Source organism: Hemibagrus wyckioides, linkage group LG05, assembly GCF_019097595.1.
Source record: "Hemibagrus wyckioides isolate EC202008001 linkage group LG05, SWU_Hwy_1.0, whole genome shotgun sequence".
Taxonomy (NCBI): domain Eukaryota; kingdom Metazoa; phylum Chordata; class Actinopteri; order Siluriformes; family Bagridae; genus Hemibagrus; species Hemibagrus wyckioides.
Genome location: NC_080714.1, coordinates 19,419,272 through 19,491,360, shown reverse-complemented (window position 1 = coordinate 19,491,360; position 72,089 = coordinate 19,419,272). Strand labels below are relative to the sequence as shown.

Here is a 72,089-nt window from a genome sequence, read left to right as displayed (position 1 = left end):
TGATTGTGTCACCTGTATCCCATTAGCCCTAATGTCTACCCCTATAAATAGGGATCCTTGTGTTTGTGTCCTTGTCCATGATTGTTATCTGTACCATGATTTCTGTTGGGGTTTTGTTTGCTAGGTTCCATGTCCAAGCTAAGGTCTAGGTTTTGTTTAGTTAACCATGCCATGTCTTGTGTTACGTTTGTTTCCCTATGTCGCGTCTTAAATGTAATAAAAGCAGTGCTTTGCTGAATCCTGCGCATGGGTCTCATTACAGTGTGTGCTGGTGTGCGCACACACACCACGGGCGTCTGTGGTCGAGCCCCGCATAGGGCGGGGGTCCCAGACGTTACAGAATCATGGACCATCTCTGAGACCCAGCGGGATTCCCAGCTAGTTCCTGTCTTTGGTGAGGATTTGCAGTCCGCTGGCTAGAGCCCTGGACAACCGGTGGATGGCATCCGGCGGATCCTTTTCCCCGTTTCCCCAGGGAGGTGTCCCCATCTTTATGGTCAAGGACGTCGCTCCCCCAGGGAATTTACAAGGAGGACGTCACTCGACTTCAGGCCATGGGGGACACCCCCTTTTTATCGGTCCCACTGGAGGTGGGCTTCCACCACCTTGTCAGCCGGGGACGCCACTCCGCGATGGAGTTTCCGTGGAGGACGTCGCTCGGCACCACTGGTGGAAGACACTTCCCTCCCGTTTCTTTCCAGGGCCGGATGTCAACTTACCCCTGGGCCCTGGGGCATCGCATTTATGAACTACATCAGGCCTTGCATCTCCCCTCTATGAACTACATCTTCCGCCTACTCCTGAGGCGTCCTCTAGGCGGAGGTTGGGCGCTTCGGGAGCTGCGCCTTAGAGGAGGGGGTTATGTCAGGAACAGCTGGACAGTTCCCTGCCAGGCCCAGAGAGGGCGCTGGCAGGTGAACCTTGGAAGCCTGCTTCTTTGTGCGTCTTTTGTTATGCCCTTCCTATTGTTCCTATCCTGATTGTGTCACCTGTATCCCATTAGCCCTAATGTCTACCCCTATAAATAGGGATCCTTGTGTTTGTGTCCTTGTCCATGATTGTTATCTGTACCGTGGTTTCTGTTGGGGTTTTGTTTGCTAGGTTCCATGTCCAAGCTAAGGTCTAGGTTTTGTTTTCGTTTTGTTTAGTTTAGTTAACCACGCCATGTCTTGTTACGTTTGTTTCCCTATGTCGCGTCTTAAATGTAATAAAAGCAGTGCTGCGCTGAATCCTGCGCATGGGTCTCATTACACTGTGTGCTGGTGTGCGCACACACACACCACGGGCGTCTGGGGTCGACATAGGGCGGGGGTCCCAGATGTTACAGAGAGAGATTAGAGAGACAGATTACAAAACAGAAATTAAGCATTCTCCTTCTGAGCTCTTCATATTTTCACGTTGGAAAAGAAAGTCATGTGATTTTTAAGAGAAATCACCGTGCCTGTATGCGTTTGGACTTTTCCAAAAGTTGATTGTGTGTGCGATTTTTATCTGGAATGTGTACGATTGTGTGTACTGTTGCTGAGAGATTCAGGTGATTGGATATCGATCCAGGCTTCAATGTCAGCCTGCAAAAGGCTGGCAGATGCACATGCACACGCACATGCACACACGCGCACACACACACACACATTCACAAAAAGGATCATACACATTGCAGAGCCTTTCTCACATTCTGTCTCCTACAAGCATGCACACACACACAGATAAGTCTTATCTCTTATCTTCTTAAATCTAACCCTAACCTTGACCTCAGAAACCAAAAGGAAACATAATTTCTTCATCAGTACCAGCCAGAGAAAACCGTCAAATATCTCTATCCTTGTGGCGATGTTTGTTTGTTCTCCACCATATAAAGACATTCTCAGACATATTGTAACTAAACACACATAATGTGACACACACACACACACACACTACGTAGAATCATAAGAACACTATTTCATTTAAATCACTGTTTGTGGTTTTACACTACATTAGTGTTTATTGTGCTAATGCTCTTAATGCTTCTTAGAATACTCTCATCCATTGGACAAACAAAACTCCAGAAAAAGCCAGTAATCATTTTTTGATCCCTGAATATTCTCATTTATTTACAATATATTTGCTTTGTGAGAAGACTTTGAATGGTTTATAAATAAAACGGTTACAGTATTCTCATAAAAAAAACAAATATATACACCAAAAACACCAAAACAAATATATAAAATATTCCAGAAGCGTAATGAATAAATATATTTTAGCACCCCCCCCACCTTATGCTCTATCTCTCTCTTTTCTCTCTCTCTCTCTCTCTCTCTCTTGCTTGCTCGCTCTCCTTCTGCTGCATTGTGGTTATTAATTAAAATTGGTTCCTACTTTATGATATTTGTGGATCCCTGGCCTGTCTGTTCTGCAGATCCTCTTAATGAAGAGGGAGGCGAGAGAAAGGAAGCGTGAGTGAGGGCATGTAGGGGTCGTAGGTTTCCTATTGGCCATAACTTCATTTGAGAAATAAAAATTGCAGGCCATTAGGGCTAGCGAGCTCTTTTTATTGAGCGCCAGGCTTTTATGATAATTTAATAAGCGGTATTGCCCCGGCAGGCTGCGGGGGCCTGCGAGCAGCAGAGGATGGAGATGAAATGTTTCCACTGTGACTCAGTGGCGCTGCTTATCCTGAAGTCCTGTTGAGACTTTAAATCTCACTCAGCGGAGAAACTCTCACACTTTCAATTGATCGCATGCAATTTACACAGTCAGTCTGCTCAACTTTGCACAGTTATACTGTCTTGTTTATTCTAAGGCTGCTCCGGTTGTTCTGTGAATGTAGTGTGTGCCGCTCTGTCTATAGAGCGTATTGTAATGCACCATGTTTTTGTTAATAATTACACCTCTTGTGTATGAAACTCTTGTATCTTCCTCTGTCTTGCTCTGTCCTACAGGCATCACTCACCGGAAATAACAGGTCCACCCTAGCCTTCCTGAAGTTCAGAGCTCTGTCTCAGGTCAATTTCTAAACCTGATTAGAGCACACACTAAGGGAGTCTACCCACGCCTCCAGCTCTTACACAACTACACATAAAACCATTCTCTCATTCCCAACATCCTAGTGTTTCCTTTTTCCCATCTCTCTTTCTCTGTCTCCCATTCTCCCTTTATTGGCTTTTCTCACTCTCGTGCTATTTCTGCTTATTGATCTATTCTTATCAGTTCAAAGCATGAAGAGCTAAAGCACTATAGTATCATCTGTATCAATCAAATCTTATCTGTCAGTCTGTTCGACCATTGCTGAGTATTCAGAGTTGAGTATAATGCATGTAGTAAGGGTTTAATACACAAAAGTTGTACACGAATCTCAGACATAACTGCAGACGAGTGCACATGATGGAATTTACCTAAAGCATAGTTTTGTCTCACTTACACACAAATCTGATCCTGGACATTGTTGTGTTTTTTTTTTTATTTGGAATCAGCTCGATTAAGGAGGATATTAAGTTCATCACTGCCAAAATAATCTGGCAAACTTAGAGGTCTGTAAGACACACCGAGAAAATCACCTGAAAATCTGAAGACACATTATGCATAAATACTTTCAGACTTGCTGACTCTGAATTAGTCACTTAGTGTGTGTGTGTGTGTGTGTGTGTGTGTACATGAATGACAATAAATCAATAAATCTGACCAATCATAATGACAAACTTCCTTAGTAGCACTTCTTGTCACCTGAAGTTTGTTTACAAAAGTTCATTCATTATTAAGGCCCTAACAAAATCTACTTTCTTTTTAATGCTCAACAAATATTATACAGAAAATAGCAATATTATTTAAAAATATGCAACGCAAAGGATTGTTTGCAATGTAGATGACGACATGAAATTAAAACATTTAAACTATTTCTCTCATAATGTGTTTTCTGAAAACACATTGTGAAGAAAAGGGTAACGCTGGAATGTCATTTATTATTTGTGCGTATTAATATTTGTGTAAAATGAACAGATCTGTGTTAAAAAAAAATAAAACATGTCCTGTTTTTAACCCATAGAGTGTTTATTTGTATTCTTTAATAATTTAGCTTGATGTATTCATGTGTAGTTATAAGCTTGGAAAAACCATGTATAAAATTACAATTACTACTTATTCCTGGGGGTTTTGTTGTAGTGTTGTTTTTCTTCCACGCTTCCTTTAATTAATAATTGACGCATTTGGCCTACTTTTATCACTCTAGATATGAACGGACAGATTTATTTGGAAATCATTCACAGGAGAATTTGGACACGAATTTAGTGTTCAGCAAACATCCGACTCTTACTCCTCCTTCTCCTGAGTCTGGCTATAAGAACTATTGTTCAGTAATTCTTGATGGATCAGCTTCACATCATTCAATGTGCACGAATGACTGCACTTTTTTGTGTGTATATGGAATATACTGTTGAGATAAAATTGCTTATTTTTATAACGTTTACAGCTTTTAGAAAACACAGTTATCTAGGATGACGGATACTTAGGAGTCTCTCTCAAAAACACATCCTCATGCCAGTTCAGTAGGTCTGACATTTCTGTAATTTTATATTATTGCCATTAATTAAAGAATGTGGATATAAATAAAGAAAGAAATTGAGCTAACATTAACCTACAAATTAAGAAAAATGAAGACAAAATGAATGCCACTGTATAAACGGAGGAGAGAAAGGTCTGTCTCTGCTTAGCCCGAAGCCATGAACAAATGTCTCAGTTGATTGATGACAATTAGGGAAAGGGTTTTTAAAGAAAGGTATTTTTTTTTTTTCGAAAGAGGAAAGCTGGTTTATAAATTGGTGTAATTTGCCACTGCATCTTCCTTTAATGATGTGCAACATGCTGGCACATCAGCAAGGACTCTTTCTGGAAGATATTTTTTTCCTCCTCTGTTTTCATGTCACACCATTTTAGTTTCACTTCACTTAATTCACACCTAAATCATCTGTTTGTCTCTCTGCTATGCTGTTAAATAATACATGTTTTCTTCCATAGATTTAGGATTCCATAGTTGAAAATAACTCTGAGAAAGTCTGTTTTTTTGCCGTTTAGACCTCATTTCAGTGCAGTGAGCTTTGCCTTTTATGGAGTTTTGTGGGTGGAACCAAATGCAAATCAGTTCGGTTTGGTTTACATAAACATTTATAAATAACTTTCATTAAATCTAGATAAACGAAGCCCATTGTCTGAAGCGGTTCAGAGAGCACAAAGCATTTCGAAAAAATACTTTCAGAAGAGCAGTAGGTGTTAGAAATGTCATTAGTGACACTATAACTCATATTCTTTGTCACAGGAAATATTAAGTCTTCCATAATATTTATCCCTGACAAATATTCACAGCCAAAATACACCATAAATATATTACTGTGTTTTAATTTTAAAATATCAACAACTCTCTTTCGATTGCTCGTATGCAAGTGATATGAAATGCACACACCATCCATCTATTAAAACAAATATAAAGATTATTTCAGCAAAAGACGTTATGTCGTGTTTACTAAGTCATAGTCATTCTTTTATAATGATGCAATCCATTTCTATAAATATTCTTCATGTGGGATGAGGCATGCACGCTGGGTTGGGTGAGCTTGTGTGTGTGAGGAAGAGGTTTGGTCTGATGGTGCACTTATTAGCAGTATATCGATCTGGAGCCCTTACCACTGCTTCCTGCTGACGTTATCATTTCCCAGAATCTCAGACAGAGAGAGAGAGAAAGAGAGAGAAAGAGAGAGAGAGAGAGAGAGAGAGAGAGAGAGAAAGAGAGAGAAAGAGAGAGAGAGAGAGAGAGAGAAATGCAGTGGATACTAGATTATAAAGGATAATTTTAATAATGCTCGTTCATATTCCAGTGTACAGAAAGGAGAAGGCCTCTTATCATGAGACAACCCAGATCCATTCATTATTCATTTGCTTTGTTTCCCATCTAACTAATCAGTTACAAATAACAAAAACTCTTAAGAGATTTTTTTTTTTTAAATTACAAATATGAAACAAACTTCCTGCATATTTTCTTGAAGAATAAAGTGAAGGAAACCCACATGGACAAAAGGCACATGCCAGCAAGACATGAAATAACTGAAAAAAATAAATAAATCAAATGAATGCACATTTTTATCAATTTTTACTCATCAGCTTTAGTGTTTACCTACTTTTATCTCTTGAGAGCCGAGTGTGCAGATAGACACAAGCCAGGAAGAAGAAACAAGAACGTCTGAATAAATTCTAAAGTATCAATACTTTAAAATCTGGTGCTTCATTTGAAAATCAATGTTAATAAATATATATATTAATACTGTGGAAAAACCTCTCTCTGCCTGCTAATCCATTACACACACATACACACACACACACACACACACACACACTGTTGTAACCAGGCTTGTTTCTGTAATTAATCAGAACCCAAAGAGAAAACTATTCTCAAATTATTTTTCACATATATTTCTTAATACCCAAGTTTGCAAATTCCAACTGTAGAAAAGAAGACTTTTCGAAGTATGAGTACCAGTACAGGGTTATTAGTCTTGGTATTTGTACTAGTGGAGCAAAAAGAAAATCAGCATAATCACCCATATCTAGTGAGAATGCATTTCTCTCTGCCACCGTTCCCCTCCCCTACAATTAAAAATGTATGGAGTCTTGGTAATATATCTATTATCCCTCATGAGGAGCTGTGTAATTAGAATACACAGCACTTAAAGTGTACAATTATTCATCTTGTTCCAAGGCGCATTTATGTATTTCAACAAATCTCACTTCAAGTGAAATCATCCCACCTTGTTGTATGGTAATAGCGCTTTATTCAAAAAGTCCCCTGTTAAGTCATGCTCTTTTATTTTCTCAGAATCATTACTCTCTCTCTCTCTCTCTCTCTCACTCTCTCTCTCTCTCTTTAACTCATATCATCCTCCAAAGGTTAAGGACTTTCCAAGGATAGTCTCTATTAACATTGTTCCTAAATTATTAATATTGGCCCTAATAAATTTTTTACAGGTCAGTGACATCACACCTTTATCAAGTAATTGTGTTAATGGTTTAATTGGCGGCGGAGGATGATGAATTGAAGTGTAATTAGAGACCCTCTGCTGCTTATTAATGACCCACTAATCTCACTCACTCCTGGGGTCTCTCTCACCTGTGCAGCAGGAAAGCAGCCCTTTCCATCAAGCAGACAAATGATTTTAATAATGATAGTCATTTGGTCCTATGGCTAAGCCCTTGAATCCTAGGCAGTGTTAGACCTGCTTCTGACTGGAAGGTGAATTTAAATCCCAAATCTGCTAAAAAGCCTCTGTTCAGCCCTTATGCAGGTCCTTTAACCTTCAACTGCTCCAGCCATACTGGCTTTACAGCTTCACTGCCATAAGCCAGCTTTTTTCCTAACTGGGTTGGGTCAGGGAAAATATTTTTTGTACATAACTTTAGGTCAGAGTTTCCACTATGACATTTTAGTGCTGGTCATAGTGTCCAGGAGCATATTTTGTTTACTAGACAGGTAAATACATAATAATGGCATATCTTAATTACTACTGCTGTTGATCTATACAAGAATTAGACCATCATGTAAAATTCATTCATGTTGAACTGATGGGGTTTTTTTTGCATACAGTCAACATTTCAATAAAATGGTCAAACACAATTCTTAATATTCTTCTATTCCACATGTTCCTCACTGTCATGATTAAGCTGATGGGAATCACATGCATTTAGCAAGAAAAATCATTAAAGGTCTACTGTTTCACCTTTGTCTTTATACCTGCATGCTTGTACAGTGACTATTTGCCGGTACAGCTCAGTATCTGCCACTTCGAGTTCCACAAGAAATTTGAACTATAAAAATTGAGTAAAGTAATATCTGACTGTGTAAGAGGAAAGTTCGATTTCAGACTTGAATAGAGTGTATATAACTGTGTGACAGGAAATTTTTATTCTGTAACTGAATAATGTATCTGGGTTTTTATGTGTATGTCAGCGAAAAAAGTTCTGCCTGTAAACCCCTGTGAACAGTGAATATAGTGTATATATCAGATTAGAAACTGGAAAAATGCATGATCCCAACTGGCTGTAATCCTGTTTCTCATCTCAAATGTGATTAAACAAAGAAATGCATAAAACATAAAAAATGTCTATTTCTTGCATTTGGCAAATGTCCTTATCCAGTGCGACTTACAATTTTATATCATTTTTTACAACTGAGCAATTAAGGGTTAAGGGCCTTGCTCAGGGGCCCAGCAGTGGAAGCTTAGTGGACCTGAGATTCAAACTCACAATCAACACCTTAACCACCAAGCTAGCACAGCCCCATACCTGATTATAATTATAATCAGGATAATGAATGTGATAACTTAATAGTGCATGTAATAGATTCTGTTTGTCTTTTTTCCTGTAAAGATCATTTTCTAATCTCAGAGCTTAGATTATTGGTGATACTTTCTAGAATGTGTTTAGAAAAAAAATAATAAACAAATAAATAAATAAGGTATAGACTTTTTGAGGTACTTACAAAATGCTGATGTGGCCCAGCCTGAATCTGGGTTTGAAACCTTGGATCTAGAGTTACCCTGTATAAAATAACATGATTGGTGGTGGGAAGATGCCCAGAGTTAATTTTCGCTCAAGCTGCCAAGTGTTCAGAAATGGTCTTGCTTACGTGGCTAATGTGAATGCATACAAATCCAATAAAAATGCTTGTTTAAGGACATTCAGAGTGATTGATTTAAAGTCTGAACCAGAATACAAAGCCTGGATGGTGACACTATCTTTGCATCTGCGAGAATTGAAATCCACTTAATTGGATATTACGTGAGGTTTGGCTGTTTTTAGAAAGCAGGAAAAGTGTGTGCATGTGTGTAAGAGGCAGCAATGACTATCTCTAACATCCTGGTAAACACAAGAACACACTCTTCTGGACATTAGCTTTCCGCTATTTGCAGCACTGTTATCTCATTAGCAATGCAAAGATAACAGCTAACACACTCAAAGGAAGCTTGAGTCTCAGTAACTATGGTTTTCAGGATGTCACCTCATTGATTGAGTTAGTGTTGATTCAGCAGCCTTCAGATAAGATCTACCACAGCTGCTTGTCCTCTTATTCTGCCTCATCCCTCATCCCTGTAGTCTACTGGCTTTTTTGTTGTTGCTGCTGGTGATGGTTGTTTCTTATTTGAACTCTCAGGCACAGATTTTCTTTTTAAAAAAATGGAAAATCTAAAACAATAATAGTTATAACATATTTGTAAGAAAAATAATGTGTTGTAATTGGGATTTTTAAAGCTCTTTTTACTATTATGCGCTCCCTTTTTTATTTGAAGAATGTGAAATATGATTTATGGGGCATGAGCGTTCAGATAAACTAACAAAAAAGTCTGTCAAAGTGATGTTCCCAAAAATCCAGCTAAGTCATACCCCCTCTGAGGAGAAGCGTTTGTGCATGTTCCCAATGACAGTAAATGTGTACATTACTCTGCTATACATCAGTAGTTATATATACCATCCTTGTGCATTTTTTCTCCACTTTAAATGCCATATAGCACAATGTGTATATGTGTATTAACAAGTTCTGAACAAGTTCAGAAAAAAGTTGCTTACAAAAGCTTTTGGGAGCACCTCAGACTGTGAGATACTTATCCGTATCCGTCTCCATATCGCTGAAATCTGAATGTAATGCATAAACTGAGAGTAACATAAAACAGCAAGCAGACATGTTTGGAGCTGGATGAAAGATGGCTTAAAGTCCGAAAGAAGAGGAGACCAGTTTCCACAGAGATGATTAATAATGCAAACCACTGCAGTCGACTGATAGCATTTAACACTAAAACCTTCTGCCTGCTGGTGACATCTGAGAGCATACACACACACACGCACGCACTCACACACACACACACACACACACAGGGTAGTGGGGAGATTAATGCATTTACTACTTTCTTAAGTAACTTTATAAAAAATACACTAGTGCTGTTATTTTTTTCATTTTGTGCATCATTTCTGAGATAGTAAGGTATACTTTGCCTTTGTACTAAATATATATATTATATCAGACAAAATAAGATATAACATATCATATAGACAAAATAAAACTGTACGTAATATGATAATACACTTTGGAATTAAAAAAACAGGGAAATGGCCACAAATACAAAAAGTACATTTTATTATTATTATTATTATTATTATTATTATTATTATTATTATTATTATCATCATCATTATTATTATCATTATTATTATTATTATTATTATTATTATTATTATTATTATTATTAAATTTGAAGTAAAACAAAAAACATTGCTAAAAATAGAACAGACAACCCATACCACCAATCTGGCAAAAAAAAAATGCAAAAAATCACATAGCCTTTGATCGCATGCTGAAGGCACCGGTGGGATGACTCTTTCGAAACACCTTTTGCCTGACTGGAAAAAAAAATGTAAAATTCGTAAACTCGCTTCAGTTGGCTTCGCCTGGCTTTCCTTTGACGCAAAGGACGCAAACAAGTTTTGTACAGCTCCTGGGAGTACGTGCAACTCAGCCAGCGTTCGATTCGGTTTGTTCGTATGCTGAGGCAAATTTCTTGCAAAATTTCAATTCTTAAGGCAAAAATTCGTAAGGGAGGGCATGAGTACACCAAGGTTCCACTGTATATCAAAAATACAATGACAATGACCCAGACAGCTGGTTTAACCAGAGTATGTATATGTATAATATGTTCAATCATTTAAATACAGTTAGATCTTTATCCTGGTGAGAGTCAGCAGTGGATCCTGGGAACTCTGAAAGCGAGAACACCTTAGATGGGACACCAATCTATCTTAGGAAAACAGTGATATAAACATTCACACCAATGGGCAAATTAAAGTCAAAAAAGTTTTTTGTTTTTTTTTTCAGGAGGAAACCAGAGAACTCTATATCTATATGGACAAATTTAAATCTATATGAACATGGGCAGTAAATGCATAAACTCCACACAGACAGTAACCTGAGCTTACTCAGATCTACACAGGACCTTGGAGCTGTAAGGCTTGGATTAAACAAACTATATATATATATATATATATATATATATATATATACATATATATACACTATATTGCCAAAAGTATTCGCTCACCTGCCTTGACTCGCATATGAACTTAAGTGACATCCCATTCCTAATCCATAGGGTTCAATATGACGTCGGTCCACCCTTTGCAGTTATAACAGCTTCAACTCTTCTGGGAAGGCTGTCCACAAGGTTTAGGAGTGTGTTTATGGGAATTTTTGACCATTCTTCCAGAAGCGCATTTGTGAGGTCACACACTGATGTTGGACGAGAAGGCCTGGCTCTCAGTCTCCGCTCTAATTCATCCCAAAGGTGTTCTATCGGGTTGAGGGCAGGACTCTGTGCAGGCCAGTCAAGTTCATCCACACCAGACTCTGTCATCCATGTCTTTATGGACCTTGCTTTGTGCACTGGTGCACAGTCATGTTGGAAGAGGAAGGGGCCAGCTCCAAACTGTTCCCACAAAGTTGGGAGCATGGAATTGTCCAAAATGTCTTGGTATGCTGAAGCATTCAGAGTTCCTTTCACTGGAACTAAGGGGCCAAGCCCAGCTCCTGAAAAACAACCCCACACCATAATCCCCCCTCCACCAAACTTTACACTTGGCACAATGCAGTCAGACAAGTACCGTTCTCCTGGCAACCGCCAAACCCAGACTCGTCCATCAGATTGCCAGATGGAGAAGCGCGATTCGTCACTCCAGAGAACGCGTCTCCACTGCTCTAGAGTCCAGTGGCGGCGTGCTTTACACCACTGCATCCGACGCTTTGCATTGCACTTGGTGATGTATGGCTTGGATGCAGCTGCTCGGCCATGGAAACCCATTCCATGAAGCTCTCTGCGCACTGTTCTTGAGCTCATCTGAAGGCCACATGAAGTTTGGAGGTCTGTAGCGATTGACTCTGCAGAAAGTTGGCGACCTCTTCGCACTATGCGCCTCAGCATCCGCTGACCCCGCTCCGTCAGTTTACGTGGCCTACCACTTCGTGGCTGAGTTGCTGTCGTTCCCAAACACTTCCACGTTCTTATAATACAGCTGACAGTTGACTGTGGAATATTTAGGAGCGAGGAAATTTCACGACTGGATTTGTTGCACAGGTGGCATCCTATCACAGTTCCACGCTGGAATTCACTGAGCTCCTGAGAGCGACCCATTCTTTCACAAATGTTTGTAAAAACAGTCTGCATGCCTAGGTGCTTGATTTTATACACCTGTGGCCATGGAAGTGATTGGAACACCTGATTCTGATTATTTGGATGGGTGAGCGAATACTTTTGGCAATATAGTGTATATATATATATATATATATATATATGTTTTAAAGGCATTTTCAGAAATGACAATTGCTTAAATTTGTTACTGAGGTCAGTTTTATTCAACGTAAAACCAGTAATTTTGCTAATAAAAATAATAAAATTAATTTACAGAAATTAATACTGAAATGTTGTAATGTGTAGAATTTACTACCCAACATATCTAGAATTCCCATGAGACATTGGTTTGCATCTCTTACTGCAAAACTTCTTTGCATTTTAATCAATGCAATAATATACTCAAAATGTTATAAATTTATTCACTTTTCACACTCAACCACAGAAAACACAATGTATAACATTTTATACCACTGGCTGATGCTTTTACCAGTCCATCAGATTGTGCTATATGCCATAAACAGACTGCATATACTGTATGTGCTTTAAATGATGCAGTCTAATTGTTGCTGGTAATCTGAAGTCATTTAAAAACACAGGTGACACCAGCGCACAAAAGATAACAGTTAAAGTATAATTAGGAGAATTGAATGTTAACAACAAACTGGTAATCATAATATTTTAGCAGTCATTTGTGTAATTTCCATCAGCTTTACACATTTACACCTTTGTCTGAACTTCCAAGGAGTTTAAGCAGTTTTCCTCCAACCTATACAGTGCAAGTTCACCCAAAATCCTGACTGCAAGCCAGCCTTTTATACCCTATCAGCCACAAACACACACACACACTCACACACACAGACACACACACAGACACACACAGACTCTACCTTCCTCTCTGTTCCTCTCTGTGCATCTCTCTCTCTCTCTTTATCTCTCTCTCTCTCTCTCTCTCTCTCTCTCTCAGGAATCAATTTAGCTCCTGTCTCAGACCTGTAATCACACACACATGCACAAACACACAGGTTGATTTGCCTGCCCTCACCTGTCCATCTTTCTCTGACTCTCCAATAATGCCCCTATCCACTTATCTTAATTGTGTGTCAGTGCGTCGTCTGCCTGTGTGTATTGGTCTCCTCTTTGACAGTGGTCCTGACAGACTGTTCAGAATTCACTGTGATGGCAAGATTAAAGGTCTTGAGTTTAATAACATCACCTAAAGGTGCGCATACACACACACGCACACACACACACACACTCCTAGGAGGAGTGTCAGTGTGCTATGCTCACTCTGATTGGCTCTGTCAGTCAGGGATGTGATAGGCAAGAGGCTTTAGACAAGCTCCGAATTCAGCCTGAGCCCGTTCAAAATCCTCCTAAGCTTCCACTCAGTATACTCACAGCGGTCAAACAGCCTACAAACCACAGGCCACACACAACTTTACTATTAATTTTCTGGACATAAAAAATGCTTTTTCAAGCATAAATACTATTAAAAATTTCCATTAAGAATTTTATTACTATTTTATATTATTGTGGTGAATCCTGAGCTCAGATTATTGTCTGTATGGAGTATCACATGTTCTGCTCATATCTGTGTGGGTTTCTTCTAGTTTCTCTGGTTTCCTCCAACCTCCAACAAACATACCAGTAGGTAAACTGGCAACTCTAAATTGACCTTAAGTAAAAAGTGAAAGTTAGGTGCTTTGCAATGGGCTTGGAGTCCAATCCAAGGTCTTCCTACCAAGGTGTATTAAGACTCCAGATTCACTGTTTCCCTGAACAGGATAATGTGGTTATGAATGAAGGACTAATGTGAAACATACCGTTAGTTTCCTGAAGGGTTCTTTTGATACTTAAGCATCAAGATTCTTAAAGAAGATCTACATGGAACACTAGTTACAACTCAAGTCAAGAAGCTTTTCTTGTCATTTTAACCATATATAGCTGATGCATTATATACTGAAATGAAAGAATGTTTCTCCAGGACCCTGCTGCTAAATAAAACAACATAGAGCTACATAAATCAACACAAAGCTAAGAACTTAAAGTAAGTTGTCCTAGCCACATAAAGTGCTTCGTGTGCAAGCTAGTGCAAACAGTGCAAGCCAAAAGACACTGCAAACTGACAATACAAAACACTACAGGACAGATACACAAAATAGCACCAACCAGTATATATTCTGTATATTATACAGTACATTGTGCAAAAATAAGAAGACTGTAAACAAAGAGGGTTCTTGTAAACATATATACACTTATGTAATAGCAGCAGTTGGTGGCAGTATTGAAATGTAGTGTGCAAAAACAGCATGTAAACTGGTTTTATATGGGTGGTGCTGTAAACATGGATGTATATTGAATGAGGGTTTGTGTCTTTGTTTAAGTTTGGTACAGTTCCGATCAGTTCACACTGTGAGTGTGTGTGTGTGTGAGTAGAGTTCATTACGTATGTAATTGTGGTTCTATGACACCCAGATTTGCACCATTGGTGGTGAGAATAACTCAGCTATATACATAATTAGATACATATCTAACTTAGGGAGTTAGACATGTATGTAACATCATATCTAACATGACTTTAAGAGTAATGCTATTCTCATGCATGCCAGGGTTTGTGTATATGAGAGACTGCACAGGCTTATATACAAGTAGGCTTATCTATATATTCCTAGTAATTAGATCATTTTAGTACATAATATAGTATAGTCTAATTGAAAAACTAAAAACAGTAGTCTTTTACCTCCAATATGTCAAAACTTCACATCTAAAATCCAAATCTCCAGCATAATAAGAAACTGGTGGCACATATATCATGGGGAAAACAACTATAAAAACTTTATTTCTGTGCGTTATTGGTGTATGGTTGTAAAACATGCTGTCTTTCAACAACCACACAGATTACCCTCTTTAGCAAGTAATTCAACCTTACTCCAGTTTGTTCTTTTGTGCACTGCTAAAGGATTTATGAAAAGTGGCTTTGGTCAGTAAATAGTGACTCCGGTTTTATATTTTATATTTTAATTTTATCCTGTAGATCAGGGATAGTGTTTAGCAGCAGCTCCATGATACAAAGCTGCCTTTCGAAGCTGTTTCATAGCAGTCGTTCTGACACATGGCTCATGTTTCAGATCTGCCAGTTCAAGGTGTGAATTTAGTTAAGCAGAACTAATCCGCTTATATCTGGGTCGTGTTGCATAGCCATGAATTGGGAAATTTTAATAATAAAATAAGTAACAGCGTCTGTAGTAAAACTAAATTTACCTGGCCATGAGGTCAGCGTCCCACAGGAACACTACTGAAACTCAGCACAGCAAGCTTTCAGCTTCAACAGGCAATACTGCCCACACAAATCATTATTTCAAAGTATAAGAAAGAGTAATGTGATGTGATATGTGTGTCACATACTGTCTTTATACAGTTTGTGGATATCTAATCCAACATACACACAGGCACTTGCTGAACATACTGTTGCAGATTTACTCCCCGTTTGCTGTTATAATAAGCTCCACACTTCTGGGGAGGCTCTGCGCGAGATTTTGGAGCATGGCTATGAGCTGTAAGGATTTGGAAATTCAGCTATATGAGCGTAAGTGAGGTCAGACAGTGACATCAGGGGCAAGAAGGACAGGCACGTGGTTAGAATTCCAGTTCATCCCAGAGGTGTTGAGTGGGGTTGAGGTCAAGGCTCTGTGCAGGACACTTATGTTCTTCCACACCAACCTTGGCAAACCATGTCATTATGGACCTCCCTTTGTGTACAGGGGAATTGTCATGCTGGAACAGGTTTGGGAAAAACATCCTAGTTCCAGTAAAGGGGAATTCTTAATGCTACAGCATACAAAGACCCTAGACAATTGTGTGCTTTAAAATTTCGGAAAAAAGTTAGGTGAAGGACCATATATTGGAATGATGCCCAGATGTCCACATACCTTTGGAAATAAAGTGCATTTCACAAATACTATAAATACTGGACATACTATCATATATACTATAATCTAATATTCTATAAATAGTGATAATTGGGACATTATAGAAAAAAAAGGGCTATAAGCCATTACTGAAAATATGTGAAGGGCTTTAAGCAATTATACTGTCAGTATGTTAGTGAAAAAATATAGAATGCGTAGTTATGTGTTCCTTACAGCTGTCTGCCTTGAAGAAGGTCATTGTCACAGAGTGTGTGAGTGAGAATGAGAGTTTAATTAATGTTAGTGATAATATTTGTGTATTATACTGGCATTGTTATTAGTCGGACTCATTAGATATTATATCATTTGTAAATGAACTGTCGTTTAATGTAGAGTGTATGTACCACTCTGGTATTTAATATAGCTATTTTGTTTAGTTGGTAGAAACATGACTTGTACTCTCTATCTGGTCATTTACTTTTTAATAAAAGCATTTAAGTAAATATCATTATAAAAAAATAATATTATAATACAAAGAAAAATATTAATAAAATAGATTAATGGAAATAATCCAAAAAATACTAATTATCAGTTTATTCTATTCAACATGTCCACATCTTTAAAATGTGTTAATCATGTAATGTACATAATGTTTTCTGTATGTTTTAATAGAAAAGATTATTAGTGTGTGATACTGGCATTTGCTTCGTATCGCAGCATCCAATGAAAAAATAACAACACAAACATGTTGAAATCATCGTTTACAATTGAGGTAAGGTAAATATATCTGATTGTTCACCCAATTCTATTAAATTCCTTACGCTTTAATAGTCCATTGCATCTACTTTCCCCGGTGAAAGATACAAACTAAAGGTGAAAAGATGTCTGCTTAGCAGGAACAAGGAACAGGAACAACCATTTGTATTCTGAAAGGTACAATTTACTATAGTTTTCTAAGAGTGTGTAGTTCAGGGTTTTTTTTCAAATACTGTCCTGGGGACCATCTGCCCTCCACAGCATCAATATTTTGTAGATCCCAACAAACCTGATCCAGCTCACCACCTAATTAGCCCTTCATGGGTTGGACCATGTGTGCTGGGAGCAGAGAAACCTCAGAACTGTTCAAGGTAGTGTTTCCCTGGTCTGGAGTTGAAAATCCTTATTTTCAGACTGATCATTCTTTCTCAGAGCCTTTGGTTTATGTTCTTCACTTGCCACAAGAACAATGAAATGCCTTTGTAATGCCCTACAACTATCAGGGGAAACGCTTTAGGAAAGCATTTAGTATCAGTAAACTTCAGGTAATGCTTCATGCCAATTATAACACCAATTCACAGCCGAATTTGTCTCGGTTGGGTCCAGTCTGTGGACTGTTGTGAGTTGATGTCTGACAACGAAAAATACTTTTCACTTTCAAGCCAGTCAGAGCGGGTTAAAGTAACAATGTTTGATATTTTTAGACCTGAATTGGCTAATGGAGGCTGCCTGAAAGAGTATATTGTTCAGTGACTCAAATCATCCAGGATCCCATCAACAGCCAATTAACAGTGTCTGAAACTGAAGTTAGCTGCCTTGATGCCTTATTTCTGCCTGTGCTGCCTTATAAACCAGAGTCTTAGAAGCCAATAGTTTGTCATCTAAGTGAACAACTGTAAAGAAAGAGTTTTAGATAGGCTTCAAAGGCAGCTTTGGCTAAAACACAGCCAAGATACCAGAAGATGGTAATGGCTGATAAACCCAAATGTTTGTTAGGTTAGATGGAATGATATTTGGGGAGAAAATAGAATAACTATAAGTATAACAGATGGCTAATAATTCTGTTACGTTACACTGGACATTTTTCAGACGTTAGGTCAAAAGCCATACCAAAAAAACAACAAGAGCACTACTATTTCTATTTCTGGCCACTGAAGCTATAGTGAAGGGTATATACTGTATATGCTGGCAAATTACAGCATCTCAAAAGACAGCAGTTTTCATGAAACCTCAGATATTTCTTCTTGCCTTTGAATACAGCTTGAATAGGCAGGCTTTTTTTTTTTTACATTCCAGACTGGGACAATGTAAATACAGCATGTAAATTATGGAGAAGCATTTGCAACTCAGTTTGAGCACCACGATGGAGAACAAAATAATTCTGCTTGAAGCACTATTTCCTGTACAGTGTACATGCAAAGAACTACCTCAGTGTTCCAAAAATAGTCGCTGTAATTATAGTTATAATTATAGCCTCACACAGCATTTCTAATTATAAACACCTAAATTATAGAAACAATATGAAAACATTATGAAAATGTTGCAGTAATATCATAGGAACATTTCTAAACATGTGTTCTCTGAGTTCCCAGAATAAATAACAAATGAGAAAATTCTTGGATGTTGAACATTTCTAGAACTCAGCCATTCACTAAACTTCTGCTACTTAAAATTGTTACCAGGAATAAATGTTGTGTGGCATATTCAGGGCTTAAGTTGAAGATGTTGTATGTTGAGTTTGTAGAGAGTCACATAGCTAGGGAGACTCTAAACCACTGTGTCTGACCTCTAGGTGACTCTGGCCAAACTAATTGTAATGACTAAGTGTGTGTGTGTGTGTGTGTGTGTGTGTGTGTGTGATAGTAGAATGGTGTGAGGGTGTAAGTTGACCTTCTTGAAAGCAGTCATTGTGGCGCCATGGTTTGACTTTGCCGTCATCGTTGTCCCTATACACATGCAGTTTAAAGTGTCATTCAGCTAAAAGCCTCAAACCTGGAATCCCCAATGGAGAGAAAGACAGAATAGTTTTGTAGTAGAAGGGGAAAGAAATGTTAGTGACATAGTGAAAGTATATGGAGACCTGACCACCCATATATGGTCCTTTACCAAACTGTCCAAAAACAACTATAAAAAGACACAATTGTCTAGAATGTATACACTGTAGCATTTACTGGAACTATTGAGCCAAATCCAGTTCCACCATGGCAATGCCCCTGTGCACATAGCAAAGCTATAGTTTTCCAATGTTAAAGTGAAAGAGAAGTGACTTGCAGAGAGCCCTCATCTCAACCGCACTGAACACTTTACGGATGAACTGAAATACTTTAGTATGAATTGGACTGTGCTCCAGGCCTCACCCAATATCATTCTCTGACCTCACCTCCACTCTTGTGGCTGAATGAGCACAAATGCCCACAACCATGTTCCAAAATCTACTGAAAGCCTTCTCAGAAGAGTGGAGGATATTATAATAGCAAAGGGGAGACTATATCTGGAATGGGATAACTGGAATGGAATGGGAGCTTAATCGTATTACAATTTAAAGCTTGAGAAATTGCAATGACTCATGGACTGATGGATAAAAACCAGTGGGCAAGATAGGGATCAAAACCAGTGTACAGACATTGGGTAAGTCTATCAGGAAACAGACAAATATAGACAATATAGACTGAGCAAGTAAACAAGGGGTCAAAACCAAAGGCTCAGTAACACCACAGAAAGATGGAAAATGAGAGAGAAAATGATAGCTATGTGTGACTAGATGTCTGGAGATCAGTAATGTAGAATGTAATTGTAGGTTTCTGGATTGGTCATTTGGTTTGTTTTCTGACAGGATGGTTAGCAGTGAATCTTGGGAATTGTAGTTTGCCTGATTTGCTTCACTGGTGTGGGTGCCTGATTCAAACTGTGCTGAGTTTTGAATGTTCTTCAAAAATGTTCATTTAATTTTCCTCCAAGGTTCGCTATATTTTATCATTTATTATTCAGTGTGACCCAGACCATTATAAAGCAGTGTCTGAAGATTGGTTTGACATCAAACACATCAACAGATTAATAGATAGCTTGTTGTAATATAATATCTTGTCAATTGACCTGTTTACAGTATAAAATGCAGGTAGTACACACCAAGAAGAAGTATAATATCAGCTTGGTTTTAGCTTCTTTTCACTGGCTTCCTGTCCATAACAGGGTCCAGTTTAAGTACTATTGTTCACTTTTACAGCTCTTGAAGGCTAACTCCTCCTGTGTATCTGATTTGTTCTGCCCTGATTCTGGACATGGGTCCCTGAGGTCCTTAGATCAGTTACTTTTCCACAGTCTCCACTAAAGCATAAGGGTAACTGTGTCTGCTCAGTTACTGTACCATTTCTGTGGAGCAGCATGTCACTCTATTACAGCTCCTATTAATACATAAACAGGGGCTTGTGTCACATTTCATGTTTATATATTCATGTTTATCATCTGTTTGTTTTAATTATCTCCAACATTTGGTAGTTAAGTTGTCCTTATATATTTACATTGCATTTTTGCTTGCTTTTTTGTTGCTTTAGTGTTTGCATTAAAGTTTTGAAGCAATTAAAAGTTCAGAAATAAAGTCTTGTTGAAAACAGCTGTCTGTCATAATACTCTATAAGACTGTTTTGCACTGTTAATTAGTGTAAAGAAATGGAAAGAGTCTTACTTTCACAGAAAAATGTACTAAACGACTGTTGTCTGTCACCAGGCTGTCACTGGCATCTTTATGTTATATTATATTGTTTGTAAATTGTCATCAATATACCGTAGGGTTCAAAGGCTGAGACTACACTGTTTAAAATTGGAAATGTTTTTTAATATACAAAACAAAGAAAGTAGATAGTTCATAATCTTGAGTATATTTAATATCTTGAATATATTTAAGATTATTTAAGATGTTTAAGACTCTTCTATTGAAGCATGTGTTTAGATGACACTCTAACGGATCATAAGGGTTTGTATAAACTTGTGGAGTCCATGCCAGCTCGAGTGCACGCTGTCATGAAAGAGAAAAGTAGGCATAGCAAATACTAAGAAATGTTTTCTTAACAAATTCAACCTTTCCCTCAAGTAATATAATTTGTAATGGAAATTGTTGTATTAAATTAGTAAAGAATGCAAAATAGTAACATTTTCACTAATGGGCTCAGATTTGTGGGGAGAAATAAATGCATAATATTCCACTTATGTACCTTAATCAATTTTTGAAGGTACACTATACACCAATCAGGCATAACATTATGACCACCTGCCTAATATTGTGTTGGTCCCCCTTTTGCTGCCAAAACAGCCCTGACCTATCTAGGCATGGACTCCATTAGATCCCTGAAGGTATGCTGCAGTATCTGGCACCAAGATGTTAGCAGCAGATCCTTTAAGTCCTGTAATTTGCGAGCCACATTGCAACTTTCAGAACTTAAAAGATACTTTTGATAGATACTGACCACTTCAGACCAGAAACACCCCACAAGAGCTGCAGTTTTGGAGATCCTTTGATCCAGTCGTCTAGCCTTCACGATTTGGCCCTTGTCAAATCCTTATGCTTGCTCATTTTTCCTGCTTCTAACACATCAACTTTGAGGACAAAATGTTCACTTGCTGCCTAATATATCCCACCCACTAACAGGTGCCATGATGAGGAGATAATCAGTGTTATTCACTTCACCTGTCAGTGCTCATAATGTTATGCCTGATCGGTGTATGTTATATTTATTTTTCCAGATGAAAGATGCATACTAAAATGCACCATTGAAGTTACCACCCTAGTGACAAAGAAAGGTACAATTTTGAACCCTTTTTTTCTTGCAATGTATTTACTTGAGTCTCCCTTTCATGAGCCCTTCAGTCTGTCAATACCCAAAGGCCATTAAAAGGTGTGCGTGCTATGACAGAAGATGGCACCTGTTCATTATTTTTCACAACCGGAGCAGAGAGAGAGAGAGAGAGAGAGAGAGAAGTAGTCTTCATCTCTGTGGGCTTAGAGGGGTGGTGTGTTGAGGGAGTGGGGGGTTTTCATTAGTGAGCTGATTAATTGGAACGCTGCCCCAGGTTCCTATAGATTATTATGAGGGAGACAATTAGAGTGAACCTGAAGAACAAATTCAGTGCACTATGGGAGCAGGGCAAGGAGAGAGAGATTGAGAGCTTCATTGATTTCAGTAAGTCTTATTAAAAGCAGAGCAGATGGATAAAACCTCAACATCTTAAAACATCTTAATCAAATTAAAGTATATGAAAAAGTTTGCAGCGAGAAAATTAGCAAGAAATGAATGTGAATCCAGATGAGGCTGCAGTTTAAGTCCGGCGTTATTAAATATTTATGTTAATGAGTAGGCTAAGGCTTTTTTCAAAGAATCTACAGCTTCTGGTCTCATCCGGCACGTCTCATAGATGAAAATCCTGTTCGATGCAGATGACCTGCTTTTGCACTCCTCAGTTGAACAATACTGCACTAAACCTAAACACAACTCAGAAGTAATCCAGATTCCAGAGAAGTCAAACTGTTCTTCAAGGCAATTAATCACTCCTCCAGCTATAATAATTTAGTCACATTTTTGGATATTTAGGAAATTAACCAGGCAGAGAATGAACTGATACAAAGCATACACAGTCAGGCATGTGTATGTCAGGATGTGCAGTTCCAAATGTAACTGTATAGGACACTAATCTATTGGAGGGCATCACACACACACACACACACATTCTTTGGCTTGCTTATTCACACCTACTGGCACATTTTTACAAAGTGCCAGAGAAAATCAATGCGATCATAGAAAGCTATGTACAGACAGAAACACTGTACAGACACAAACCTGAGCTTAGGATCCAACTATGAGCTATGAAGCACAAACATTGATATTGCTCTACCATGCCACCCAGAGGTTCATCTTGAAATCATATGTCACTATTTACTTGAGCCCTGTGTCACGACATAGACGTAGCCAGGTCATATGTCTGTCACACCTCTGTAAGGAAAAACCCAGATACCTCCTGGTGGTAGAGTATTTAAAAATATTCTCATGGATATTCATTCATAGCAAAGTCTTGTCAATCCCTGCGTCTGCATATGTTCCTTGTTATTGTTGATTGCCTTTATATACCTTGAACAAATGCTTTGTTTATTGGATCTGTCTTTGGATTACCCTTGGGCCTTGTTGAACTTGATTGTTTGGATTTTGTCCTCCGGCTGCCATAGCACTGTAGATATCTGCATTGTGATTTCACTTTGTTTGCTGCAATCTTTATTAAATCCTCTTGCAAATGGATCCTCATTCTACTTCGGAGTCCTCATTGTTGCAGCTTGATTGTATACGTATGCTGTCATAAACACTGAGGTCCAGTAATACAACAGTATTGTTCTACCATTATCTGTAACTGTCCTGAGAGAAGACTATAATTAAATGAAAATAAATGCAATTAACTTAGCTGAAATGAACTAAAATCCCTTGATATCGTAAATTATTAAGCCAGTTAGGTAAGTTTGTGAACATTTGTTCAAGTAACCAAATTGTAATATCAGTTAAAGCACAAATCAACCGAACTTTACAAATGAATAACAATATGATCTTTTCACATCTATAATGTTCACTGCAAAAGTGTGTCTGGGTAAAATCCATTACAGCTTCATGGCTGCACCCGAAGGGCTTTTTTTTTCTATTAGAGAGGGGAGAAAAGTGTACATTCAATAAGCACACAAGTTTACTCACATGTGCATTGACCTTTTTGATCTGTTTCTCTCATGCACAGAGCAACCTACTGACCTGATGTTGTTCCCCATGTATCTATCTATCTATCTATTTTAAATATTTCACTCACAGACTCTCACTATCTCTCTCACACACACACTCACACACAAACACAGAGCTTTGTGGCTTGGGAATGTAACCTCAGTCAAAATAATCTACTGTGTTAATTGCTACTAAGGATCTAGTTACAATTTCTTTTTAAAAGTGGGATCATCATGGTAATCATATTAAAGCTATACAATGGAATATTTATAGCTAAAGCATGGAGGAAAAAGGGGAACAATAAGGTCCCCGGGGTGGTAAAGACGCACCAAGTGGCATGAGTTTCAGCAATAACATTACTTTGGGCTGCATATTAAAAAGCTTCAGTGAGTTGGAATGAGTTTACTTAAAACAGCTCTGTTGTTTACTTTAAATGAACTAATTACATTTGTGAGTAAGGAACACAAAGCCTTCTTTTCACTCTCTTCTTCTATAGTTTTCCGCATAGCACTGTTCACTTCATTAGGAACACATGTTTGTGCACAAGCACATGAAGCCAATCATATGCTAGCAGTGTATTGCATAGAATAGTGCAGGCACAGGTCAAGAGCTCCAGTTATATACTGTCCAACTGTTCAACTGTCCATTTTCAGTGAATGTGTGCCCTCCGTGTAGACTCAGATTCCTGTTCTTGGAGCTTTTCTCCTCATACCATAGCCTTTCTGTCAGATCGAAACAATCTGGCCATTCTTTTCTGACATTTCTCATCAACAAGACATTTACGCTGACAGAGACACTTCTATCTAGATGTTTTTCATACCATTCTGAATAAACTCTATAGATGGTTTGCTTGAAATAGAGATCAACTCTTTCTGAAATGCAGTCTGATACCAGCAGCCATGACATGGTCACTGAGATCCAGAAATAGTCATAAGCTTTCATCCACAATCTCTGCACAGGCCAGATTAACAGTATGGCTAGATGATCAGCATAATATTTCTCTTTCTAGACTTTTTAGACTTTCTAGACTAGACTGAAGTCTCTTCATGAATCAGGATTAACCAAAAGGATTCACCTCACTGTAAATCTTATACCTTCTCCAATATTGTAATGTTTAGTTTAGTTAGAATTAGTTCATTCAGTAGATCCAATTTATTGCCCCCACTTAATTGCTAGTTCAACTAGTCATCCAACTGTCTTATCTATCCATTATGTACACTATGTATACACATTATGTATATATTTCTACTGTCACATATTTTGTATTACGGTAAATTAATGTATACCTTTATTCTCATTATTAAACTCTACTTTTACTTGTGTGTTACTCTCTTGTCATAAGCATGATCTACAAACTATGGAAGGATTTGGGATTTCTATCAGACATTTATTACCATATTTTATCTTGATAAATTATCATGAGGTTCTTAATATCATTCCAAGATTATTTTGTCCATTGGACTGATACCCCTTTAACAGAATTACTGTTTAAAGGAAATAATAATTTCTCATATTTAATAATAACTTACCCACCTAACCTACCCTACACAAGGAATCTACATAGGAAATGATGGATGAATCCCACAAGGCTTTGCAATGTGACATTGATTCTTAAGCCGTTCATCTTCCATTGCGATGCATACAGAAATTAGAGCACATTACATGCCTCCTCATCCATGTTCAGTGACCCTAAATCATGCACACACCGACAAACACACACACTCACTGCTTCCACACGCACGGTCCACAAGCAATGAGCTAAATTCAGCTATGCATGCAAATAAACTGCAATAAATGACAACTCTCAGAAAGATTACAGCTATTTACAGCTCAACAAATAATGCTGAAATAAGAGTCGAAAATGGCGTCAGTATCACCCAGCTGCTGTTGCAGGCAGTCTTTCTGGCTGAATGAGTTTATATACTTGTGACAATACAGAAACACTCCAAACTTTTTCTTTATCAGGAGGTAGAGATCTTGTTTTTCATTAACTTTTTAAATAAAAAACTCCAAAAGTTGCTTCTGTTCCCTCTAGCTTTTTGTTCACTAAAGATATTTGTTCATCGCTTTAGATTTGCAGAGAAGCAGGAGCCAGGCAGAGGAAAATTGCAGTGAAGAACAAACGACAGAGCATCTGCTTTCAACCCCTTGCAAACACACAAGTGTTCCTGTAGAAGAACATCCAGTTATTTCACAGCCGATAGGCCTGCTGATCAGTTCTGAGAGGAGACAATAGATAGGAGCTAACATTTATTCATCCACCTCATTCTTTTATCCAGTGTGAGTTACAAAACACAGAGGTGAGCAGATAAGAGTTAAGAGATTTATTCCTTAAAGACCTAGTGGTGCCTCTCTGTGATCCATGGGATTTGAACTCATGACAATCGCCAGCCCATCCTTAAGTTCATACTGCCTAGAGCCCCTGTTGTGACTGGGGGAGCCTCCATGTGGCATGTTAAAACATATTAAATACCTTAAACACCTTGTGTTTTAATCCTCCCCTATTCTAGGATTGCAGAAAATTATGGCATTTACTTCCTAGGTGTCTTCATTTCAAAAACACACAATGCTAATGTATTGTGTCACTAATAAATCAAATAACTGATTTGTGGTCAAGCTAGCTAGACATCAGAATCATCATCACCTCAGCTATCGTATATACTATATACTGTATATGGGGAGTAGAGAAAATAAAGAGAACGGAAGAAGAAAAACAACAGCAACAAACTCAAAGTTGTTATTTTTGTTAGTGCCGCTATCTCTATGAAAACGAGCTAGCTAGTTAGCTAGGGAAAAGATAAACCAGTTAGTGGTTTATCTTTCCCCTAGCTGGTTGCTAGCACACATTATAAAGGCAACATCTCAGTCACTATCAATTTTGTTAGCCAAAGTAACATTTGACATATTTACTTAATTGGTTTATTGGAGTTTTAATGTTAGCAGCAACTAGTGTTAGCTAGCTACATTGTTCAAAACCATTTCATTAAAGTTACCGTAGCTAGGTTGTATATTAGGTAAGTGGCTAGGTTGTTTGTGTCATAATTTACCGTCAACCAAATAATGTTTTTTTCTCTTTTTTTTTAGCTTTTCCCTGTTGCTCTTTGGATTTGTTTCTAATTGGGCTATGCTGAAACTTCTAACTGTGCCAAAGGCTGCAAAAACAACCTAGTTTCTGAGGATATCATGGTGAGATGAGATGAGATGAGATTGATGGCTTACATACGTAGAGGGCAGTGTATTATCCACAAAGGACTGCTTTTTGTATTTTTATTTAATATTGTTTTGCTGTGGTTCAATTGTTAACATTTAGTTATGCAACATTTTTTGTTTACGTTGTTGATTACTTTTAATTTATACCCTTTTTGCAATATTTCAGGTTGAACAAGTTCTGTTATCTTGCACCACTTCACTGTATGCTCATGCACTGTGGAGCCATGGACATCATCTTGCCTAGGGCCTCAGAAACCCTTGGGTTGCTCCTGCTCACAACCTTCAGTACTAGCACAGAACTATAAAGGCAAGGTTACTTCTCCTGCATTTATTACTGTTCAATTCTTCTGTTGTCAGTGACATTTAAAAAAAAAAAAAAGCCAAAACAGCTCAATATTTTGTATTATTAAGTGACTGTTTTTTGTTTATGCAGGGAAAAAATTGAATCAGTCAAAAATTGAGGTAGGATATCAAAAGTGATGATGTAGATATTGTTCTGGTTATTTCTTTATTACAGTGTGGTTATTTCTCTGGGGTTGTGTTTTTCTTTCACTCAGCTTACCGCAGCTATAACTAACACACCATGTCTGTGCAGATATGAAGCACAGCCGATGAAAAAGCTCTGCATTTATTACTGAATTAGACTGCAGATACTGCCTGCATTTTATCCAGCTATTTATCAATCTATCTAGATGTCTCTCACAGGCATTCACTTTTACACACACACAACACCCTATATCCTGCCCTGCTGGACAAATCAGTTTAAATTACACACCTCCTCATCCATGTTCACTGACCCTAACACGTCAACATCCACACACACACACACGCACTAACGAACACTACACGTACAGCCTGCAGGCCGTGAGCTAAACTCAGCCGTGCATGCAAAGCGACCTGCAATAAACGACAAAGCACAGAAAGATTACTGCTATTTACAGCCAAACAAATAAGGGCTGAAAATAGCACCAGCATCACCCAGCTGCTGTTGCAGGCACTCTTTCTGGATGAATGAGTTTATATTCTGATGATGATGTCTTAGAGATCTTTTACAACAGCCTGAAAAAGAAAAACTGCATGGAGTGTCTTTTCTTTCCCAGCCTTTTGTTAAACAAAATACTGTATATCTTATGCACACTCTTAGAAAACTTCGAAGGGTTCTTCAGTTGTCTGTCGTAGAGAAATCTTACGAGCCTAGTGTTTCCCTATCAGAAATGGGTTCGTGTGGGAAGATAAATTAGCCTTAATAAACTCAAGATTCAAGCAGTGTGGGCTTTCAAGGAGGACTAGGACAGAAACTGACTGGGGCTACACTGCCAAGATCTTAGTACTGGTGAAGCCGCTGCTGAAGCTTGTGCCTAGTATTCCCTGTCCATCAGAAAAGACACAATGCTGTGCTTCATCACAAGAGGGCAGAGTTTAGCACTTGTGATGACAATCTAATCCACACTTAGTCATGGATCCACTGTAAAATCGTTAAATTGTGAAATTCATGCAGGAATAATTGAAAAGTGTGAGATTTGTAATGTCAGGTTGAACACTGAACAGGTCTATCAATAGAAAGACATCATTCTGCTAGTGTGTCTGCTGGGTTTTCATTGATTCTCATTCCAAGGCTGTGAACTCAAGTGTAAGACTTGATAATATTTTTCTAGTGCACGAGTTGTAAATTAAACATTGTTTCTAAATCTAGGCCTAACAGTAATTTACACTCAGTCTAAAGTATAAATATAAACATCTGAATCTGCATATTGTCTAGAATTCCAGACATAAGACCACATTTCCTGCATCTTCATCCCTGGTTTATTTATTTAATGTACTTTAGCAAATCTCTTTATAAACTGAATGTTTCTTCTAGCAAAATGTATTCTTAATACATTCTATTTAAAATCTAATGGATGTTTTAAATAACTTTGTGGCACTTTATAGGCTTTTTTTAGCACAGATATCATTATGGTTATGTAACAATGGTAATTTCAAAAGTCTTCCTGTAGCAAAAGCTAAATCAACAAGCATTAAAATATTTTAATGGCCTTGTAATATTAAGATATTAACCCATCTGTATAGTTCACAGCTCTTGATTCATACAAAACTCTTGCTGAATGATCAGAGTACTGAATGGTATATCAATAAAATAACAAAACATATACTGGGCCTGCTGTGTATAGTACAGCTAACTGATTAGAAACCTGAACAACAAATTTTTTTTCATTTAATTGTCTGTACCACTTATCCGATCTATCCTCGGGTCACGGGGAGCCTGCCATCTCAGGCATCATCGGGCATCAAGGCGAAAAACAAACTTTAAAAAGAAAATGAAATAAAGATTTATATGGTATTTCATGTAGGGGCGGGAACTGTACAGAGAAAGTGCACTTAAGTGAAGTGCTGTACTTATGTGAAAGTAAGAAAATATCTACATTTAAACACATTTGAGTATCAAAAGTATCAGAGGTATCAAACATTAACAATTCAGACATGAAGTTTGATTTGTATTAGCAAAAATTTAATTTTTTGCTAACTTGGACAAACCTAAAAATTAACTAATGTTTTATAACCCTGTTGGAATGATTGAAGTAATATAATCAACAAAAACAACACAAATACATTTACCTAGCTTCAAGCTAACTTACATGAATACAATTCGTTACATTTGAAGGTGAAAGTTAATTTGACTTTTACGTATGAGACATGTCATCCTGTACAAATTGTACAAATTGCATTGGGGAGGGAGGAAGGAAGGAAGACTAATTGAACAGAAATTATATATGATGGCATTTGAGATTTTAAAGTTTTAAGTATTTTAAGTATTTTGTAGGTCAAAATAAAAGTAAGGAATAAACTGATTTCCTTGTATCCAGTTTTAAGACTGATGATCTTTTGGCTGCTCCCCACAGCGAACCAACTGGTTCCCACAACAACTTGGCACAGGTTTTACACCGGATGCCCTTCCTGATGCAACCCTCCCATTTTTATCTGGGCTTGGGACCAGCACTGCAACCAGTGGCTGGGGATAGAACCCAGGCCTGCCCTATGGAAGGCGAGAAACCTACCACTGAGCCACCAGCGCCCTCTCATATACAGTTTTAATAATAAATAATTATAACTTATAAGAATTGTATATAATATTCTTATAAAATTATACTTAAGTACAGTAATGAAGTACAATTACTCAGGTCCAGGCTCAGGACTGGTTATGGGCATCATCACAAAGCACCGCAGTCATTAATGTCATTTAATGTGACCTTAATATTAATGACGTGACAACACTAATGATAGTGTCACTAGTGACAGAACAAAGAAAAAGCACAAAAGCACAGAATAATGCTGTGTTAAATCCTGTCCTGCATTTTTTCCATGATGAGAGTTAGCTTACATGTCATGTAAAAAAGAAAGAAAAGAAAAGCACTGTACACAGGCTTACAAACTGAAATGAATGAAATTGCAATGCTTTGTATTATTTAGGTGTCAGCTTTTCTGTTTATGCATGGCAAGAAATCCATTTAGACAAAAACGGAGCCAGAATGCCAAATGTGAATGTTGGTTTGGTTACAAAAATGCTTTTTCTTTGGCGTATGATATGGATGTACATAGATAAATGGATGCCATTTGCCCACCTGTGATGATACACATAAATAATGCAAACAAATGTGCTTACTATATATATATATATATATATATATATATATATATATATATATGTGTGTGTGTGTGTGTGTTCCTAGCAAAGTGGTTTGTTATTCAGCTATATCCTCATTTCCTCTGTGTTACTATATTTAAATCTAGTATTTACTCTTGCTTTGTCAGGAATTTCATCTTCTTATGAAACCACATCATGATCCTGAGAGACATGTAAAACCAGTTCTGTCTGTCTCCTTCTAAATATATTCAATTCTCTTCCCTGAGACAAGCATCTGTGTTTTAACAATATGCTATTTGTGGGCTTTGGTCAGTATGTGTTTTAATAATATATGGTTTTTGCTGTGCATGAAGCTGACCTAAAGCCATTTGCTTTCCCTGCATCCAGTTCACAGTGAAGCACTCTTATGTAGTGTCATAGTTACCACTTTACACCACTAGATGTAGACATTTTAAAGTAAACCAGAGTGCTCACAGCTCACCGGTTCCTGGTTTCTTCCTAAAGCTGCAATTCATTTAAAGGCACACACATACTCAACTGTTTATCATTGTCAGTAATGATCTCAGGCTAACTGCTGTTCCAAGTACATTCAGTTGTGGCGTGAGAAAGACTTTTCTTTTCTTTAAAGAGTTCCTTTCATTTATATTCACCTTATAAAAATGTCACTTCTGTCCATTTCCTTTCATTCTTATCTTCTTCCATTCCCAGCCGTAAACATTTCACCAATCTATTCATTGGTTTCCTTACAACAATCTTCACTTTTCCTCAGATTCTTAAATATTGTCATATTGAATTGTGTGTTTACTTTAATTGCAGCTTGCTAAGATGTTGACCATAGCCTGTAGCATGGGAAGGATAAATTTTAGTATCTGCCAAAGAAAGCAATTTTGAAAGAGATTTCATTTTAATTTGGTAACATGGTGTCGTTCTTTCAGTACACATGCGTAAAGAACTAGCAAAGCAGTAGCCATTACAGTCATTGAGTTGTGTTGTGCTGTGCTTTAATTAGCCTGTATAATGCTGAAGCTAGAACACAAACACACACACACACACACACAAACACATTCTTTGGCTTGCTTTTTCACACCTACTGGCACATTTGTTAAACGTAACCCTAACCCTAAACATAAGAAAAGAGCAGTTTTCCTTTACCAGGCTTAATACTTACGGTATTAGGTATCTTAGAGTAAGTATGTAATTACAGAACCAACTAGTCCAGTGTTTTTGTAATGTTCTCTTTTATTCATTAGAATACATCTCGTCAATTACTGAATAAATAAATTCATCAATTAATGGATGGATGGATAGATGGACGGACAGGCAGACGGATGGACGGATGGATGGACAGCTATAATTTTCCTCTCACTTTGCTAATATGACACTCTCATGTCGATTCCTACATTTCTATCCATACAGGCCACTCAGGTGCTTGTTCAGTCTATTGTCATTTTGAGACTGGTTTACTGCAATACACTCCTGGCAGGTCTGCCCCTGAACGTAACCCTTCCTTAGAAAAAAAAAAAGAGCAGTTTTCCCTTACCAGGTTTAATGCTTATGTTATTAGGTGTCTTAGTGTAAGTATGCAATTACAGAACCAATCTGTCCAGTGGTTTTGTAATGTTCTCTTTTATTAATTGGAATACATGTAGTGGTCAATTAATGAATGTATAAATTCATTAATTGATGGATGGATGGTTAAACTGATGGATAGTTGGATGGATGGATGGATGGATGGATGGATAGTTTAATGGATGGATGGATGGATGGATAAATGGATGGATGGATGGATGGATGGACAATCAGATATCATTTTCCTCTCACATTGCTAATCCGACACTGTCATTTCGATTCCTACATATCTATCCATACAGGCCACTCAGGGGCTTGTTCAGTCCCTTGTCATTTTGAGACTGGATTACTGCAATACACTCCTGGCAGGTCTGCCCATGAACGCCATTTGACCTCTGCCTCTGATCCAGAATGCAGCTGAACAACTTGTTCTCGACCTGTCTCACGAACCACCCTATTGCTACACCCCTCCCCGGTTTCCTGTAGTTAAAACACTAATGCTTGCCTACAAAGCCAACATTGGATCAACACCCACTTATCTCAAAGGACTAATCACATCTCACACTGTACCATGCTCACTCTGATTCTCTAGCCTTGCTTGATTAATCCCGAGACAACCTGAAAGAGATCATTCCCATCAGGATAAAAAATGTTTCAGTATAGTAGGATAAAGGTGATCAGTTCAAAGAACGTTGTATTGATTTGTAGTGACACTTCACTCAAAGCAGACAAGTGGACACAAACAACCGACCAACCTTTGATACACAACATTTTTTTAAGCTTGTCACCATTCTGTAGATAAAAACTATTACTCTTACTCTTCCATGCCTGCCTAGAGTGTTCCAGGGACACTCACACTGCACCATGCTCCCTATCCTTTAACCCTACCTGACCGGTCCCACCATCACTCAAGGTACAAGGAAGGCAAGCATCAATACTTTTCTCTATACTGGCACCTAGGTGGTGGAATGAACTTCCCCTAGATGTCTATTCCAGATGTCCCCAGAGTTTATATAATGATAGTATTTTTAGTCTATGACCTAGGGAATCAGTCTCTACGCGTATTTACAGATAGAAACTGCAAAGAATTTTAGTGAGTCACTCTAGTTAAGGTTGTCGGCCAAATGCCATAAAGGTAAATTAATAATGTAATTAAATGTGGTTGGCCCAAACAGCAGGGTGTGTTATCCTAGAACACTGCAAAAATAAAGCCTACACTGCAAAATTTTATTTTAAAAAAATCTTAAATATAGTCTAGCATTTCCTATTACAAGATCACAATAAACCAACTTTTTAAACTAATTTCTAAAATTTTCTTTCCTAATTGAAAGCGTCCAATATTCTTGTTCTATTGGCAGATCATTTTCCTCATTTTAAATGAAGACAATTTCAAGCTGAAATATATTTGGTTTATAATAATCTCATATAAAGAAATATTAGAATTTGCCCCCCTTTTTTAATATTTCCATTTACATTTTCTGATCTATTTATCACTACTGTAATAACCAGATTAAAGTTATTGATATATTAACACAATCACAAGTTAACTCCAGATATCTTTTTATGTTGAATGTTGGTCAACTGATCATTATCAACATTCAATTCAATTCAAGAAGCTTTATTGTCATTTCAACCACATATAGCTGACGCAGTACATAGTGAAATGAAACAACGTTTCTCCAGGACCTGGTGCTACATAAACATACAACAACAAAGAGTTCAACACAAAAAAAACAACACCACAACAGCAGCGGTTGAGGTAGTACAAATAGAAATAAACAGAAATATAACTATAGCAGCGGATGACAGGTAGAGGTAGTGCAATAAGTAATGAACAATATAAATTATGTGTGTGCGTGTCCACACAGTCAAGAGAGAGAGTGTGTGTGTGTATATGTGTGTGAGAGAGACAGAGAGTTGTATACAGTTCAGTCCTGAGTGAGTGTGTGTGTGTGTGTGTGTGTGAGAGAGAGAGTGTAGAACAGTTCAGTCCTGGTTGTTGAGGAGCCTGATGGCTTGAGGAAAGAAATTGTTACACAGTGTGGTTGTGAGGGCCCGAATGCTCCGGTACCTCTTTCCAGATGGCAGGAGGGTGAAGAGTGTGTGTGAGGGGTGTGTGGGGTCAGCCACAATGCTGTTAGTTTCATTATCAACATTCATATCAAAATGTTTATTTCAAAATATTTCATATACATTCTTAAGAAGCAAATTCCAAAAAAATGCATCAAACTAGTACAGACATTTGTTTTCAATTTAATCATAAATGAATACATTCTTCCATATTAAGATTTAAATAATAATTTCATATAAAACAAGTAGTTTATTATCTTGAATATAGATATATCATACTTCTACATAATACATAATACCACTAGATTCAAGAAGCATATTATTTGCAGTCATAGTATTTTTTAAAAACTTTTCACCCTAGTCTTTCAACATTCTTCACCGTTTGACCCAGGATTCACTTCACCAAGCACTTTCAGCTCTCTCTCTCTCTCTCTCTCTTAATGAAACTGTTCCTATATTTCCTATACTACAGATGGCAAACAACAGGTGACAAACTACACAACAAAAAGTACTTTATTAATGATTTTGGCTACAGTGTGACACCAAGAGTTACATGTAACACATATCTATCTATCTATCTATCTATCTATCTATCTATCTATCTATCTATCTATCTATCTATCTATCTATCTATCTATCTATCTATCTATCTATCTAACTCTCTCTCTCTCTCTCTCTCTCTCTCTCTATCTATCTAGCTCACTCCCATCTGAATAAAAATGTTTCAGCCTAGTAGGGTAAAGGTAATCAGTCCAAAGAACATTGTATTGATTTGCAATGAGGCTTCACTCAAAGCAGACAAGTGGACCCAAACAACAGACCAACAACAAACCAGGCTTTTGTTTCTGGAACGTTCACAGCACAAAAAAAAACTTTTTCTTTATAACTTGTAACCATTCTGTAGCTAGAATTGTTTTATTACTCTTAATTGTCTATAACTGCATACCCCATTAGATCTGGAAGAAAGAAAATTTAATAAAATCGACCTGTATTTTTGTAGCTGCCAAAAAGTCAACCACCCATATGATCAGCAAATTCAGCAGAAAAAAAAGGTCTAATGGAGCAAACACTCCGCCACACCCAAAAGGAAAAAAAAAGATAAATAAATAAAACCAAGAAAAACCATGTCAGAACTTTTTGCACCCTCAATGTGACATTACAATGTAGAAAAATAAAGGGGGAAAAAAGGAAAAATAAAAAACATTCAATTTCTCATTGCATAAACATGCACACCCCTAAATTAACACTTAATTTTTCTACAATTTAGATGCTTTGGATCATTGTCATGGGCAGCATGGTGGCTTAGTGGTTAGCACTGTTGCTTCACAGCAAGAAGGTCCTGGGTCCGAATCTCGGGTTCGAACAGGCAGGGGAGTTTGCATGTTCTCCCCATGCTTGTGTGGGTTTACTCTGGTTTCCGTTCACAGTGATAGGTAATTCGAAATCGCTTGTGTGGCCCTGTGATAGACTGGTGACCTGTCCAGGGTGTTCCCCTGCCTTTCGCCCAATGTGTGCTGGGATAGGCTCCAGGAGATCCCTGTGACCCTAATTTGGAATAAAGTGGGTATAGACAATGGATGGATGAATCATTGTCATGCCGAAAGGTTAAATTCTTTTTCATCTACCAGACACCTGGAAGTTTTGCATTAAAATCGACTGGTATTTGTAGCTAGTCACGATTCCCTTCACCTTGATAGAAGCCCCTTGATAGAAGCCACCTTGATAGAAGGCTGACCATGATGGGCCACCATGCTGCACTGTGGGTACGGTGTTTCTTTTGTGATTTGCATTTGCACTAAACATACCTTTTGAAATTATGGAATTATTATAACTTTTGGAATTATTTTGAAAAATTGTTTCTATCTAGTCACCCTACCCCATAGCTCAGACAAAATGTGAAGAATATGAGAGATTGTTGTTACATGCAGAGAGTAATCAGTACTTGTCAGATATTCCTGCAGCACTTTTAATGTTGCTTTAGGTCTCTTGGCAGCCTCCCTGGTAAGCTTTTGTCTTGTCTATTTATACATTTTAGAGGGACATCCTATTCTTGGTGATGCCTCTGTGGTGCTCTACTTTGCAGTGTTCCATGGAAAAGCTAAAGTTGTGAAAATTCTTTTACACCCCTCTCCTGATCAATATCTTTCAGCAAGTGAGACACCAAGCATGATTTGTAAGCTCTTTAATTACCCATGGCTTCAGCATTTGCTTGAAACCAAGAAGATTTAAGGAAAATCCTGCAGAGACAGCTGATCTTTATTTGGTTTTAATCCGAAAATTTTCATTAACGACAGCTGTATGATCATTACTTTTGAACATGAGATTGAATCTGATTGGTTCATTCTGAACACAGCCGCATACCCAATTATAAATGCATGGGCACACTTATGCGACCAGGTTATTGTACTTTATTTTATTTATCTTATTTTATTTGCCTTAAAATGTTTCTGATTGCTTTTTATTTTAATTGTTATATAGTATATTGTAACACTGAGGGTGAAAAAAGTTCTGATATGATTTAATTTTTTTTTTTTTACACCACAGGTACAGTAGGTATAGACTTTCTAACCCTAACCCTTATATGTCAGATATAACTGTAAAAAGTATAACATTTTATCCTTTAACAACTGTTAGTTGAGATATTTATGAAAATTCTCCTTCATACCCTCATTCATTTTTTTTAATATCATCAAGTTCTTTTGCCCTTTTCCCTTTGTTCCAAGGTCATAGTCATGTATGCAGTCAACTGTACATGATAACTGATCTAGCTGATCACGAGTGGTAGACTAGTTACCAGGCTAGCAAACACTTTTACCCTCTGTTTTAAATGTGATGCAGTGATGGGAGTAATAAAGACTAAGCAATAAAAGAATAAGCATTTCTAAAGTTCCCTTTATGCCGAATCCTCTCCTTCTCTCTCTCTCTCTCTCTCTCTCTCTCTCTCTCTCACTCACACACACACACACACACACACAATCCTAGAGGTCATATAACAGACCAGACTCCATTTTCCTTCACCAGTCTCAATAACAAGCTTAAGCTTTCTTCCTTTCTCCTCCCTCATTCTCCTTTTTTTCTCTCTTTGAACTTGATGATCAGGTGTTGTGACCCAATCGGAAAGGGGGTGGATTGGATGAAACGCCTTTTCATAGGTGGAGCTTGCTGACCGAGCATCTGGGTGCAAGTGTGAAGAAGTGAACTTTCTACATAGAACAAGCATTAAGAAACTTCCACTGCAACTAAATAGCACTTTAGAAATGTAGTAATGAAGAGCAAATCCTGTATATGTCTACACATTCCATAGTGAAAAGGTCATCTCTCTGTCAACAAGTCGCCTAGATTTCCTATTCTGTTCCTCTCCTGTTCCTATTTTGGTGCTCAGAAAATGCCAGTCACATGCTACCTCTCTGTAATAAAGGAATAAGGACACAGACAGAGGGGGGAGGTTCTGTTTATGGTCGTTGCCACAGTTATAACTATTCTGTTTATAGAAAGGCTTTTGTTGCACCGCCATAGTAAATCCATGAGGGTGTGTGTAGACATTTTACAAACTGCACCAAGTAACATGTCTGCTTGCAATGATCTCTGCCCAGGTCACAGACATAGATACAGAGGTTAGAGGGTGCGTTTAATCCTTCCTGAACCAGCGATTCAATGTTTTTGAAAGCTGCAGTGTTGGAGATACTGTACGTGACTGGGTGTACGACAAAATGCCTTTACCCTGGATCTTCATCTAATCCTATTGTGTATGTGCCGGAAGGGTGAAATGAAATGGAAGACTGTAATTGCAGTATTCATCAGAGAGAGAGAGAGTGAAAAAGAGTGAGAGTGAAAGAAAGGGAGGGAGGGACAGAGGGAGAGAGAGAGTATTAGGCCCTTACGCAAGCACCTCTCTCTGCTCCAGGGGCACAGTTTAACAGTTGACCTTGTGCTTTAACCTTAGCTTCCTTCCTGACAGCTTCCTAGAATATTCCAAAATGCACTGTACCACTGTACTGACCGTGGCAGTGTTGGAAAAAGTACTGAAAAACCATACTCAAGTGAAATAACTGTACTAAAAAAAAAAATAACTAAAGTAAAAGAGTAGCTTGTTTAAAAGTACTGGTGTGTGCTAATTACGACTTACACAGCAGTTTGTTCCAGTCCACTAATTTGATTGGTCAAGCTGCTTTCCAAGAGGGCTGATATTTAGTATACCAGCATGGGAACATTTCACTGTTTGTATCACTTTGCTTGTCTGTGTGTGCTACATAAAATTAAACTATCTAGCAATAGTTTGTTACGTTAAAAGCATTACTACTCATAATATGGACCGTCTGTCTGTCTGTCTGTCTGGGATTTGCCATGCAACAAGCAACACCATCCACCTGTGGCTTCTTTGGGCACCAATTTCAAAATATCAATATAACATTTATTGGACATATTGTGTCTAAAATGTCAGTTGATTGATCTTGATTTCTTGTTCATTGAATTGTTTTGTAATAGCAGGATCCCACTCAAAATTTTTCTGTTGCACAGAATTATCAGCACATCTTTAACTAGCTACGACTCACATCCTTGCTGATTTCGAGCACAATAGCAGTCCTGATTGTTCAACATTTTTATAATTCTAGTTAAGCAATTTAGAGGCGGAAATCCTGAATGCTGATATTTCCGAGAATGCAATTGTCCTTCTTGGTAAAAAGCTTTTGCAGATGTAGTCATAAATATTTTGGCTCTGTAATGTTAATGCTGCTTGAGGGATCTTCCACGTCTTCCAACGGCCTCCATGCATATTAGCAGTTACCACTAGTTTCTTTCCCATAGGTTTTTTGTGGGAAAACTTTCGGTTTTTCTGTAGCTTTCTATTGCTAAACTACAGGAGGATCTTGTGTTACAGGGCGGTATTTTTTCAACCCGCACAATAATATTTTCCTAGTCACTGTGTGGTACAGAGTCAAAGATTTAGTCCATCAAATGACCTTTGGAACCCAGATGAAGAAAAAGAAAAAGGATCAAGCCATATGACTCTGTACTGTAAATAAAGCCATGGGGTAGTTATTTGATTGTTTTGGGGGTCTTGGTGGTTATAGCTCTTTCTTGGCTACACTACAAGATTTCTACATAGATAAAAAAGGGTTTTCATTGCGAGAGACAAAGCAGACATATGGATTCTGTTGTGTATGTTATAATAAGGTTTATATATAGTGCAGATTGAAACATTACCAAACTTTCTTGCATGGTTTATTTCTCGATCTGCATGGTTTTATTTTTTTTTAAAAATCCATTGGAAGCAAGTTTTTAGCTGACACAATTCTCTTATCTAATCCAGTGTAATAGAGATCTGAATGACAGTTTTTTTCACCTTTAACTGGCAATCAGTGCACCTCCAGTTTACTGATTAAATGGTTCCAAATGTAATAAAATGCTGTACGATCACATACTGTATTGCTTACCGATTTTATGTGATTTTACAATAAGTCCATACACAGAGATGCTTGTCAGAGGGTTTGCAAGGACCTTACAAACTACAGCTTACACGGTACCTTGTTGGAAGGTATTGATCGGGAGAAGGGTATAAAAGAATTTTCAATGCATTAGATGTACCGTGGAACACTGCAAAGGTCATCATCAACAAAGCGATATCAGGAATATCTGACAAGTACTGATTACTCTCTGCATGTAACAACAATCTCTCATATTCTTCACATATCTGGGCTATAGGGTAGGGTAGCTAAACAGCCCTTTCTTCCAAAAAAACCAAAAACATCTAAGTTCATATCATGGGTGAAGTGTCTGATGAGACCAATTTCCAAACGTTATAATAATTCTATAATTCCAAAAGGTAAGTTTGGTGCAAACATCATTAAAAAACACCATACCCACAGTGAAGCATGGTGGGGGCAGCATCATGCTTTAGTGCTGCTTTTCATCAACCAGAACTGGGGCTTTTATCAAGGTGAAGCAAATCATGACTAGCTACAAATACTAATTGATTTTAGTGAAACACATTCAGGTGTCTGCTAGTGAGCTGAAGATTTTGACTTTTCAGCATGACAGTGACCCAAAACATACACCTGAATCAATGAAGAAATGGTTTAATCTAAAGAAGATCAATGTTTTGGAATGGTCTAGCCAGAGTCCAGACCTGAATCCACCTGAAGCTGGCTGTGTACAAGAGATGATGGCCTTACAATGTGATTGATCTAGTATGTTTCTGTAAGAAAGAAGGTAAATATTCTCTCCTCAGGATGTGTCATCCTAGGTTCTTACCCAAAAATCAGAAGGTGCTACAACAATGTATTAGTCTAGAACTGCCCGTGCTTATGCAACTATATGTTCTTGAATATTTTTAGGTTTTATTTTTCCTTTTTCCATAAAAAAAAAACACTTCTGTTTGAATTTCACTTGATTTTTATACACTGCATTTTTATATTGTGGGTGGAAAATGTTCTGACATGACCTATCTTGGTTTAATTTCTTTTGCAATTACAAAAACCTGCCTTTTTTAACAGGGCTGTGAAAACTTTTTATATCCATTTTATATTCTACATTTCTTAAAGTGTGATATCATGATCATGAGGTCTATTATGTTGCAAGAACAATAAAAAAAATACCAGGACCATGTAAAAGTTATACGGCTAGGTAAAGGGCAGGTAAAGGATAAAGGGCAGGTGAAAATCCATAAACGATATGTGAGGATGCAGTAAAGGGGTATAGAAGAGTTAATAGAATGAAAGTTTTTATGTGTACATACGTGGTGCAAAATGACAAGTAAAGGACAAGGATAAGTGCTGAAAGTGCTGATCATTAAACCTGTCTGGAGAGCATAGGTGAAGACAATGCCCTTGTCTGAGTAGATAAAGGAGATGGGAATATAAATAGTGGAGGTGTGTCATCTTTGAAGAGTGCTTCAAAAAGGGTTCAACTTTGTCCTCTGATAGGTTAGAACTGAACGTGCGGTTAAGTTCAAGGCAGAGAGACAGACAGTATTGTTTGTCTTGAACAAAGCTACGTTTGTAAATTTAGCTTTGGGATGAATAAAATATCTATCTATCTATCTATCTATCTATCTATCTATCTATCTATCTATCTATCTATCTATCTATCTATCTATCTATCTATCTATCTATCTATCTATCTATCTATCTATCTATCTATCTATCTATCTGTTTAATTCTGACTTGCCACAGAGAAGGAAGGAGTCTATCATTTGTCATGTCAAATGGCAAACTTAATCCGAATCACAATCTTCTCTGAACTGGTATTAAATAGCACTCTCACTGAGCTTTCAGATGTATTAGAATTTGACTAAACTACAGTATTTGCTTGGTTCATGGGCATAGATTTAGTTGAACTTTGGGGGATGGAAGTGCTTCCTGATATTTTTTTAAATCAGCTTTGTTATATTTGCAGTGACAAAATTTTTCCCAGTCCAGTCCAGTCTCTGGGAATTAACTAGCCCAACAGGTTGGGGGAAGACACTGACACACAGTCTGTTTGTGAGGCCCTGAATGCTCTACCTTTTTCCAGATGGCAGAAGGGAGAAGCCTTTGTGTGAGGGGTGTGTGGGTTCATCCACAATGCTGATGGCTTTGCAGATGCAACGTGTGGCATCAGTGTCTGTAATGCAGGAGAGAGAGACTCAGATGACCTTCTCAGCTGTCCTCACTGTATGCCGCAGGGTCTTGTGGTCCTAGACGGTGCAATGAGTCTTCTTACTCCAGCAAAGACTCATATAAAATGAGGCGTATCTTCAAGGTCTACACTATAGTCTCATGGCTTTATCTGTCTTTTACTGCACATAGATAGCAGTAGCAGCATGAGAAGGTCCATAGTATACACTATATTGCCAAAAGTATTTGCTCACCCATCCAAATAATCAGAATCAGGTGTTCCAATCACTTCCATGGCCATAGGTGTATAAAATCAAGCACCTAGGCATGCAGACTGTTTTTAAACATTTCAAACATTTCAAACATTTGTGAAAGAATGGGTCGCTCTCAGGAGCTCAGTGAATTCCAGCGTGGAACTGTGATAGGATGCCACCTGTGCAACAAATCCAGTTGTGAAATTTCCTCGCTCCTAAATATTCCACAGTCAACTGTCAGCTGTATTATAAGAACGTGGAAGTGTTTGGGAACGACAGCAACTCAGCCACGAAGTGGTAGGCCCCGTAAACTGACGGAGCGGGGTCAGCGGATGCTGAGGCGCATAGTGCAAAGAGATCGCCAACTTTCTGCAGAGTCAATCGCTACAGACCTCCAAACTTCATGTGGCCTTCAGATTAGCTCAAGAACAGTGCGCAGAGAGCTTCATGAAATGGGTTTCCATGGCCGAGCAGCTGCATCCAAGCCATACATCACCAAGTGCAATGCAAAGTGTCGGATGCAGTGGTGTAAAGCACGCCGCCACTGGACTCTAGAGCAGTGGAGACGCGTTCTCTGGAGTGACGAATCGCGCTTCTCCATCTGGCAATCTGATGGACGAGTCTGGGTTTGGCGGTTGCCAGGAGAACGGTACTTGTCTGACTGCATTGTGCCAAGTGTAAAGTTTGGTGGAGGGGGGATTATGGTGTGGGGTTGTTTTTCAGGAGCTGGGCTTGGCCCCTTAGTTCCAGTGAAAGGAACTCTGAATGCTTCAGCATACCAAGACATTTTGGACAATTCCATGCTCCCAACTTTGTGGGAACAGTTTGGAGCTGGCCCCTTCCTCTTCCAACATGACTGTGCACCAGTGCACAAAGCAAGGTCCATAAAGACATGGATGACAGAGTCTGGTGTGGATGAACTTGACTGGCCTGACCTCAACCCGATAGAACACCTTTGGGATGAATTAGAGCGGAGACTGAGAGCCAGGCCTTCTCGTCCAACATCATCAACCTCACAAATGCGCTTCTGGAAGAATGGTCAAAAATTCCCATAAACACATTCCTAAACCTTGTGGACAGCCTTCCCAGAAGAGTTGAAGCTGTTATAGCTGCAAAGGGTGGACCGACGTCATATTGAACCCTATTGATTAGGAATGGGATGTCACTTAAGTTCATATGCGAGTCAAGGCAGGTGAGCGAATACTTTTGGCAATATAGTGTATATGTATAGTCATTGGCTGAAGGAGATATTTTTTTAACTTGTACTTTGTAACTACATACTAAGTAACTATAACTTTTAACTTGTAAATGGTTATAAAGAGAAAGAAGTAAAAAAAAAAAAGTATATATACCCCCAAAATAATACTTAAATAGTGCAAAAAGTAGAATTACTTACACAACAATTACACAAGAATTACTCCACTTCTGCTTACTAATATCATTACAGCAAATAATGCTACTCATCTAAACACTTTCAGTGCCTCAATAGTGGCGTTATAAACTCTTCAGAGAATGTGCAAATCTTCAGACTTCCTGTTTCAGCATTTCAGCAACAGATGTGCAGCATGTGGCATGAAACAAGATCAGAGCTTTATTTAATTGCATGTTATAATCGTCATCAACATGCCATGTCATGATTCCATAATTCAGTTTCCAACCAATTTTTTCTTTCAATAATCTGCTCTTATTAAGTATCCTCTAGTATTCCCCATATAGTAACACATGCTTGAAAATCCAAATCATTTGCTATGCCACATGCTTCAACTGGAAAATTGAGTGAGTGATGAGATTAATGCGAGAGAGAGAGAGAGAGAGAGAGAGAGAGAGAGACTAATTTGTTAATTGGGAATTGCTTTTAATAATAATAATTACAAGCTGTAATTGTAAGTCTCTAGGTCTCCACAACCCAAGCTGAAATTAAGCTATTTACCCCCCAAGTGTGTAGCTTCATGCCTCAAATATTGTTTTTTTTTATATTTTATTTTGTTTTATTTTATTTAATATAATGGTCATTGAGTTTGACAGAGACTTAATCATGAAGGGGTGAGCTTGTGTTTTGTGAAGTTTATACAGTTTAGGTTAAGATTCAGTTCATGAAAGGAAAAAATGGTCAACTTTCAGAGTCTGATATACATTGAAGCATCAAAATATGAGAGAAAAAAATCTGTCAATCATTGACAACAATCAAACCATGCGTGTAAAAAAAGATCAATCAAATAAAATCCCAGTTTAATCCAGTGATTATAATGGGTATAAACTGTTAAATATTCACAGTGATGCCATTGCCCAGGGATTTATTGCTATTGCTATAAGTTTTTATGTGACTTTGTTAGTTATGCATTCCACAACCATCATTATATTGAATATATTGCAACGTCCAGAACGATGCCCTGGAATACTTTCTTTAACCATAGTTGTTGTATTGCGTTTCCATTCATTTTCACATAAAACATTATCATTACATATTAGAGGCAGGCTGTATGGCAAGAAATCTCATATCAAAATACCTAAAGACATTACGGTATACAAAATACTATATGTATTTCAAATTTTTTTTAAATAAAATCTACAGTGGCAACAAATCTGTAGTGACACATAAAACACATTTTACATAAGGGTGTAAAATAGAATAATTCAGAAAGAAACAGACGTCAGAGGAGGGAGTCTGGTAAGAATGGATCTGGTCAAATAATTTTGAGATCAGTCATGATGACACCGAGATAGGGTTACTGTTTGTGCAGACTTTTGCCTGTTCCGCATTGGGTTCCTTGTGATTCTCCGATTTCCTTCCACCTCCCAAAAACAAGCTGTGGGTGGATTAGCCATGCTAAATTACAACTAAATGTAAATGTGTGTGAATGGTGCCATATGATGTACTGAGATCTCATCCCAGGTATATTCCTGCATCAAGCCCCAGTGTTCAGATCCACCGTGACCATGACCAGCTCCCGCTCACTGTGTGTGGAGTTTGCATGTTCTCCCCATGCTTGGTGGGTTTCTTCAAGGTGCTCAAGTTTCCTCCCACAGTATAAAAAACATGCTTCTAGGCTGGTTGGAGTCTCTCACTTGCCTATAGTGTGTGATTGCGTGAGTGAATGAGTGTGTGCCCTGCGATGGGTTGGCACTCTGTGTATCTTGCCTTGATGCCCGATTACGCCTGAGATAGGCACAGGCTCCCCGTGACCCGAGGATAGATCGGATAAGCGATACAGACAATGAAAGAAATTGCCCATCCTACTACAAACAGCCTAATGAACCAGCAGAGGTTAAATTTTTTAGGGATTGAACTTGTTTTACTAGTCACAGAGGAGTGAGAAGCACAGTAAAAGCACAAACTGATCCCAGAGGAAAGCTTTTCAGGGAATTGAGCTATAAGTCAGTGTTACCCAACCTTGTGTCTCTCTGTGAAGAGCACATAATATCTGTACACACTTCACTCAAATCCAACCTGTTGAGTAAAACCGTGCAATGATGCAAGACTGGGGTTTAGTCAATCCGTCGCTCTCGGAAACGCTTAGAGAACTCGTAAATGAAGAGGTTCAAAGAGGCCGGGTTCTGTAATCGGACACGCGACTGAAGTGGTGCGACTAAGGCGCATGCGCACAGGCCAATCCTCCAGTGTGAAAGGACGAACTTGGCTGAAGCATACCTATGTACACATCCACCCGGAGGCGAGCACGCGCGGTCTGTCGGGGCTCAGATGAACCGCTACACACAACAGTGACTTAAACAAGCAGGTAAGTCAGATTTATGACTGAGAAATGCGAGGTTTTAAATAAACTAATTACCCGACCTGGTTAGCTAGAGTGTTAGCGTTAGCTCTCAGCATCTCTCGCGCCTTCTTTGTAAGGCGACTCTGTGTGTATGAATGGATCTAGATTTTACTCTTCATTGTCTTATATTTAACATGCTCTGTGTTTGGACGCGTTTTATTTAACAGATAATGAAATGTACACCAAATCTGTTTGGCATTAGATACCGCAGTACGCATGTCGGTATGTGTCCTAATTAGGGGTCACATGTTTTGTTAGTAGCTAGCTGATTTAGCAACGTGGCTAATTTCATCAGATGAGTGGATGTTAACGGCGTTAAACAGGGCGGTGGAAACGAAATTAGCTCGCGCGGTGTCACGAGCGGCTCACGTGCTCAAACTTGTGACCTTCGTTAGGACGAACATTTCGAAGAATTGAAATAAGTTAAAGTTGATCTTCACACTTTATCTCTAACTTGTCTCTTCTAACTTGTAGAAAGTTGCTCAGACTTTGCCGTTTCGAGGAGAACTTTCCTCTGTCCTAGTTCCTCTTGTGGCTCCTATGTATTTGTCTTCATTGGGAGGATACTGTTGCACTGAATGAGTGGTCATTAAATTTCCCTCTTTACCCCCTTAAGCTCTAGCATTACCATCCATTGTATTTACTAATATGGCTGGCTTTTTTTTTCTTTTCTTTCTTTTTTGACTTACAATTGAGACATGAAACATGATGCACGCCTCTTAACCCCAGAAGTGATCCAAGTGATCAAGTAAAAATTGATGCTCTTCCAATCAATAAACCGCTCAGCCACCATTTTAGGTAATCCCATCATTAGGAGACAGCACTACCAAATGCTTGGATGAAGATCAAACATAAACCCATGTCTCGTACCCCCTGAACCGCTTCAATCATCATTAAGTTTGCCGCACCCAAATTTCACCCCTCTTCGCTTATCAGTAGTCTTGGTGTGGTGTGTTCTTGGAAGGAAAATAGTGCTTCACGTATCAGCTGATGTGAGCCAACTAGTTAGTTTGTCTCGGACTGATAAGATGACGAGGAATATATAAAGTGTCTTGCTTTAGCGAAATTGTGATAAGTTCCTAAGCTTCATGTTGCAGCTTACAGAAAGACCTGGTCCCTGCACTGTGCTTGTTTTTCTACACCAGGTTTTGCAAGGTTAAAGTTTTATATATGAATCTAATATAAATGTGTTTAATATAAATCAATTTATTGTAGACGTAGATGAAGTCAGCACAAATGTAGAAGGGGTGGATGTGAAATTAACCACCACCAGCCCTGTTTTTCACATCCTGCACCCTTTTCCATCCAAATGAATGGGCTTTTCTTCATGTGGATTTTACTTGTTTCCAGTATGAATGCTGCGTAACGCATCCTGAAATCCCAAATGCCCCCCCTCCCCATTACACATGCTCACTACAGTCAGTCTCTTATTGTTTAATCTCCAAAACCTGCTAAGTAATGCTGTGGCAAACAATCTATTCACCCCCCCACCCCACCCCCAATTTACTTTCTTTTAATGCTCCAAGCAATTATTCCATGTTCTAGTCAGAACCGCTTGAAAATACACTTAAAGTATTTGGCAATATTAAATGATGACATCAAAAATTCAATTGATTTATATAGCACTTTTAACAATGGACATTGTCTTAAAGCAGCTTTACGAAAATAAGAGACATGGAAAAGAAATGATAGTTTAAACGTAAATTAATATTTATCCCTAATGAGCAAGCTTGAGGCAACGATGGCTAGAAAAAACTCCGAGATGACATGAGGAAGAAACCAAGTTGAAATCTCTTTCATGTAAATGGTATTAGCCCACAAATAGACACCTTACCTCATCACACATTGCCAAACAAGTCAAACTAAACTAGCTAAACTTGCATGCTCTTCTTTATATATTCATGCATCTTCAGCATGCTGCTATACAAGGTAGTGATACAGCATCATGAACATAGTTAGTTAGTGTGTGACTGCTACTTAAGAACATGACCTCTTGGTTATACTTACTTAACCTAAGTTCACCTTGTTTAACCTTTTTTTTTTCCCCCCACATTACGTCTAATTGCCTCTTGCAGCCTGTGTTGCGCATGAACTTGAGCTGTTTCTTAGGTTCATTAAAAGGAAATGTATATCTGTGTATGTTTATCATGTTTCATTTCTTTATATCTGTGATCAAACCAAAAAAAAAAAAAAGTCAGCGATGCTGCTGCCCCTAATGGCTTAAAAGTAAGTGAAGCCTTGACTATTCAAATCGGTATCAATGGATTTTCATAATCAGTTTATTTGACTTTATTGACTACAATTAACTGTTATATTTCTACTGCTAACAGTACAATACGCCCAGTAGAAATATAACAGGAGCAAAAGTACTTTTGAAATGCAATTTGATCAAAAATGCATTTAAGTGAATGCAATGGAAATGTAATTTAATACTCGGATACTTGGATGAAAAATTACACACACATGCATGCACGCACACACACACAATGTTCCGCAAGTGAACGCTCTGATCTTGATTAGATAATAGGGATTAAGAAATCTTTGCTATTTCCCAAGACTGCTTTTTGTTTATCTATTGATTTATTCAATTGTTCAGTAAGTATGTGATACGGTTAAAATATAACCCCAATATATGACGCAGCATTTGTTGTTAGTCTGCCTGAATGTAAGAAAATCAGTGAAACTCAGTTCAGACATCTTGTTTACTCAGTGACTGCAACAAAACATATTTAATGTTTTCACAGAGCTTATACTTGGGTTGTGGCTTTGGTGTAGTTATTCCCACAGCTATAAGGTGACAGATCGCTGTGTGGAGAAGTCTGAGGCATTATAACCCTGCATACAGACCTGGCGTAGTGTAAAACCTGAAGCCTCTTAACGGGATTTGCTGCATAAATAACTGCTCACTACTACTTTAAGTACAAGTACAGCGAATGCACCCTGTGCTCTCGGTAGTTCAGGAAGACAGCGAAAGCTGCCGTTGAAGCTAATCCAGCTATAATTGCCCTACACATGAAGGCAATGCACAGGCGGGCCTACACCTCATCGTTGTGCTGCTGGGACAAAGTTCATGTGTTTCTCTGTTTGATGAAGGAAGGCTTAAGCAAGTAAAGGGTCTAGGGCTAGTTCTGGCATGTAGTTTTCACATAACACGGTTATGTTATTGCAAGCAAATTAGGTATTAGGTCGAAGCTGGCAAGGTGTAAGCCTTGTATTCAGCCATATTATATCAAATGTATTATACCTCTTACGGGTGTGCCTACGGTTGTGGTCAGACTAGTTGGAATTGTCCCGTCCTTCAGTGATGACATTTCAGCATCATTCAGAAGTCAGTTTGGGTTGAAATTTACAGCACATGTTTTATGAATTTGGACTCAAGTATGTTGGAGAAAATAAACCTGAGGCATTCCAGTATTTATCTGCCTGCTGTGGCATTGTAGTCTGTAATGAGACTTCTGTGTGACTGGGTGGAGCTAAGCTCCTGTAAAGTGAGTGGGCAGATATGTTTAAACATGTTTGTTTCTGTGATGCTGAAGAAATGAGAAATCCTGAACAGCTTACGGACTGAGGTTTGAGAAAACCAAGGAAGATTTGGGTTTCTGTGACAGTGATCCTTTTAAAAGGGTGAACCATCATCTAGTAATTTAATAGCCATCACAGTAGATTGGGTCAATAAGCAAAATGGTGTTAAGCCTAGCAGCCATCAGTAACAACCGTTTAGAGCAGCATTCTCTATTTCAGCGAAGCAGTGATTCCTTCGAATGGCTGTTGCTCAACACTCCTATATCAGTATGTACTGAAATACATTTAGCTAGTGCTGTATTTCTCAATAATGCCTGTAGCCTGTGTGTCTTTTGAATTGGTTTGATGTATACAGGCTCCACACATTTGTCTGACTGGATCCAGCTGAAAGCAGCAGCAGTCATTTGCTATATGCGTAATATCTGCCATGGTAGCACACCGTGTTGTGCCATGACCCTGATGCTGATTTGGGGTGAATGGAAAATTAAGTCTATTGTTAGCAATGTGCACGTGCCAGAGTTCATTGGTTGCAAATCATTAGAGGTCAAATTAGAGGTCTTGGCTATAGGCAGCTTTATGGTATGAAAGAGAGGGAGGTCACGAGAGGGCTATTTTTGATGAGATAAGACAGTGACAGTGTTTAGTGAAATCAGGTCACACAAAATTTTCAGCATATGTGTAACTAAGAATAACTGTCTGGAGAGTGTGGGCCTGGGACATTTGTTATACTGTGGCTGGATGGGTGTTGGGAAGGTGTGAAATAGACATGGGGTGAAAGGGCCGTTAGCATGATGGAAAGAGACGGAAGGATGAAAAGAGGGGGCATTAAGGGAGGAGAGAGGTGCATGAGAAAAGAAATTCAAATGAGAATAGGGTGGCTTTGTTCTACACGTGTGTATTGTGCAAGCAGTGGTGTGAGTGTGAGCACGTGAGATGGAGGTTGGGCGGGTATCCTGAGTGCCATACCTTTTTTGGCCTGGTATTGCTCATTGTCCTTGTTACGAGAACAAGCTATGACCTACCCTTTAAGTGTAAACTCTCTCGAACTCCATGAAGCATTGTTGGAATATAATTCTGTGCAAGATGGCAAGAAAATCTTTGTGTGTTTTCCTTCCGATACTTTTCAAATGGGTCGTTTGGTTTATTCAGGGGTGTGTTCATTAAATTTATTTATTTATTTTTTGGCAAGGTGCATTTGTGTGTTTTTAAATGCTTAAGATGGGCAGGGAACCTGTATAATTGCTGCATGTGATGCAAGACTCTTGACGTCAGAGCTGTACCGAACAGCGTGTTCCTCATGATTGGAAACTATCTCCTTAATTTTTCACAGACTATTAATCCTCATAAACATCAATTCGATCATTTAAATCAGTTAAACAGATGGTTCGGTTGGCTGTGTAAACTCTTTGCTCCAATATCCTTTAATAGCATTACAGAATTAATCGTATTTCAAGGAATTTGGTAATGACATGCAATTCAGCCAAATAATCAGATTACTAGCCGCCTGTAAAAAGTTAGTCTTTCATATTTGTGCTTAACCTCAAAAATTACCTTATGAACACAAAAAACCTCCAGAATAAATATTTACCGTTAAATTGACTCACAATGACCTCATTAAAAGGTCATAATCTCCAATCAGTTTTCGTCACAGGAAAGTCGCAAACCGTCTGTTTGATTAAAAGCCATACACCGATCAGGCATAAGATTATGAGCACAGAGAGGTCGAAGTGAATAACACTGATGATCTCCTCATCATGGCACCGGTTAGTGGGTGGGATATATTAGGCAGTAAGTGAACATTTTGTCCTCAAAGTTTGTGTTAGAAGCAGGAAAAATGGACAAGCTTAAAGATTTGAGTGAGTTTGACAAGGGCCAAATTGTGATGGCTAGATCAGAGCATCTCCAAAACTGCAGCTCTTGTGGGATGTTCCCGGTCTGCAGTGGTCAGTATCTATCAAAAGTGGTACAAGGAAGGAACAGCAGTGACAGGGTCATGGGTGGCCAAGGCTCATTAATGCACATGGGGAGCGAAAGCTGGCCCGTGTGATCCGATCCAACAGACAAGCTACTGTTGCTCTAGTTGCTGAAGAAGTTAATGCTGGTTCGGATAGAAAGGTGTCAGAATACACAGTGCATGATGGGTCAGGGCTGTTTTGGCAGCAAAAGGGGGATCAACACAATATTAGGCAGGTGGCCATAATGTAATGCCTGATCGGTGTATGTTAAGAAATCATTGAGGCTGTTAAAGTCACTGCTACTTGTTTTGATAAAATCATTTTAGGCTACTCGGTATTGAAAAATAGCAGTGTTACCCCGAAACTGACAAATATAGTTTGATTAATAACTCTTCTACTTGTGACTCTTCTCCCAAAAGAGCTAGTTTTTTGGCCTTATTTGTAAATTGTTTGCAGCATCATTTGTATTAAGTCAAGTTAGCTTTGCTTGTAGAAATATTTATATCCAAGTTTGTGTAAATTCATGTGTAAGAAGACTTGCTAATGCAAATTTTGACTTGTAGAATAGGACTGAGTTAGTATGTGAAAAAAGTGGGAGTGTGGAGCGGGGGGACACGTACACCGTACGTGCTGAGCTGTATTTTAGGAGGATATGACGCATACTACGCTGAGTAAAGTTTGAGGTTTGAGGTTTTGTGGGTGTCACTGTGCCATTAGGGTCCTTGGTAATTTAAAGGTGATTCCTCAAACCTACACATGGATGTGTAGAAAATTAGCTTTACTGATGAATTGATAAATGAGGCTCATTGACCTCTAGTTTTCCATCAGTTTGCTCAAGTGTTGGACGAGTTGTTTTCAGGTTCCATGTTATTCCGTACAAAGCGGAGAAGCCCTGTTCCCGGACTGTGACTCTTGTATCTGGGTGTAAATCAGAGTTGCACTGTTTGGACCTTGCTCATGTGGCAAAGTGCAGTGACCCTGAAGCTGTGGGAACATTACTCATGTATTTTGAAGGACTTACTCATATGAAGGTGATTGGTCTGGCATACTGGGTGTGTCAGTTACTTATGTTCTACAGAGGAACTGCTATAGGAAATAAGTTGCATCATTTCCAACGTGATTTGAGACAATTCTCAACTGAGACAATTCCATGGCTTAAATACAAATGGTAGTTTAATCCTTCAACACCCTTTTTAATTCCAGTTTTATTATTTTCTTAAATAAGCTCTGCCTTTATTTAATAAAATAATGCATTTACTTTTGCCTTATTAGTTTAAGGAATAAAGGCAAAATCTTCCCGTACGGTGTGTATGACCGCGCATGAACCTAAGTAGGAAGTACATTTTTAGCTTCGCTTCTCAAGTTGCCCTTTGGCTTGATGGACTGCATGGTGGATACTGTTCAGATCTCATACCTCACTCGCACAGTGTCTGATGGAAGCATCGTAAAAAATGTAAAAACACCGATCATACTAGCAGGAAGTGCACACTTCCTGTTTCTGTAATGTTGGTGTTGCAAATGTTTTCATTCAGTACAGCATACAAGCTTTAGAAACGCTTCACCCCAGCCAAGGTATCGTCATCTTTTCACTGAAGATCAGCTCGGAGAGATGTGGATCGTTATGATGGATATATATCTGTTAAACGTTATAATTATCCAATGTCCTTTAGGGAATTTTGTTAAAAGCCCCTGCATCTTATTGAAGGTTTTAAAGGGATATGAGAAGAAAAAAGTGCCAGTGCATGATCCCCCTCTTCTCCCAGTCTGTGCTGATGTAATGGCAGACAGCTTCCACTTTTTGCCACTCTAATACAGTGTTTCTTACTTTCAATACTGAGAGGTTTACACTGTACCCGCAATAAGCATCTTATTTAACAGACAGAGTTAGGAACACATTTCATAAACAACCCACCTCTTTCATATAGAGTAGCAATATATTAGTTATAGATATATAAATAAAGTAATAAAAAAAAGTCAATAGTCAGGTCATGTTCAAGATCAGGTTTAAGAAGAATACCACAAGTTGACTTCTCAGTTGCTTTTGCGTTAAAAATAGTAGCAGGACAATCTGTCAAGTGGAAAGTGTTTTTAAAAAAATCATTTCTTTAAATAGCCTTTATGGAAAAGAACCATTGTGTTCACTATTTGCTACAGATCTACATAAGTCCATTATAATAATAAAAAAAAAAAGCCCTAATAAATGTTATAAATGCATTATGCTAGAACAAATAAAACACTTTGCCATGGCAGTGTTGCCCTGCTCTAGTTTAGGTGTGATTAATGTGAGAGCACCCGTGATTTCTGTACTCAGCAGACTTCAGACTGAATCATGCTATTACTGACCCTCGCTGACACACAGACACTTGCCCATGCCTCTGGTGAAGAGCCACAAGCCCAAACTAAGACATGCTTTTTTTTTTTTTTTTTAAGAGGTGGACTCAGTGTGGTTCCAAGCAAACCCTAATGTGGTTACACTGGAGTGTGAAAACCAATTTTGAGTCAACTGGAGGAAGTGAATCCAACATGCCTTGTATTTTGGGGTAAGAACCGAGAAACTGCCCCATGTGTACTGGATGCGGTGACCAAACGTTTGGTTTTTTTTGTTTGTTTTTGTTTAGAAGTAAATGAAGGTAACAGCTAGGTTAAAAATCGCCCGTGTGTGCACACTGGTTGGGGTATTTCCTTTTTTTGCAGTTTTGTTTAGTGCTCTGATCGGAGTTAGGAGTCGAGAAAGCTTTTGAATTAATAAAGTCTGCTTAACTTGTGTGTATGCCTGTATGTACAGTATGTGTATAACTGACAATTCAGTTAATTCAGTAATAGCCATAAATTTGGTGCTATGAGCATAACAAAGTGTTCAGCCAATCGATTGGGATTTTTTTCGATGCTAATTTGGACTGTACACCAATCAGGCATAACATTATAAGCACTGAGAGTTGAAGTGAATAACTCTGAAGATCTCATCATGGCACCTGTTAGTGGGTGGGATATATTAGGCAGCTAGTGAACATTATGTCCTCAAAGTCGATGTGTTGGAAGCAGGAAAAATGGTAAGGATTTGAGCAAGTTTGATAAGGGCCAAATTATGATGGCTAGATGACTAAACCAGAGCATCTCCAAAACTGCAGCTCTTGTGGGGTGTTCCCGGTCTGCAGTGGTCAGTATCTATCAAAAGTGGTCCAAGGAAGGAACAGTGGTCTGAAGCTAGTAGATTGTGTGATTCAGCCTAAAATGATCAATACTGACCAAGCCTAGTTCAGCTGTAAAAGCACTCAACCTGTGTAAATCAATTTGAATGGCCATATTATAAATAAATAAATAAATAAATAAATAAATAAATAAATGCAGTCAGTGGTGTCTCTGGACTTATGTCATGGGGTGACATGAGGTCATTTTATTTATTTATTTTTTCCTAATTGATCACATGTCAAACCACAGTCAACCTTCACCACATGTTTATGCCCAGACCAAACCCATGTTACATAAAAACATGGACATCTGCCAGCAGGGCGGATTGAAATACTGACCATGATGTTGCAGTGGAGCTGAGGTTAACGGGTGTTGAGTGGAATGCTAAGCTGACGCGTGTCAGCCGGAGATGGGGCTTGGAAGACAGGTCTTGAGATTTATTTACCTGACCCCGCTCTGGGTTGCTATGTTTTGAAAGGAGGTGCATGCCATTGACCACTTGAGTGTATTCTTTGGTGTGGCCTCAGAACATGGAAGTCTTTAAAGGACACCACAGGGAGCTGGAGGATGGAATCTTGTACTAGATCTCCTGAGCCAAAACCTACATTAAAAACAGTGTTAGTGTAGCTGTTTTCACGAAGATGTAATGAGCTTATCGGCTTAGTTTTTTTTTTTTGGGCAGTAGTTTATTTGAAGCATGCTTTGAAAAACTTTCCTATTAAATGGAACTTCACACACACCGTCATAGCTTTATAATTTTTATTTTTTTCCCCAGCGAGCAATCGGAGACGCAGTTGTCTCAAAACAAGACGTTGGTCTGATTCGTCTTACATTCAGGGTTTTTTTTTTTTATTTTTTATTTTTATTTGCACCAGTCAGTGTTCTGTGGTGAATTATGAGGAAAGTTTTCTAATGGGGACACCAGAATCTTTTTATGTGGTGTAAAGAAAGAGAAAAAAGAAAGCGGAAGAATGATTAAGCTGTTGATGTCGACACCAAAATTCGTCTTGGTGTTTGTTCATATGTTAATGACGTGTACAGGGTGTGTGTCTTCTGCTTTTTCCAGAAAATGTAAATTTATGAAGTAGGAAGAAAGTGTGTGAAAGCCTCCAGCGATTAGTTTTCTCAAGGCAATAAGGTTGAGGGCTTTTAGTTCCCTCCAGAATTATTGGCACCCTTTATAGAAATGCATACACAAGACTGACGTGCATGCAATATGTATTAATGAACACTTTTTATAATGGTATTTTCTCTTAGAAATTGATGTTGTAGAATATTTTGATTAAATGCAAACGAATTACGATGTACAGAAAACAATTTTTATTTCCCCATTATCCACAGTTTTGTTGTCTTGTTTTCCTCAGGTGTGAATGGGTGATTGCAGGCTTGTCACTTCCTTTTGTCAACCAGCAATAGAGACCTATGGTTGTTGACTTGTACAAAAGTAACAACTATAATGTAATGTAATCTGTCAAAAACCAAACCCACACACAAGTATGACCTCAACATAGAAAAAACTCGCATATCTGAAACGGTTGTACATTTGCCTTGTACTCATGAACACTCCACACAGTTGAAGGGGAGGGTCGGGGTGGTAAAAAGGGCAAAGATTCGCTTTTGAATTGCACAATGTTTCTTGTAGTTTTCATGTTTGAAAATCAACTATTGATCACCTGTTTCATAACAAGCTTTTTGGAATGGTTTGTACCAGGATATTAGAGTCCCAAGTACTGGTTGCCTCTGCCAGGAAGTTCAGACTGGAACAAACAGAAGTGTTATACAGCGACCGTCTCACTTTCAGGATTTGAACCATATTGAAAACGCCTGGTCTGTAATAGAGAGGGAGGACCGCATGCTTTGTAGCTTTAGAAGTATTCTACATGGAGGAGTAGACCACTCTAGATCCATCTGCAAGTTTGTTAGACATGATACAAAGAGACTCAGAAGAATCAGATTTCAACTTTGTTAGGGGAAAAAAAAAGATTAAACACGATCAGGCGTAACATTATGAGCAGTGACCGGTGAAGTGAATAAGACTGATTTTCTCCTCATCATGGCATCTGTTAGTGGGTGGGATATATTAGGCAACAGGTGAACAATTTGTCAAAGTTAATGTTTTAGAAGCAGGAAAATTTGGGCAAGCGTAAGGATTTGAGTGAGTTTAACAAGGGTCAAATTGTGATGGCTAGACCACTGGATCAGAGCATCTCCAAAACTGCAGCTCTTGTGGGGTGTTCCTGGTCTGCTGTGGTCAGTATCTGTTAAAAGTGGACAAGGAAGGAACAGTGGTGAACCGGGGACAGGGTCATGGGCGGCCAAGGCTCGTTGATGCATGTGGTGAGAGAAGGCTGGCCCGTGTGATACGATCCAACAGACGAGCTACTGTTGCTCAGATTGCTGAAGACGTTAATGCTGGTTCTGATAGAAAGGTGTTAGAATACACAGTGCATGACCGGTCAGGGCTGTTTGGCAGTAGAAGGGAGACCAACACATTATTAGGCAGGTGGTCATAATGTTATGCCTAGTCAGTGTATATTGGTCATTACCATTTATATTTTACTTTTTATGAAAGGTGCCGATAATTTTAGAGGACACTGCATCCTGCTGGACTCACTGGGCTGAAGATGGGCTGCCTGTTGCTGCTGCTCTTGATTGGTTTTCAGATGCTTTGCCTTTGGATCTCCTTGTTTGGATTTTTTTATTTTTATGAAAGCTCAGCTGGTCCAAATTAACACAAACAAGATGCACATAACCAGAAACCATGGAATGGCTGAGCCAGCATTTCTGCAAAAAAGCGGTCTTGCTCTCTGAGGCCAGTTCAGGGATTGATGAGGGTTTTGCTAATTAGTTATCATTACTGTGCTGATTTGCAGAATGCAGCTCGTCATGAAACACGGTGAACACACAGTGCATGACGTTTAAGCTCTTCTGTCAGCAGGTAGTAAGTTATTACTTACAGCCTGGCGCATTCTTCCAGTGAAATCTACCTCAGTTACCCTGAGTTTCTCACCTACACACACACACACACACACACACACACACAAACAGCCTCTGGCATGGAACAATGAGTTCATAAAGTGTCCCTGTTTTTCATAGTGGAACAAATCATCCCAGTACGTTTGGACTCTGCTATGCTGAACACACACTGATACATTTTATCTCTTATATACACACACACACACGTCTTTTTCCTCCACCCTGAGTGTACGCTTGTAAATATTCAGTTTAATCCAGACACTGAGTACGGTTCCTGAAATAGTGCTGTGTGTTGGAGTAACAAAAATTTGTGGCTTCTTCTGAAAGATGTTCTTATAGTTGGTGTTCTGATGATTGTGGAGGAGCGCACTGTCTGACACATCAGGCAAAAAAATCTCCCATACACGTTCAGATCTAGTGACTGGGAAGGCAATAACACACACTTTACCTCGTTTTCATACTTCTCAACCAGTCAATGAGCCTTAATGCACTGCTGATGGGGGGGGGGGGAATGTTTAATCCTAGATTGGTCAGAAGTGCTTTATATTGATTCGCATTGACTCTTTCCTCTAGTAGGATGAGTTCCAGCGAAATGCCTCCCATTTTATGTCACAGACACTGGCTTTTAATTTGTTACTTGCTGGTAAGTGACTAAAAGATTTCCTTATCAACGATCTCTCTCAATCTTTGGAAAAATGATGCTATGTATTACAGCTAGCACTGACGAGTTATGCTTAAGTGAACCTTCCTGCAAATTTCTAATTTCCTAGCTGTTATTTATTGCCAAGAAAATAGGTGAGGAGTTGTTATTGGCATATTCTTGGCATACCATGCAGTGGCAGAGACGGAGCTATTAGTCTGTTAGTCATCACAAGCCAACTGCTCAGTTCTGGGAGACGCTTCAGGTTGCTGCGGGTACCTTCAACTTTATTGTATATAATTAAGTCATTATTTTCTGCATGAATGGTATGTGCTTTCAGTTGGTCTTAAGATTCAGGGTAGGAATTTTTTTTTATAGGAGTTAGAGCTAAATGAGAAATTTTAATAACTAGGCTTTTGAAATAAACTTGACCATCCTGGAATCGCCCTGGGGAATTTCTAAGAATTTAATCAAAGGTAGTGGAAGGACTGTATGCATGTAGGTCTCCCAGCAAAAACCTCGCTGAGTAGTGTGTGTGTGTGTGTGAGAGAGAGTGAGTTGAGCGTTTGTACAGAATTGCTTCAGAACTACTACAGAGCACAACAGTTTGCTGGCTGTCAATTATTATTAGATTTTATTTCACATAAAACCCCATTCTCGCCCATGTCTTCAGTGATTGTAATGCCTATCCCTGCTGTTACTCTCCATTCTTAAATCGGTTAGCTCTCAAATTAAAGTAGATTAGCGGCGTTGAAATCCTTCACACATCGCAAGTCCCAACAGCACTCAGTGGGTCATCGGGTTATTTGCAGCACAGAAAAATCACTTTGTCCTGAACTCATCTTTGAAAAAGCCTTTGTGGAATCCTGAATTGTGCATTCCAAAAGACAGCAAACACTCCATTAAACATTTACACCGGATCCGGGATTGCGTGTGCGTCATTTGATGCAGGCTAAGTAAGAGTGGCGAGGTCAAAAGTCACGTGTACACTAGTACACACAAATGCACATCTTAATGGAGGGCCTGAGAGAGTGGGAGTGTGCTTCTTTGTATAGGGAACCCCAGGGTGAATAATCCTGCACCTTTGTAGAAGGAAGTAGTTTAGTATATCTGCAACACTTTCATTTCGGTTGCTTTCTTATTGAAGTTATTGTGGATGGTAACATCCTTAGTGGCAGGTTATTAAATCGGTAGCTCATGTCCCCGAGGACAGGCACGTTTTATGTCTAGACATTTTTAATCGGAGTAGCTTAACAGGCAAAGTTGGTTCAATAACCAGAAGCAAGAAAAAGCCCTAGCTCTTATTTTTGAAAATAAGAACAAAATGAGCGTTTTAATTTGGTGTGTTTGTTTAAGTGCACTTCGTGGTTGTGTGAGCACTTCGAGGCTGTAACTTCTGAATCCCACTGTCTGCCTTTTACTACACGCATCTGGCTGACCATAAAACGTTTCTGAATACTTAGCATGGATGAATGACCTTTTCAGAATCAGGGACACGCAGGTATGTGGAAACACTGACAAAGCTGAGGGCAGTAAAGTCATTTCAACCCTCCTGCTGGCACAACATGCCATCATTTCATGGTTAGAGCTGTCATGGGACTAATAAATTCAACAGCTGCAATTAAGGGATGTCACTTTGCGGCGTGAGGTCAGAGCACCATGTTTCATAGCCAAACGTAGGCAAACGACTGGCTTTGCTTAGCCAAATGTAGGCAGACACGTTAAATAACTCTATTATTATTTTAAAGACTTGGTTTCCAGGCAATTAATGCATGGAACTGGGAGGTTTAACTTACCCAGTGAACTAGCTAATAAAATGAATTTGTCCACTCCTTTACATTACATACTTGCATAATTTTTTTAATTAAATTTTTTAAACTTACTTCTGCCCAAGTTGCTAATCTTTGAGCACCAGCTGATTCGCATACTTCTACTAAGGAAAGATGCATCCTCGGAGCTAACAGCATGGTTGAGAGGCCTCCGAATTCTCAGACCTGTTTCATTAAAGCACCCGAGACATGTTTTTCTCTTACCGAGTCTGCATAATGTATGGACATCCTCTCGCCTCAAAAGGCTAAGACATGACCTCTGGCTTCAGTGCTCAGGCCTAGTGATGCTGAGACAGATTTAGAAAGGTCACTATACAGTGAATGAATTGGATCATTGAAGCTCAATGAGTAGTGAGATGTCTACTGCCTCTTTAATGTCCTCTGGCATTTCTCCAGTCACAAGTCCCAGACTGACTGTATTCACCTCAGATCAGAAGATCTGTGAGTATGTTTTACGGTGAGAGATTCGCACCGGGCTTGTGTGTGTAAGCATGTGTGTCTAATGAGGTTTGAATCCTGAGAACAGGATGAGCCAACATGCTGTTTAAAGGTAATGCTGTAATCACATGGTTAACAAGTTAATGATTCCTGGTCCCTCAGTAGACCGTTCACACCACTTTGCAGCTACAGTAGGGCACAGTGCAAAGCACATGAGGACTGTAGGAGTTAATGAGCTGTCAGCACTGGTTAAAGAGTTGTAGTGTGTGTGCTGGGTATTTGATTAAACAATGAGGAAGTGCACCTGTAGTGATCGAGGTACACCTTGCTACGTACTTGTTAAGATTCCTGCTATCTGGACACTGCGCTTGTACAGAACACATTGTGTATAATGTTTTGCTGGGTTCTTCTCAGATTATGACAGTGTGCCGATCAAATATGAAAAGTAAAATAAATCGCATCTTAGAGAGACTTGTATCATACATACAAAGTAAATAGTATCTTAACATGTTTTGCTTGGTTCTCACCTGCCTAGGTTATGACCTGCATGGTTTAGAGGGTGGAAACACTGGGAGATTCAAAATCACTAGTTCTTGTCAAAATGGCAGAACATACCTATACCCATCCTTGGAATGTTTCCTGAAGCAAAACTGACATCTTGAGTTTGAGTGTTTTGGTTATATAAGCTGTTTATTTCCCTGGAGGATATTTAATGTTTAGTGTTGCTATATTCTCTGACCAGTCATTGTAATCTTTAATGTTATAGGACATTTTGCATATTTTACACACCCTAAAGCATGAGTGTGTGGTTAAGTGTTTGCAATGTTCTTTATTTTCCTTTGGATTTATGTGTTTCATTACTCAAACCATTTCTCTCGCTCTCGTCTCTCACAGGTTAATAGTGTGTGTGCTGCCCAGCTGACTGTGTTTTTCTGACTGTGTGCGCGCGAGCGGACGTGTAGCGATGCCTCCAGCGACAGGCGGTCCAGTAGGCTACACCCCTCCAGAGGGAGGCTGGGGTTGGGCCGTAGTAGTCGGCGCCTTCATCAGCATCGGCTTCTCCTACGCCTTCCCCAAATCCATCACCGTGTTTTTCAAAGAGATCGAGGTGATCTTCAACGCCACCAGCAGCCAGGTCTCATGGATCTCCTCCATCATGTTGGCCGTCATGTACGCAGGAGGTTAGTGGTTTTGTAGTCGCCTCAGCAGTGCTGCTCTCTTCACTTTTTCCTCTGGGTTTCTACTGCACAGAAGAAATATAAGCAGACCGTCCTAGCTGTGTTTATGTTCAAACAGTGAACTGCTGTCCTGTTCTGGAAATATTTTTTGACCTTAGATTAAAACTGACCTTTACATAAATAGTGTAATTTTTAGGCAAGGAAGATATTAAGATTAATTAGTATAAAGTAAAAGACAAAAAAATTCATGCGTTCACTGAATCCCCTTATTGAAAATTAAAACCAAAGAAATTGCCACATGCATCCCTCTTCTCAAGTTATTGGAGTAAACACATTTTTATCCAAATCCAATTTCTATTCACACCCAACTGACGGTAATGTACGTCAGAGCTGCTCAGGTCTCAGCAGTGTGCCAGAGATTTTAAAACATGTTCCTGCACTTCATCTCAACGTCTCGGCATGTCACCTGGCGTAAAATGCTGAAAAACAACCTCGTGTTAAATATCACATCGGGATCAACAAGCAGCACATGTATGGAATCCCCAAAATGACCAAATTTTATTAATAGGCTAGTCGAAATCTTGCTTAAGAGACATCAGTGCCCAAACCCAGTGGGTTAGCACAAAAGTGTGAAAAGGAAAAACCTAAGAGGAAAATGTCTTGAATGGAACAAACACTGCTCTTTAATTTAGTTCTGTTATACTATGGTGAATCGTCTACCTATTTTTGTCTCTCTCTCTGTCTGTCTATTGCGCGTGCTCTCTCTCTCTCTCTCTCTCTCTCTCTCTCTCTCTCTCTCTCTCTCTCTCTCTCTCTCTCTCTCTCTCTGTCTGTCTATTGCGCGTGCTCTGTCTCTCTCTCTCTCTCTCTCTCTCTCTCTCTCTCTCTATTACTCGTGCTCTCTCTCTCTGTCTCTCTCTCTCTCTGTTTATTGTGCTCTCTCTCTCTCTCTGAAAAATGCTAGTTAACTCCAAGAAACTGCACTTCCCTGACTCTTGTTCCTCACTAACCAATGTTGTTAGTTCATCATGCACCATAGCTACACAAGCCTTTTTTTTTTTTTTCCCCCCAAAATATATACCGCCATTCTGTAAATATATCATATACAACATAATGGTGGACATGAGACAATTGAACGTGTAGCTCTTCAAAACTACTGCAGTCTGGTGTGAAGGAAGTGCTGGTGTTATTTTGAGTAGAGTCACGCAGGTGTCATGACTGTCGTCATGGTAACGAGGACTTCCTGTGAAATTCTGGTCTCGTTGACGCACAGTAGCTGTGAGCGAGAGAGAGACAGCGTTTGAGCACCCAGCTACGGAGATCATGAGCTTGATTTCCTGGTGAATGAAGTAAAGCCTGATTCTCAAACACACTTGGAGTCCGTCCATAGTTAATGTGCGGGATTCGAGTGCGAGTGCCCATAATGGCGTCAGAAGTGAAGTGTGTTGGGGGACACAGTTGTCTTTCACAGAGAGCAGTGAATTCGAGTCTTGGTCTGCTCGCTCTCTCATCATGTTTAATCTCCCTCCTCAGGCTTTTACCTAAACTAATGTGAGACATTATTTTCTAGTTTGTATATTTAAATGTGTAAAGGCTAGTTTAAGCGTGTTTCTGAAGTAGTGTTTATTTCTTTTCAGTGTGAGAGAGTTATGTCGGATAGTTGCACCGCTGTTCAGTTCTCAAATCTGATTGGTCAGAATGTGTTCTGTAAAAACAGCTCAGACACCAGGTTATCTATGTAAATATAGTTACAAATCATTCATTGTGGATTTTATATGCTATATTTATATTATGATAAAGATGTATAATTGCTGATATGGTGGTGTCTGAGCATCATGATGAGGAGGAAGTTTCCTGTCAAGTATTCAAGGAAATAAATGGACTTTATTTCTCATTCCTTTTCAGTAATCTGAGAAGCTGCTCATCTCACATGCGTTCCTCAACATTAAGGTTGTGGTTAAGTGTCTGATCACAGAATCCAATTATTGATCCTTTTCCTGTAATTTAAGCATTCGAGCTTTATTTTCATGCGAAAAAATGTTAGCTGTCAGTTTTCCTGCTATTGCACCAAGGTCAAAATTTTAATGTGGCTGCCATTCTGGAATTAGACTTTCAGCGGAGTCTTCCTCAAATAGACGTTACACAGATTCCAAGTGAGAGATTTATTATTAAGCTTAAGAATAATAATAAGAAGCCTTTATCACCACCACATATACATTACCGCACAGTCTTGTCTTAGCATAGGCATATGCTAAGACAATTAGCATATGCAAAATATTGGCATATCCCAGCTAAGGAAGTTGGGGTCAGAGCACAGGGGTAGCTATGATACAGCGCTTCTGGAGCAGGGAGGCTTTTAAGGGCCTTGCTCTCGAGACCACCCTTGGTTCGAAAACTATTTCCCCAAAATGCATCTCACCATGGATCATGTTACAAGAATTTATACAAGCATCAGACTTGCATGTTCATTTGTGTAGAGAACAAAGAACTCGACTCTTTTTTTTCTTTTTTTTTGTTAGTAAAACATTCACATCCGGAATGGAAAGCAGGAGACAATAACAAGATTAGGATAGCACGGTTGTCCTTGGATGAAATTCGTATCTTCATGGCACCTGCAACGTCTTTTGAGCACCTCTGTTGCTTACTGGCCAACGGTCACGTACACTCTCAATGTCGAGTCCCACACCTTCAGAGCTCACACATTCAAGCAGTTGTTCATTAAACGTGTACAGACACAAAATCCAAATTTATATTCATATCACTGCACCGCCCACTTCTGAATTCATACGGCTTACAGTTTCCGTCATGGAATAAAACACCTTTGCTTATTCAAGTACAAGAAGTAGAGTTCTTTCTTATTACCCAGTAAGACAAAAGTTCAGAAATTTTACACTTACAAATGATTTCCTTTTTCAAAGATTTGTAGTTTATTTTACTGAAACGAACATCCAAAGACAAACATGAATAGAAATATGAGCAGGAACAGGATGGTTTCTACCCACACACACACAATTACTCACATTGGCAGCATTGACCAAACTTGTGCACGCAAGTTTCAGCACGTAGCCTTTTCTCACGGATGAGTAGCTTTGGTAATGCTACAGCCAAGATATTATTATTTACATTATTACATATTATTTATAATTTTTACATTCATGTTAACGTTAGATAAAGCATTTGTTTCATTGAACATATCAGCATATTTGGAAGGACCGTCAGAAACCTCCTGATGTCTTAAAATGCCCAAAGCCTTGTGTGCGTGTTATAGTAGGAAACAGAAATGACACACTTGCTAGTTAACCATTGTGATGTTATTTAAGCAAAACTAAAGTCTACACGCGTCGGGTCCATTTCACCAGCCAGTCGTACTTTATTTACACCGCTGTTGTGTTAAATCTTTAAACCTCTGTTTTGAGCGAGTGCTCACACTGAAAGTTGTATTGTTGTACTGGTTTGACCTCCATCCTGACCTCCTGGGGGTGATGCAGCTCTGTTTGATGGAGGAGAATGTGTGGACATGAGGAAGAACAATGTGTGTGAAGCACTGAAGCAGATGGTTTATATTAGAAGACTGGAGCTGAGCCAAAACATAAAGTTGCTTCAGAATGGAGTGGTGTGGAATCTGTCCAACCTGATAGGAATGAAAAATCTCAGCCTTGTGTCCTATAAGTCTGTTCTCAGTTTTTGGTAGAGGCCATGACCTGGATTTACCGCAGACTGGATTCCCCCCCCCCTCCTTTTCATTCTTCAGACGTGTGTGTTTAGTTACCACCACAGTGGGAATAACCTTTGGGAGCCAAGCAGTTCCAAGGTTGTCCGATCAGAATGTAACTTCTGTATTTGGGTAAATCTCAGAATTGGCCGAGTCGCACGATTAACAGCTAAAATCTAATCGGATCATTAGAAAATCTAATATAATAGGATACTCTGCAGTTTCCACTGTGTTTTTATGTTTAGACTAAAGGAGATTTAAATAAGCAGAATGAATTCAAGGCTAATTTGTAGAGACTTTGAGGCCTCTTGTGTGTGTGTGGAAACGGTCACCAGACAGCACACTTGTTTAATTCTTTCATTACAAACATGAAAAGCATTTGCTATAAACATCTGGCCAGTGTCTCCTCCTACATGCTGAATTTTTTTTATTTTTTTTTCAACAGCTTAGAGAAGTGAGTTCTGGCGTAATGGTGGCTCGACCTCATCAGTCCAGAAGTGTCCCGCTCAGTGTAATTACTTGATCATTTGGCAAATGGGGAGGTTTGATTGAATCACTTTGACACACATATTAGGGCAGGATGGAGAACATGGTGCCTGTAATGAGGTGGACACTCAGAATTAGGATGTGTGTGTGTGTGTGTGAATGAATGACCACTGACTGTAGGTTATAGAGTCTTCAAGGTAGCATAACGAGCTGGCCCACACTGCCTTCCAAAATGTCTGAAGGCTGAGTAGTGTGTGTCTGTGTGTGGGGGAGAAAGTTTGTGCATATGTGCACTGATCTGTGCTTCCATTGTCCTGGTTTGTAATGGAGCGCTTGTGTGGTCGAGTACAGAGCTACAGAAGCCTGTCGGAATACATTAGTGTATCTGTTGGTCGACTGGAGGATTACCAAACCATCCTTGCCTGTGATTGGCTGCGTTCCCAGCTCCTTTGAGCTCAATGGCCAATGGCTAGAGGTTGTCCTAGTTTGCCGTACTCAGACCAGTTATGCCTTTTGGATGTTTTAATAGGTGGTGGAGCACAAAGCCACCTCTGAACAGTTTGCTTTGCAGGCTGGAACTGTAAATGAGCCGTCTGTTTGAACCTGAAGACACCATTACCCAGATGGAGAACATGCCTCCTTCTCATTTTGCCTAAAAATAAACCTGATAAGAATGTGAAGATATGTTATCTTGTTATTTGGTAAAGCTTGTTTCTGTGTTTGGGGTAATAGGAAAAGAACATAGCAAGCATGCAGGCCCACGCACAGGAAGGGCATATTGCACTCCCTTGCATCACTGCTTGAAAGCAAATTCATTACGCTACATCTGTCCTGTACCGCCATCTAGTGGAGACAGAGGGAGGAGTCTTTATTCCTAAGACATATTTTCCAAGAGACCTAGTCATCCTGCCAGACCAATACAAACACATCCAGTACATTATAAGGAAGCCCTAGCTGGAGGTCACAGCCATTACACAGCTGGAGTTGTAAACTAAAAACCTCAGAGAAGCGGTGCTCTCATGCTGCAGTTGTTTTGAGAATCTTAAACAATGAGTTATAAATGGCAGCAAAAAAAAAAAAAACTATGGGGTTTCATATTCTATCTTCTATTGTACTAGCAGCCATTTGTTTTAGTTTATGGGGGAAAATTGTAAATGACTGATAAATAGTTTACAGTTTAAGCCACCTTAGAACATTTCTTGTCTGTGCAACATAATAAAATACCCCTTGGTATGCAACATGGTTTTCTATTGGTTTGCATATTCAGTAGCTATGCAGTGGAGTTATTTTGCTGTAATTTGGAGCGTAAATTGCCATTCAGTTTGTTTGCGTTTAAGCATAAATCGAGCACAAACACACATGAACACTTTTCTTTTTCTAATCTGACCTACGATTTTTGTTCAGCGTTTAACCCGACTCTTCTCTCTTTAAACAGGACCAATCAGCAGCATCCTAGTGAACAAGTATGGCAGCCGACCAATCATCATCAGCGGAGGATGCCTGGCCAGCATAGGCTTGATCTCCGCGTCCTTCTGCAACACTGTGGAGGGACTGTACTTCTGTGTGGGAGTCATAGGTGGTGAGTACTGATGTTGATCTCTTGCATACAGAGTAACACTGGTATTAACTGCTCATTATATTACGGTTTTTCTATAGCTTACATGGGGTATAGAGAACACAGAGATTACAATATGCGAGTTATGAAGAGTTTCTGTTCTAATGAATGCCGTTGCTCTCCTCCTCTTGCTGCAGGTCTTGGTTTGGCATTCAATCTGAATCCCGCATTGACGATGATTGGAAAATACTTCTATAAGAAGCGTCCAATTGCTAACGGCATTGCCATGGCCGGCAGCCCCGTATTCCTTTCCACACTGGCGCCTCTGAACAGCTGGCTATATGATCAGTTTGGCTGGAGGGGGAGTTTTCTGATTCTCGGTGGTGCGTTGCTGAACTGCTGCGTGGCCGGGTCACTGATGCGACCCATCGGACCAAAACCGCAGCCCCCACCTGCTGTACAGGATGGAGGGACCAAAGGACAGGAGAAGAAAACAGTGATGCAGACCATCAACAGCTTCATTGACCTGACGCTATTTAAGCATCGTGGTTTCCTGCTTTACCTCTTGGGCAACGTGATCATGTTTTTCGGTCTGTTTGCACCACTCGTCTTTCTCAGCAACTATGCAAAGAGCAAGGACATCCCCAAAGACAAGGCAGCCTTCCTGCTGTCCATGCTGGCCTTCACAGACATGGTGGCACGACCGTCTATGGGCCTGGTGGCTAACACCCGCTGGGTTCGTCCACGCATACAGTATTTCTTTGCTGCAGCAGTGCTGTATAACGGGGTGTGTCACCTGTTGGCACCAATGTCCGTGGACTATTTGGGCTTCTCTATCTATTCAGTGTTTTTCGGCGTGGCGTTCGGCTGGCTCAGCTCCGTGCTGTTCGAGACGCTCATGGACTTGGTGGGGGCGCAGAGGTTCTCTAGTGCCGTGGGTCTCGTCACCATTGTGGAGTGTGGACCGGTGCTGCTCGGACCCCCAGTACTTGGTATGTGCTTATACGGTATCTAAAATGCAGTCAGATCCATAGATATTTGGACATGGAAAGATTTGTTATTTTAGTCTACCACCTCGTATCACAGCTGTTAAATAATTAATTTGAGCTCAGAATGCAGACTTTAGGGGATTTTCATCCAAAGCAGGTTTAACTTATTAATAGCATAATTTGTATTATACACAATGGCTAATTGTATAGGAAGTTTTTGTACCATGTTCCCTTTAGAATTTCCCCTCACTGGAACTAAGAGGCCCAGCCAAAAAAATTACAGAGGGTCACTTGTGGGAAAGCCACATAAAATTCTGTCTAATAGGCAAGATTTAAAAAATGTCTGAAAATAAAACTGACTGGTGGTATTTGAAGCGGTTTTGCTTCACCAAGCAAGAAGTTAAGGATAGTTAAAGATATATTCATGTGGAAATATAAATATTGCATTTGAAGAGTAATATTTGCTCTTCATACACGACACTTTAGAATATAATCACTCACTTTTTGTTCTCATTATGAAGAGGCTGCTTCAGCAGACAGGATGTTTGGTTGTGCTGAATCCCATAAATTTTATGTCATAGTTATTGTGATAAATGAAATGGTTTAACTAGAACAGCATTTTATTTTTTTTTAATTATGTTTTGCATTATACTGTTTATATTATGCAATTACCTGTGATCAGCACATACCCATAATTAACACAGTCATGTTTTTGTCGCTCTTGCAGGCAGACTGAACGACATCTACCACGACTATAAATACACATACATTGCCTGCGGCATCGTCCTAGTCATAGCCAGCGTGTTTCTGTTCGTCGGGATGGGCATCAACTACCATCTGCTGGACCGAGAGAGGAAAGAGGAGGAGAGGAAAGCTCAGCTTGAAGACAGGGAACAAGAAACTAATATAGACAATGCCATGAAAGAAAAAGAGAAGGAAGCTGAGAACGACGTGTCTACACCACTCACGCAAGCAGACGTGGCCAAATTGGAAGAAGACGTCGTGTAACGCGCACGGGTGCGCCACAACAGGCGCGGTCACGTTCGCGCCGTTCATTAGCGACGTCCACAGTAAACGAGAACGGGCAGCAGACAGTTTTACATTTTAGAATTGTAATAAGATTTAACCAGCCATATTGCATACACACAAACATACACGCTGACCTCTTTATTCATTCACACACTATCTATAGTTCAGGGTCTGGTTTCATTTCTTGTCTCTCATGCTGGATAACTGCTGTCAGATCATTTCCCCTGCTTTGTCCTGTCTCTGCTCTTTTTTCTTTCTTTTTTTTCCACCAAAGAAAGTTCACACAAACACTCCAGCTCAGCGTTGTTGGTTGTGGTTGTTTTGTTTTGTTTTGTTTTCCACTAGAGGTAAAAAGTGTAGGTTTTAATGAGCCACCGTGTGTCTGAGTGTGGAGAAACCATTCGCCATTCTCATTTTAGGAATTGCAAAATGAGCAGCACGTACAGAAAATCTCAAACGTGTGCAGCTACAGATGTTTGGTGGCTCTCTGTGGAGCCCAAGTTCGTTTTCTAGTGTTTGTGTGAGATTGAGAACAGTGTTTACGATACCTCACCGTACAAACTCTACTGAATGAGACATTTAGTCAAAGGATATGATCCAGTATTTTACATTGTGACTGCAGGAACTCAGCAAAGCCAGAGATTCTCGCTCATCTTTTCTCACTAATTTCTGTAGATTTTCAGTAATCAAAAATAAATTAAACCGTAACTTTTTAAAATACACATAAATTCACAAACAATCTAGGATCTTTTTAGTAGATTTTAGGAATGACTAAAATCATGCCTTTTATTGGTGTTTTATTTCTCTAGTATGGGTTTCTGCACTGCAGTATGTAGATCAGACCTTCAAAAAGATGACCCATTTAATATTTTTATATATTTTTTGTTACCATACAAATAAATAAGGAGTCTATTCTCTGTGCAAGGTTATAATACTCCTCTAATGCTTGTGCCTTTTGAGGTGCTCTACTAGTCAAGCCCTCTGAACTGAGCCCAATGTTTTGTTTCTTAATACAATCAATCGAAATGCTATCATTTTAACAATTATTTTTGTGCATACTAATATTCTCACTTTTCCTAGTAAGATTAGTACATTTCAGTTTGTTTTTCGAGCAATATTCTAGACAAAAAGCACATAGTGCCATGTATCTGTCATAACGTTCAAGAACCGACTTGATGAATCCGAATAATTCAATAATAAGTCAAGTGAAGTGTGTCATTATACTGTAAAGTTGGATTTGGACTCAGCGTCAGTATAACCGCATAAAGGTGTCTTACTGTTGGTAAAGCTCATTAGGGTTGAAATTCATTTCAATATCAGCGCACTCTCCAATGCCAGTGTGAGTTGTGTCTATTTTAGTATTCAGGATGCACAGGCCATGAGTATGAAAGAAGGTTGTTGCACGCCACTGTTTCTCAGCTTTGTGTGAACTTAAACCATGTAAAAAGAAAGGCTGAACAATATTAAACTCGAGGCAGGGATTTATAAATGCGTCACTTTTAGCTGGCTTTGACATTTGTGTTAAAAGGTCAATACACCGTACTTCCAAATATTTCTTCATTCCAAACCTAAATGGAAGCATATCACATATAGCATTTTTTTTTTCATTTTATTTGGTCCAGTTTTGAAATGGCACTCGATTTGTAGATTCATATTTGAGATGGAAATGAAGGAGTGTATAGTGATGTAGAGAGGAGGACGAGTGCGTGGGAACACTCAGTACAGACTGGTTCTATGTTAAGACGTTCTTTAGTATCTTGAGAGTTTTGTTTATTGTTTTGTTTTTTGTTTTGCTTTTTAGTAAATCTAATTTTGATAATGTAACTTAAATGTTATCTGGGTGTGATGTTTTGTATGTTTGACCGGGAGTAGTATACCAATAAACTGTTTTTAAAAATTCTAATTGATGTGTGCTTTAATATGAACTGCATTTATTTCCATCACTAGACACTTCTATATATTTAGAACAATTTTGTGTATATATCTGCAGCATGTACTCCAGTGGTCATGCCATTTAGTTTTGAAATCTAGAAATTGAGGGGGGAAAATCCTTGAAAAAAATTTTTAAATGGTGTAGGAAAGAGCTGGTCATTTAATTGCAAAAAAAAACAAGGACATATAATTTACAGCTGGAGAAAACCTGAACTGAAAGAATTAAGCTGGCTGACTCCTTGTGTTAGTATTTGAAATTTATTTGTATTCATTTTTCTATGTACAGTCAGAGGCATTATTTTCATACAGTTGAAAAAAGTCTATTTTAACCCATCTCAGGCTGCATATTTGCTCTTAAATAAGTAACAAGTATGAATGTTAAGAATTGTAAGCATAGAATCATCAAATACACAATCTAGTATCTAAGCGAATGTCTTGACATTACATACTAAAGGACTGTTTGTTCATTTATTTTATAAACCCGTTCTATAATTTGGGAAACACTGTTTTAATTAATATATCTGAATGTGTGGTTGTAGTGGGCTGTAAGTGCTGTAGATAATTATTACATTATTTATCTGTATTATGTACATACACTGATCAGACATAACACGCACCTGGCCATCCAAAAGAAAACGTGATTCATCAGACCAGGCCAACTTCTTCTATTGCTCTGTGGTCCAGTTCTAATTGCTCATGTGCCCACTGTTAGCGCTTTCGGTTGTGCACAGGGGTCAGCATGGGCACCCTGACTGGTCTGCGGCTATGCAGCCCCATACACAACAAACTGTGATGCACTGTGTATTCTGACACCTTTCTATCAGAACCAGCATTAACTTCTTCAGCAGTTTGAGCAACAGTAGCTCAGTTGGATTGGATCACACGGGCCAGCCTTCGCTCCCCACGTGCATTAATGAGCCCTGGCCACCCATGACCCTGTCCCTGGTTCA

The 72,089-nt window shown here is 38.9% G+C and overlaps 1 protein-coding gene across 1 annotated transcript; it reads left to right on the top strand.

The window, feature by feature from the left end:
• The first annotated feature begins 45,497 nt into the window (after window positions 1-45,497).
• Window positions 45,498-71,110, top strand: slc16a1b (solute carrier family 16 member 1b). The gene is made up of 5 exons (XM_058390326.1): window positions 45,498-45,673; window positions 61,153-61,439; window positions 67,070-67,213; window positions 67,387-68,181; window positions 68,906-71,110. Exons 2-5 carry the CDS (start codon window positions 61,223-61,225, stop codon window positions 69,184-69,186), a joined length of 1,437 nt encoding a protein of 478 aa, XP_058246309.1. The 5' UTR covers window positions 45,498-45,673; window positions 61,153-61,222; the 3' UTR covers window positions 69,187-71,110.
• Window positions 71,111-72,089: the final 979 nt, after the last annotated feature.

Excerpts from the sequence above, each read along its gene's own strand:
- slc16a1b (XM_058390326.1), top strand. The coding sequence starts at position 61,223 with ATGCCTCCAGCGACAGGCGGTCCAGTAGGCTACACCCCTCCAGAGGGA. Across the intron at positions 61,440-67,069 it reads GGCCGTCATGTACGCAGGAG|GACCAATCAGCAGCATCCTA; the intron begins GTTAGTGGTTTT and ends CTCTTTAAACAG. Across the intron at positions 68,182-68,905 it reads GCTCGGACCCCCAGTACTTG|GCAGACTGAACGACATCTAC; the intron begins GTATGTGCTTAT and ends TCGCTCTTGCAG.